The sequence below is a fragment of the Hyla sarda genome, chromosome 9 (genome assembly GCF_029499605.1).
Source record: "Hyla sarda isolate aHylSar1 chromosome 9, aHylSar1.hap1, whole genome shotgun sequence".
Classification (NCBI taxonomy): Eukaryota; Metazoa; Chordata; class Amphibia; order Anura; family Hylidae; genus Hyla; species Hyla sarda.
This window is the reverse complement of record NC_079197.1, coordinates 19,982,265-20,041,641: the sequence shown is the minus strand read 5'-3', so window position 1 is coordinate 20,041,641 and position 59,377 is coordinate 19,982,265. Positions and strand designations below refer to the sequence as shown.

The window sequence follows — 59,377 nt, the reverse complement described above, 5'->3', positions numbered from 1 at the left end:
GATCTCTATAGGATCAGGATATATAGTTGTTATACACCTCCCCTCCAGCTCTATCTGTATACTGCTGTTGCTATCTCTATAAGGATTTTTTTACATAATATATTTTTTGCTGATTTTTTTTCATTTTTGAATGCGATTTTCCCAATATAATGGCCAAAATTGTGTTATTTACCACATTTGTGCAGATCACATTAAAAACTGTCATTTTTACAGCGATTGAAATTTTTTTTGCGAAATCAGCCAATTTGCAGTAAAGACAGGTAAAAATGCTGTAGAAAAGCAAAATGTGAACACAGCCTAAAGACTTCTATCTTTAAAACACTTAAAAACACCTAAATTGTGATTATAGGTCAAATTACTTTTGCCTTATAGCAATATTTCTCTAAAAAATTTACTTTGAAAGAAAGAAAGAAAAAAAATAAAACACACACACACACACACTGCTCATGATGTGAACTGACACCGACCCACTAATGAGTCTTATCAGATCTCCTTGGTGAACTCCAGCACCAGCAGCCAGGTGCAGTGATCAAACACCACACCAATCTTTCTGTAAAGCCAGTGCTTCTTTAAATGCTCACAATATTTTCCAGTCTTGAAAGGGTTAAATTAGTCTACTTCTAGACTAATATCCGCACGCAAATAACCAATGGTGATGGTGATCGTTGGTTATAGCAGTAATAGGATGCCCCCGCATATCGATCAAACGTGGCGCAGCGCCCGGGGGCACTTTACTGTGTCGGGTTACAAAGGCTTTTTGGAAATATTCGATACTTTGACTCGGAGGCACAAGGCGAGGAAGTACAAGATGCTGCATGTGACTATGATTGGCGCAGAGTAAGTAACCAAGACCCCCAAGTGTCCAATGCACATTTACGGGTAAAAAAGGTTAAAGGGATTGTGTGTTTCCCAATCAGGGTGCCTCCAGCTGTTGCAAAACTACAACTTCCAGCCGTTGGCTGTCCGGGCATGCTGGGATTTGTAGTTTTGCAATAGCTGGAGGAACTCTGATTGGGAAACACTAGTCTAAGGGTAAAACAAAAATCTGTGGGAGAGGTTTAGCAAAACCTGTCCAGAGGAAAAGTTGCTGAGTTGCCCATAACAACCTTTGAAAAGGCCTCTGAAAAATGAAAGAAGCGATCTGATTGTGTGATGTTCCAGTTCAGGACATGGTCCTGTACTACCCTTAGACCCTGTCAGGTTGAGACCCTCAGTGACCTGGGGGCTCTCATGTAGGGTCTCCCCCTGTTGTTTCCAGAATGTTGTGTATACTGCTTTAATGTATAGACAGGATCCTAATGTATAGATAGAGGTCTCAAGGACCTGTAAGTCTGTCACATGTTATGTTATGCAGTTACATTATTTGTTGTCACATGTTCTCACAGAAAGCACCAGCTTAACCTATGACCCGCAGCCTGACCAATGGGCTTTAGTCCAGCCCCCCCACTATATAAATGGGCGGCCATTACAATTCACTCTCTTTGAGATCAGTCTTTGCTGAGGAACAGTTAACACCAGAGATCTCAGTACCAGTGACCAGCTACCTGGAAGGCCATAAAGCTACAGTCATTCCAGTAAGTCAAAAGTCTATGTCTGCTGTTACTACAAATAGTCAAGTCCTGCATATAGTCAAGCCTCAAGATAATTGTCTCAAGTTTTATTACAAGTATAATTGGTCCCAGCAAGCTGCGAGGTCCTTCTGAGTTCCTGGCCACCTCTCTGGGAATCTGGCCTAGCGGTGAAGATAATTCCATCTGTCTTAATCTAAGTAAAGCCTCCGTTAAACCATAACTGGTTGGGGACTCTCCTTTCTTTAAGTAGCCATTGGAATAGCGGAGATACCGTTCGTGTGGTTCTGGTACCAATAACCACTCTGGCGTCATGAACGCTAGGGGTTAATAACATCTTGCCCCCGGAGTTAATACCATTTGACCCCACCACCTACACCGCTACACCTGGTCCCACCATACACCGGTGGTCCACCACAATTGGTTGCTATGAGAAGCTCAACAACTTTTCCTCTGGACACGTTTTAATAAATCTCCCCCACATGTATCTGGTAATGCGGCTCATCCCAATATTCGCCCCTGCAGAGGCATAACTTGTACCTTCTGGGCCCCAATGCAAAATCTGTAACAGGGCCCCATGCCTGCCATGTGACAATCATAATACTAGTATCTTCTTGTGGGCAGAGGTGCCTTGGGGGTCCTGGTGCGAGTGCTACCTCTGCACCCCCCTACAGTTACGCCCCTGAGCCCCTGTATAGGTTTGTCAGGTTTGCCCTGTGCCCAAGGCTCCATATGAAGTCACCAGAAGTATGAATGGCACATGGTAGACATGGGTATAGGCAGGTAGTGCAGGTGACACTGATGACAACAATACTTACCTGGTCCTGTTTCGTGCTCCCGTTCTCCCTCTATCTTTCTCCGTTGTTTTCGCTTTGAGGCCGACTTTGAGCATGGGCGGAGCTTCCCGATGTCACTGCTGTTATTTGATAGCAGCAGTACCCAGCAAAGAAGCAGCAGTGGTGATGTCACTAAGCTCCGCCCATGCTCCAAAACTGCCCAGGTCCGGAAGATACGGGGGAAGAACCGGAGCACAGAACAGGACCAGGTAAGTATGGTCTTCATCAGTGTCACCTGCACTACCTGTTTGTACCGACAGGTTAGTGCAGGTGACACTGATGACAGATTTCCTTTAAAGGGGTACTCCACTGGCCAGCATTCAGAAGTAAATGTTCCGAACGCTGTTTTCGTGCTGCGGGTGTTGGCCACACCCATTGTGATGTCATGGTCACGCCACTCAATGCAAGTCAATGGGAGGGCCGTCACGCCCCCTCCCATAGACTTGCATTGAGGGGGCATGGCCATGATATTATGAGGGGCGTGGCCGACCCCTTCAGCGCTAAAACAGCATTTGGAACATTTACTTCTGAATGCTGGCCAGTGGAGTACACCTTTAAAGGAAAATTTGCCCTTGGCACCTGTAGTGATGACCTCCGTATAGTGACTCCAATCCCATCAGCCCCCTCTCTCGGTTCACTTTGGTCTGATGAAAGATTTTGTGTGACTTTTTCCCTTATTTTGCACTTTTATTGTATACAGCTACATGACCCGTCTACCTTAAGAACATCCCCGCAGCACGCTAACATTCAAAGTGAACACTGAGGGCTTTAGGGTATTAGGGAATAGATTTACACTCCATAATATCATCGTCTTCCTCCAGAGATAAGACAAGTGCCGTTCCTTGATCGTTCGCGTGTAAGAGCTTGTCTGCATGCAGAATATTTCTGGCTGTCCTACAGTTATTCCTGGAATGTGAAGAAATACTCAAGAATCCCCTGAGGAAACATCAGAGAGCATGGAAACCCGTTCTTCTAAAAGGAACAGATGACACATAGGGTGCAGTGGATGTAGGAAGGTCCTTGGTGTAAAATCACCCCACCAGGTCAACAAGCCTTGATTTTTGTCCATCACTTAGTATATGATACCATGGGTACACCAGTGGACCACTAGAGGTGTCTTAGTAGGTATCATGGTGTCAGAATTGATTTTGGGAACCCATGCTACAGATAAATACAGCTATTTCAGGTACTAGATTCCCCTTACATCTGAATAGAAAAGTGGCTATCTTTTCTGGGGCCACATGTTCTGGCGAAGAATATGGAGAATGTGGCAGGTAGGAACCGGTGAAGAGAGATTAGTAGACCTATGTAATCCCGATAGGTGAGGATACTAGAGGTGGCATTTATAGTCTAAAGGTCCCAGGGACCAAAAGGGGGATTCAGGAACAGCTGGAACATAAGGTGTCAGAGGTGCAGAAGATGCCATGATTCTGTTAGAGAACAAGGGACAGTAGTAGATGGTAGAGTGGGGGTGGGGGGTCCAAAGATAGCAAGATGTCCTCAAGAGGGACCGAGGCAATAGAAGAAAGAAGGTGGAAAGGTTCCATTAGATTAGGGAGCACAGAAGGTGGTTGGTGTATTGTGAGGGCAGTGGATGAGGAGAAAAGGTGACTAAGGCTACGGGGGGGGGGGGGGGGGGGGGGGGCTGGTTCTGTGAGGGACATGGATGCCGAAAGGTTGAAGGGGAGGTATTAGTGGTTGCGTTTGGGGAAGTGGACATTGAAGGTGGAGGGCAGAGGAAAGGGAGGACAGCAGGTGTCTTTGACTCCGTGGTGGGACAGGGAGATTTAAAGGGGTACTCCGGTGGAAAGTTGAACAGATTTGTAAATTACTTCTATTAAAAAAATCTTTACCCTTCCAGTACTTTTTTGCAGCTGTATGCTACAGAGGAAATTATTTTCTTTTTGAATTTCTTTTTTTTTCTTGTCCACAGTGCTCTCTACTGACACCTGATGCCTGTATCTTGAACTGTCCAGAGCAGGAGAAAATTCTCATAGCAAACCCATGCTGCTCTGGACAGTTCCTGACAGGGACAGAGGTGTCAGCAGAGAGCACTGTGGACAAGACAAAAAAGAAATTCAAAAAGCAAAGAATTTCCTCTGTAGCATACAGCTGCTAATAAGTACTGGGAGGATAAAGATTTTTTAAATAGAAGTAATTTACAAATCTGTTTAGCTTTCTGGCACCAGTTCATAGCCATTTTAAAGCCATTCATGACTTAAAGGGAACCTATCATCAGCCACCCAGGAACATGAATCTGACTCAAGGAGGTCCCTGGTGTCTTCTCAGTTCCCTGCTGGTCTAAGTGATCAGTCACTCCCTACACCCAAATATCATCACATCTCTTCAAGACCTGCACCCCTCTGTTGGGAATTACTTGTAGGCATTGAGTGGAAGGTAGTCACCTAGTGGCCAATACTTTAGAGCTGCTTTTATAGCATAAGAAATCGTTTTTGGTAAAGGAAGTATATTTTTGGAAATATTAGGAATTACATAGGTCATAAAATCTGGAGGTCTGCAGGTTGAAGACCACTGGTATACGGTTTCAATACGGTTTTTCACCCGGACCAAAAACCCTGGTAGGCTACGGTTTTGAGTGCGGGAAAAAAACTAAATAAAACCGTACAAGACGCAAAACGGATGCAACCTGATGCCTCGTTTGGTATACGGTTTTCAATAGAGAGTCAATGCATACGGTTCCATATGGTTTTCAAATTGAAAACGTATACAGGAACTGTTCTGCAAAAACGTGGTGTGAATGCTGCCTTAGGCTAAGTTTCCACAAGCGGAAATTCAGAAGTGTGAATGGAAGTGCGGAATCCCATAGAACTATAGAAGGAGTACTCCGTGGAAAACTTTTTTTTTTTTTATCAACTGGTGCCAGAAAGTTAAACAGATTTGTAAATCACTTCTATTAAAAAAAAAATCTTAATCCTTCCAGTACTTTTTAGGGGCTGTATACTAAAGAGAAATCCAAAAAAGAAATGCATTTCCTCTGATGCCATGACCACAGTGCTCTCTGCTGTCCATTTTAGGAACTGTCCAGAGCAGCATATGTTTGCTATGGGGATTTTCTCCTGGTCTGGACAGTTCCTAAAATGGACAGCAGAGGTCAGCAGAGAGCACTATGGTCATGACATCAGAGGAAATGCATTTTTTTTTTAGATTTCTCTTTAGTATACAGCCCCTAAAAAGTACTGGAAGGATTAAGATTTTTTAATAGAAGTGATTTACAAATCTGTTTAACTTTCTGGCACCAGTTGATTTAAAAAAAAAAGTTTTCCACGGGAGTACTCCTTTAATGGGCTTTAATTTGAGGTGGAATTCCGCAAGCGGAAATTCTGTTGTGTGAATAGACCCTAAGGGGCCCAAACTAAGTGTCATGTATATTAGTTTCTTAGCCGTCTTCTCTTTTACCAGGGCTCTCTCCAGGGTCCTGAAGTATCAGTAATGTAAGCGCTGGGGTTTTCTTCCACAAATACAAATTATGCCCTATCCTTGGAATAGGGGATGACTGTCTGATCACGGGGGGTAGGGGGGGGTTCAACTCCTGGGACCCCATGTGACTTCGAGAGCGGGAAACAGAGTGTTACCTGAAAACAAAGAAATGAGTCTCCCCCGAGAACGGAGCAGTGGTCTCTATCTATTCTCTATGGGAGCAGCAGGAGAGAGCTGAATTCTGCTATCTTTGCAGTTTTCCATACAGAATGAGTGGAGTGGTGAAGCGCATGCGTGACCACTGCTCCGTTCTTGAGATCACCGGAAGTCCCAGAAGTCAGAACCCCTCCCCCCGTAATAAAATACAGGTTAACTTGTATTCAGGGGCAAACCCCTTTAAATACAAAAATGCAGAAACTAAGAAAGAATAGGCTCAGAAAGCTTGTTTTACATATATATATATATATATATATATATATATATATATATATATATATGTTATTGTACTTTATTTTGTTTTTACACTGTTCCTTTAAAAAGTGGAAACCTGCTAGAAGTCTTTAGAAGCAGGGACTAGGGTTTCTATATATTAATTATCTGCAATTATATGTATTGTGGGGGGTTATCTTATGGACAGTTTTATGTATAAATCAATTAATGGATTTGCACCATATGAATTTGTTTTGAGTGTTTACATGTTTCAGCCTACTCCAAGTAACACTGTAGAGAAGGGCTTTGTATGGGCCCCATTTATTCAATGTGCACCAACCGAAGATACCCAATGGCCACCAGGGCAAAGATTAGGATGGACCCCACATCCATACCCTGGATGCTCTGCTGAGTGCAGATACTGCTGCAGAAATGTAAGGGAAAGGTAAGGGACCACAGGGATATAGGTGGACACACTCAAACACTGTAGCATATCTATATGTATATATATATATATATATATATATATATATACATACACATATACAGTATACAGGGTGGGCCATTTATATGGATACACCTTAATAAAATGGGAATGGTTGGTGATATTAACTTCCTGTTTGTGGCACATTACTATAGGTGAGGGGGGAAACTTTTCAAAATAGGTGGTGACCATGGCGGCCATTTTGAAGTCGGCCATTTTGAATCCAAATTTAGTTTTTTTCAATAGGAAGATCATGTGACACATCAAACTTATTGGGAATTTCACAAGAAAAACAATGATGTGCTTGGTTTTAACATAACTTTATTATTTCAAGTTATTTACAAGTTTCTGACCTCTTATAAAATGTGTTCAATGTCCTGCCCATTGTGTTGGATTGTCAATGCAACCCTCTTCTCTATATACTGCTATATACTACTATATATACCGCAGGGGAAATGCTAGCACAGGCTTCCAGTATCCGTATACACTGCTATATACTATTATATACACCACAGGAGAAATGCTAGCACAGGCTTCCAGTATCCGTATACACTGCTATATACTACTATATACACCGCAGGAAAAATGCTAGCACAGGCTTCCTGTATACGTATACACTGCTATATACTACTATATACACCACAGGAGAAATGCTAGCACAGGCTTCCAGTATCCGTATATACTGCTATATACTACTATATACACCGCAGGAGAAATGCTAGCACAGGCTTCCAGTATCCGTATATACTGCTATATACTACTATATACACTGCAGGAGAAATGCTAGCACAGGCTTCCAGTATCCGTATACACTGCTATATACTACTATATACACCGCAGGAGAAATGCTAGCACAGGCTTCCAGTATCCGTATACACTGCTATATACTACTATATACACCGCAGGAGAAATGCTAGCACAGGCTTCCAGTATCCGTATACACTGCTATATACTACTATATACACCGCAGGAGAAATGCTAGCACAGGCTTCCAGTATCCGTATACACTGCTATATACTACTATATACACCGCAGGAGAAATGCTAGCACAGGCTTCCAGTATCCGTATACACTGCTATATACTACTATATACACCGCAGGAGAAATGCTAGCACAGGCTTCCAGTATCCGTATATACTGCTATATACTACTATATACACCACAGGACAAATGCTAGCACAGGCTTCCAGTATCCGTATACACTGCTATATACTACTATATACACCACAGGACAAATGCTAGCACAGGCTTCCAGTATCCGTATACACTGTTATATACTACTATATACACCGCAGGAGAAATGCTAGCACCGGAGCGGTGGGGACAGGTGAGTACAACTTCCTCTAACAGTGGTCTTCAACCTGCGGACCTCCAGATGTTGCAAAACTACAACTCCCAGCATAGCCCGGACAGCCGTTGGCTGTCCGGGCATGCTGGGTGTTGTAGTTTTGCAACATCTGGAGGTCCGCAGGTTGTAGACCACTGTCCTATACTTTACATTGCACGGATCCCTCAACATACGATGGTTTCAACAAACGATGGTCCATTTGGAACGGATTACCATCGTATGTTGAGGGACCACTGTATATGATATGATATATATATATATATATATATATATATATATGTCTATTATATTTGTTATATAATAAACTCATTTTTGTTATAGAATTATGCACTGTAATAATCATGTGATGCAAGAGGAATTACGTTTTTTTTAAGGTAATGTAGGGGCGACATCTAGTGGCTGACTGAGGACTTTGCACATCACAATAGAGGACTGGGAGTGCATGTGCATCTTATGCAGTCTGTTCTATAACGCTGAGGGTTTGGCAAGTGATGTGGCGCTACCGGGCATGTGCCAGAGACGGCATCTATATATTTAAAGATGGCAACTGCCATTCAACCCAACCTCCTGATGAAGAAGCTGAAATGTGCGTCGGGGTACTGTGGGGACTCCTTTTCCAGCCCTAGTATGTTGGTACCAGGTAAAATGAACACTTGATTTACTTTCTAGAAATGATTGTATACTGTTTGCATATAGTTCTCATTTCATTAACATTACAGGGAACCTTTCACCAGTTTTATGCTACCCAAACCATGTGTAACAAAAAAAATGGTGCTGGCATCGCTATCCTGGCATACTATAAATTACTCTAATGCGCCCGGTGAGGGTTCTGAACAGGCAGAGAGCAGCTGTCCAGGCATGCTGGGAGTTGTAGTTTTGCAACAGCTGGGGGGACACTGGTTTGAAAACACTGATTTAAAGGGGTATTCCAGTAAAAAAAAAAAATTTTAAGTGACACTTTTGGGCTAGAGCCCTCTAGCAAATCGATGAAGATGCAGGAATTCTCAGGGTCATATCTGTCCCTGTGATGGACTGACATCTGGGGTCTCTCTGCCGGATGCCCTCAGGTCAGTACCCCCTCAGCTTCACCCAAGGAAATGTAGGTGAGGGAGAGGGGCTCTTCAAAAAAACCAAGGACTGCCCCGTGAAGACCTCGATGGTTACCACTACTGGACTCCCATCAGCTAAGAGCCCAACTCAGTGGCTGCAGTACCCAACTAGTCAGCACCCCCCAGAATGAAGTGTGTAGGGACAAGCCGGGGCAGAAACCCGTGTAACCAAACTACTGCAACTTTGTCTATGACATCTGAACTGTAGCCTATATTCCTTGGCCTGCAATATGTGATGAAAGTTTAAAGTGGTTATCCAACATCCTGGCTTTCAAGCATTCTTTCCCAGGGCTTTGATACAGGTTAAAGCTTCATTTGAAGTTGTGGTAAGTGGAGCTTTCATTAGGACTACAACTACGACCACCACAAAAACCACCGATACATACGACTACTACCACACTCCTGGCATCACAAACTGATGAACAGCCTATCTAGTATCCGTAACGTATACAGCAACATTATTACCAATACACCCCCCCCCCCCCCCCTACCGCAGATAGAGATATGGATGAACACATTGAAGCACAAAAGTCAGTATGTGAGATCGGGATATGAGGTCGAGATATGAGGTCAGGATGTGAGATAGGATATGAGGATGGGATATGAGGTAAGGATATGAGGAAGGGATATGAGGTAAGGATATGAGGATGGGATATGAGGATGGGATATGAGGTCAGGATGTGAGATAGGATATGAGGATGGGATATGAGGTAAGGATATGAGGAAGGGATATGAGGTCAGGATGTGAGATAGGATATTAGGTCAGGATATGAGGATTGGATATGAGGTCAGGATATGAGGACAGGATATGAGGACAGGATGTGAGATAGGATATGAGGATTGGATATGAGGTCAGGATATGAGGATTGGATATGAGGTCAGGATATGAGGACAGGATATGTGGATTGGATATGAGGTCGGGATATGAGGTTGGGATATGAAGAAGGGATATGAGGAGAGCATATGAGGTTGGGATATGAGGTTGGGATATGAGGTAAGGATATGAGGTCGGAATATGAGCACAGGATATGAGGTAAGTATATGAGGTAAGGATATGAGTGTGGTGGACCACCGGTGTATGGCGTGACCACGGGTGTAGCGGTGTGAGTGGTGGGATCAGATGGTATTAACCCCTGGGGCAAGATTATATTAACCCCTAGTGTTCGGAACGCCAGTGTGGTTTTAGGGTTCCGGAACACCACACGCCCGGATTCTCCGCTATCCCAGTTGCTAGTAGTGAAATGAGAGTCCACAACCAGTAATGGTCAAACGGAGGCTTTACTGAGTAGAAGACGGATGGAATTATCTTCACAGCTAAGGCCAGATTTCCCAGAGAGGTGGCCAGGACCCAGAGGACCTCGCAGCTTGCTGGACCAATATACTTGTAATTAACTTGACTTGAGATTGGACTTGACTATATGCAGGACTTGACTAGTTTCAGTGACAGCAGACATAGACTTGAGACTTATTGGAATGACTGTAGCTTTTGGGGTCTTCCAGATGCTGATCACTAGCACTGAGATCTCTGGTGGTTGCTGTCTCAGTAAAGACTTAGATGGAAGAGCTGTTGCAGCAGAAGAACTGGTAGCAAAAAAGCTAAGAGTTGTAATTAATATAGTGGGGGGGCTGGACTAAAGCCCATTGGTCAAGCTGCGGGTCAGAGGTTAAGCTGGTGCTCCCTGGGATAACATGTGACAACAAATAATGTGACTGCATAATATACCATGTGGCAATCTCACACTGGTCCTTAAGACCTCCCACAGGTCCTGTCCTTTATACTACCTATACATAGGGATCCTGTCTAGGCAGTAAAGTGATATACACACCTTTATAAAACCAACAGGTGGAGACCTTGCAGGGGAGCCCCCAGGTCACTGAGGGTCTCAACCAGACAGGGCCTAAGGGTATAGTGCAGGTCCATGTCCGAAATGAGGTTGGTATATGAGGTCAGGATAAGAGGTTGGGATATAAGGACAAGATATGAGGTCGATATATGAGGACACCAGCGTCATTGTTGTTTTTCTTCTACCACAAGGTTAAGGTAGGAAGATCGGGCAATGCCGGGTACTTTGCTAGTAGGCTTTAAATGTATGATTGGTGTGGGGGGGGGGCTGACCTCCTGGCACCCCCATGATCAACAGAAAGATGGGTCCATAGCCTGGATAAAGCCAATCCTTCCATTCTTACACTGTCTTTCCAAGTTCAGCCCAGGAGCTTATTTCTCACAGCCTGGGAGCTCACCCCGTTTCTACCTCCCACCCCGTCTACATATACCCAAAGTCTGATGAAGGGCTCTCTCAGCTAAAAACATTGAAGCAGTTTTTGTTTTATTACATGTATACTAAAACTTAAAGAGCAATTGTTTGGACTCACATATTGTGTGCTGATCTTCATCTACACACACACACACACATACATTATATATATATATATATATATATATATATATATGTTGAAGGCTGGATACAGCTTGTATTTATGGGAGGGGCCTGGTTGACATAAATACCGACATGCTCAGGTTCAGGGGCATGTCGGACATGGCCGCAGATTAGGTTGAGGAAGGTTTATGTCACTCGCACCCTTAGATGCAGCTTAGGTAAAGTAGTGATACGTTTTACTCACATTTTCGGTCATAGCTTAGTTTAGGTTCCACACATATTTGAAGGCCTTAACCAGAAATATATATGTATATAAAACTCAACTTGTGTGTACAACAATGTTGTTGTTTTTTTTGTTTTAGATACATACATCCATCTTTTATTAAAGTTTGGAAAAATACAATGTTCTTCCCCCCCAAAAAAAGCAGGGTGGGGGGATGGAGTTGGTGTTGTGCCAACTGATTCAATGTTCTATGGTGGATAGATGTTGGACACTATAGTCCTAATTATAAGTTCTCCTACGACCTGGCCCCATTGGCAGCCATAGATAACCAGATACTATATATTTGTACTTTATGGTAATGAACATTTTTCGCTCTTTTCGCCTCCGGTAGTTTTCGCCCTCATCTTGCGTTGGCTCCGCTTTCTATTGGTGATTTACTGCACAGGCCTGATCTTCATTTCTGAAAACTTATAGGAGTAGTTATAACCCTTTCCACCGTTCCAGTTTATGCCATCGGCATAAGAGGCGTGCTGCCCACCCAGATAGCGTCCATTAAGGTTTGCATTGTGGCAACTTTCGTACCACCAGCCTCCTTTGTAGTTAGTGGCACAATTGTGTAGGGAATCTTTATCCTTTGTGGCAAATGGCATGTCTCTGTGACCGTCCATAGAACTACCTGGAAATATCAACACCAGCTCAGTGAATCATTGTACATTCAGATGAAGATGTCTTTCAATGCTCCAAGCAGAACTACTTGGAAAGCCTACATTTACGTTATTTCTATGTGTGTGCCCCCCCGATCACAATCCCAGCCTTGTGTATCGATGGGCTTAGTCTTGTTATTGTACAAATTCTAAATTTCAATAATTTCGATGTCCACAATCCACCTATTGTTATTAAAGACAAAAAGTATGGCGGGAAGAGATATGGATGCCCACATTGAGGCACAAAAGTCACTAGATTTGATGCAAAAATTATAATAGTCCCATGTTTGGCCCCCCCAACAAAAAAAAAAAAAAACGGGATGTGAGGATGGGATATAAGGAAAGGATATGAGATCATGATATGTGGATGAAATGAGGTTAGGATATGAGAATGGGATATGAGGACAGGACATGTGGATGAGAGCGTCATTGTTGTCCCCTTCCACAACGTTTAGGTAGGAATATCGGGCAATGCTGTGTACTCTGCTAGATTATCTCTATATATATGTGTGTGTGTGTATATATATATATATATATATATATATATATATATATATATAAAAAAATATACATTCAGCTATTGAGTTGCCTGAGGCGACCCAAACCAATCTGTCACCCGGACTAATCATTCTCATGAGTTTTACTGCCTAAACCACTTGTGTACAGTACAGTTATAAACGACACTGTGTCTCTGCATCAAATGGAACAAAGGGATGACCATCACTGATCACATATTGAAGGGACTCAATGTTACATCTTAGCAAAAGCATCCCAGTGATACGGGATTAGTACAGATGAACCTGACGTAGAGGGCTGAACACTCGAAATGTGTTGTTCTACTGTTGTATACATTTTTTTTCATTTTATTTAGTTTAGAATAAAAGCTTGGGGTTTCAATACATGATCCACTGTATCCTGGAGATACCTCCAGTTGAGGTCATACAACCAGTAATGGTCATAGGTTCCAGCTCCTGTCAGAAGCCTGTACATTACGAGCCCTGAGTGGGGAGATGTCACAACTTTCCAAGGCTACTAAAACATAATGCAGTAATAGAAATCTCTGAATTCCAGTCCCATATGCCATATCCAAGCATGCATACTTGGGGTACCAGGAAAAAAAAGAAAATGATGTCTCACAATGTGCAATCCAAACATAACATGGACTATTCTAAATAGAAAGTGAAAGTATGACACTCAATGTCTAGTCTTGGGTACGAAACAGAAAGTGGGACAAAGGTTGCAAAGCTCTTCACATATAGATAGAACCAATCAAAGGGGTATTCCGGCCAAATACATTTTATGCCCTATCCAAAGGGGCCCTCTGATCTCTGTTCAGCACCCGTATTATATGACGGGCTGCTGCTCCAGTCTCGGAAACCGCTTTGTTTCTGGGACTGGAGATGTGATGTCACCTCACGCCCTCTCGTGATGTCATGCCACACCCCCTTGTGACATCACACCATGCCGTGGCATCACGAGGGAGAGTGGCATGACACCTCCAGTCCCTGAAAACAAAGAGGTTTCCGAGACTGAAGCAGCAGCCCAGCATATAATGCGGGTGCTGCATGGGGATCGCGGGGGGCCCCTTTGGATAGGACATAAGATGTCTGGCCAGAATACCCCTTTAATTTCTACCGACCAAGTTTACTAAAAAAAAATGTCACGGTCCATGTCTTAAATGACAGTGATACTGAAGAGATCCCAGGATCTATAATCTGCCTCATATCTATTAATGGGACCCATCTGACCTGATCTCACCTGCATTTCCTTCTGTATAAGCTCCAAGTAACAATTTATATTTTTCATCCTCTCCCAAAACCTGGAAAGAGGCATACTTGGCGTAATGCATCGTCCTCTCGAAATCCTGAAGATCAATCCGCATCTCCCATGTACCTGAGGGAAGGTTTTGGTAAATCTTACAGTTCACTACATACTAGTAAGTGTATGGCTGAATAATAATTCTCACCTGATGATGTCAGCATATGAAGATTGTCATTTCCCAACCAAAACTCATTCAGACGACTGCCGAATCCCATCTTGTATGAATTCCAGTCACGAAAAAAGTCAACTGAGCCATCCCAGCGCCTCTGGAAAACCTGAACACTCTATAGTTATATATTCCATTTCATTATATGACATATTCCCATTATGATGGTAGTGCACTTACGATCCAGCCTCCCCCATCAGTATGCATATCACACAGGACCTTCAGGGGCTTCTGGTTTGGGGGGTAGATCGTGTACCAGTCACTTAGGACTTCACCCTGCTCCAGTAGTTCCTTGCAGTTTTTGGCAGCTGAGATGAAAAGACAGATGAAGAGTTTACTGTATACACACCATCTCAGCAGTAATGTCCACAACAACACAATCATGGCCAGAACTATGGCGGTCACAGCTGCTATAGGGTCCAAGAGGCTGAGGGGCCAGAACACATAGGGGAGACTTATCAAAATCTGTCCAGAGGAAATGTTTCCCAGTTGCCCATAGCAACCAATCAGATCGCATCTTTCATTTCTGAGAGGCCTTTTCAAATATGAAAGCAGCGATCTGATTGGTTGCTATGGGCAACTCAACTTCTTTTCCTCTGGACAGGTGTTGATAAATCCCCCCCCCCCCCTTATCTTTTTGTAGAGGATAACAAGATGGTGGCTTTCTGCTATCTATCACTACTATGTGGTTTCTATATATGCTGCTATTTTTTATACCTTTACTTTTTGCTACTGTCTTTAGATGGATAAACCCATCTCAACCTATAGGGGGCCCTAGCTCTCTACGTTTCACAGGCATTGGGTTAGTGAGACCCCCGGTCAGAGGCGGAGACCAGGACAAATTACAAAACGTTATGGATTTATCATTTGCAGACTGTGACCCCCAAAAGGATTAAATGAGAAGCTCAGTTTTGTAAGCTTCCTATGACGCATTATACCTATGTCACACTCCCTAATACCATCACAGTTAATGGCTGCTTAGCATGATATTTTCTTGACCCCTCCCCATCCCTTTCTGGTACTGGCCAAATTTTAATTCCCTCACACTCCCGTCATCTCTGTTTTTTTTACCATCCATCTCTCTGTCTGGACCTACCTGATCCTAGTGTCCAACATAGGTGCACGTCCAGGATACAAAACAATCTTTATCTACATACAGAGGAGGCCAAATGCCTTGCAATATCTATCCTAACATCAGGTTGCTGACAGGGCTCACTGAAACGTGTGCGCAACACATGCAACCAGCACAGCAGTAGAACCTCATGCAATCACCAGAAGGGGGTCCACCTCTCCTAGCTGAGCATTCCAGCCCCCATTTTCTGAAACTACTGCTGATTTTCTGATACTACTCTGATGTTCAGCCAATCACTACTCTGATGTTCAGCCAATCACTACTCTGATGTTCAGCCAATCACTACTCTGACGTTCAGCCAATCACTACTCTGATGTTCAGCCAATCACTACTCTGACGTTCAGGCAATCACTACTCTGACGTTTAGCCAATCACTACTCTGATGTTCAGCCAATCACTACTCTGACGTTCAGCCAATCACTACTCTGATGTTCAGCCAATCACTACTCTGACGTTCAGCCAATCACTACTCTGATGTTCAGCCAATCACTACTCTGACGTTCAGCCAATCACTACTCTGACGTTCAGCCAATCACTAATCTGATGTTCAGCCAATCACTACTCTGATGTTCAGCCAATCATCAACTGAGGCAGAATATTGCTGCAGCTGGTGATTGTTTAAGCATTTCAGAAATGGGGACCGGTGCGCTCAGCAAAAAGAGCAGAGCCCTGTCCTCAAGATTGTGGCCGGACTCTCTGGAAGACAGCAGCCATGTTTTTTTCTAATCCTGGGGGCTTTAAGTCTTAAATGATGCACACTTAGGTTGAGTTCACACTTATGAAGCTCCAGACCAAAAAACTTATATATGAATCTTAAGAGTGCAGCCAGAGTTGACTGAATCAGTCTGCATTAGGACCACGCGGACATTGCCGACCCTATAGATGGCAATGTCTGCAAGATCAGTCTTCTGGAGGCAGAATTTCAACATCAGAATAGCTATCGCTAAAATTCCATAGTGTGCACTGTGCAGCGGATCATATTGCCAGCAATGGGACTCTGCTCCACCAGAATCTCCGGAATTTCACAAAAAATTCTGTAGTGTGAACCCGGCATTAAACTCCATTTACATTATTCCTTGCCTTTTATCAATAAATACCAAGTCATCCTTGGCCCCATGTCTTGTAATTGCTTTATACCCATTTACCCAACCTCCTCCACCGCAAAGTCTCAATATCTTTGAAAGTATTTTACAATATGACTACTTACCATACACAGAGTCAGAGTTGCCCTTTTCTCCTGTTTTGAAGAAAAAATAAATAAAATTATTTATTTTTTAATATATGTCATTGTATATTGGCAATAAATGGTGCCCAAGTGCAGACTAGAAAAAACAAACAATGTACAACCTCATGGCAATACATTTTTCATGTGCTTCTGTCTTGTTCAGCCTTTTCTGCAACAAGATTATTGGGGACATATTTAAAAACTGGCTTATTCTGAGGAAGTGTAAACTTAGACTAGACAGTCTAAGACGGAGCCAGATTTTGACAGTGGCCTAGGCTGTTTGAAAATCTGGTGTACACAGACTCATCGTACCACCTGTGGCACATTCAGGGGGGTCCAAAGAGTCAAGATAGCAATGGGAGGTCTCCTTATATGCCTCCTGGTCTACTTTGGCGATCCTCTTTTGTGATTTGTCCTTTGGCAGAGGAGAAGAAGTAGATCAGAGTCCTTAGTCCAGCTCGCCTACACCATAGGATCCTGCAAGGATCTGCACTCAGCCAAATGCAATATATCCAGAAAAGAAATGTTGATCCAGCAATATAATAACAAAAACCAGCTTTATTAAGACACATGGTAAAAGCAGGTACAGAAACCCTTCAGCATTGCATCAAACGCGTTTCAGGCCCATGCGCGCCCTTCGTCACTGACGAAGGGCGCGCATGGGCCTGAAACGCGTTTGGTGCAATGCTGAAGGGTTTCTGTACCTGCTTTTACCGTGTGTCTTAATAAAGCTGGATTTCGTTATCATATTTCTGGATCAATGTTCCTTTCCAAGAAGAAGTAGATCACAGATTACACTCATCAGTGCTATGCCAATACATAGCACTGAACAGTATTAGGAAATTATAGATTGCTATAAATAGTCCCCTGTGGGGATGCAAAAAACTTTAAAAAAATAAGAAAAAAAAAAGTTTTTATAAAAATAAGCCCCCCCCCACCTTCCAATAAAAAAAACCTCCCCACTTTTCCCATCTTACAAAAAATTTTTTTTTTTAAATGTAAAAAACATATTTAGTATCGCCGTTTGTGAAAATGTCTGAACTATTAAAATATAATGCTAATGATCCCGTACAATGAACAGCGTAAGCGGGGGGAAAAAAAGTACAAAAAGTCTATAAATTATTATTTATAAGTCACACATAAGCAAAAGTGGTACTGATATTTATTCCCCGTATATGGAAATAAAAAGGAAAGTTATATGGGATTATAGGACAATTTCTGTACAGGCAGTTCAAAGTCACCTACAAAATCCCATAACTGTCCATATAAAAATCTCTACTGATGATCCATGAAAAAGTCTCTAAAATGTTAGTATCCACTAAAAATTTGCTAGAATAAAGTAAGGGTGAAAAAAGTCACTAAAAAGTTACAAAAAGTTGGCAAAAAACTGTGCAAGCCAAAACGATCTGTTATGATAAATAAGGTGCTAGTACAATGACACAGACAACCAAAAATAATGGTGTAAAAAAAGGGTTTAGCCACACCAATATTGATAGACCTCCCTCAAAGTCTTCTCTATAGTAACCATTCTGATCAAATCTAACCTGGACAAAAAATAAGTGTTGAAATCTGATTGGTTGTTTTTCTGTGCACAAGAACGAGTGCGATTTATAAGAACTGGTACAAAAGTAAAGCAACCAATCAGATTCCAGTTCTCATATTTCCAAGCTACCTGATTGGTTGCTCTACTTTCTATGTTTTTTTTTGTATATGGCCTCTTATATGTGGGAATTACCGGATGACTTACCTTTTTCCCCCTTTTCACCTTTGGACCCTTCAACACCTATTCCATGGTAAAAATAAAAAAAAATTACTTAATATAAAAACTGTGTATTCAAAGCGCAAAAAACGGGACTTTGAGAAGTTATGTATATAATACAACTTACTAAGAAGATGCGATGTTATGTGCTAGTGTTCAGAGAATCTCACCCAATAAGGCTCTGTACCGATGTATTCCTTTTCATACTGTCCTCCAGATGATGTGGATATAGCGCTGTTCTTGCAGGTAATGCTTCATATTCTGAGTTTGGGGAGGTTTGGGAGACATCCCCGGCCGGTGGCATCTCGACCTAAACCTTTCCTGCGGAAATCCCTGTGTTTGGTTCAAGTGACTACACTTATGTGAACCTGAAAGGTCAGAAAGGCTTCCAACGCATTTCAAAGGCAAATACGGCCTCCTTCATCAGGGTGATTGTTTTCTGCTCCTCCTATCCTTTTCAAGGCTTGTTTTTATCATGCTACCTGCATTAGTGAGAACAGGCTAGTTTGTTTATTTATGTATATTCACTGGTCGGATGTGGCTATCTATTATTTTAGGATACACAAGAACTTTTCTATTGTTGAATTAAGTTTTCACTGAAAAAAGTCAATGTTTAATCCAATAGTCGCGTGCTATTAACCCTTTAGACGCGGGGTTCAAAGTTGAGCGCCACGTCTAAAGTGAAAGTAAAACATTGCTGGTTAGCTCAGGGGGCTGTTCGGGAGCACCGCGGCAAAAGAGCGGCATCCCGAACAGCTCTAGGACAGCAGGAGGGTCCCTTTCCTTGCCTCCTGTTGTCCGATCGCCGAATAACTGCTCAATGCCTGAGATCCAGGCATGAGCAGTCAAGCGGCAGAATCATTGATCAATGGTTTCCTATAAGAAACCATTGATCAATGTAAAAGATCAGTGTGTGCAGTGTTATAGCCCCCTATGGGAGCTATAACATTGCAAAAAAAAAGTACAAAAAAAAAAAGTTAAGATCATTTAACCCCTTCCCTAATAAAAGTTTGAATAACCCCCCTTAGTTATAGGGGTCAGAAGATGACAATTTTAAACGTATATATTTTCCTGCATGTAGTTATGATTTTTTTCAGAAGTACGACAAAATGAAACCTATATAAGTAGGGAATCATTTTAATCGTATGGACCTACAGAATAAAGAGAAGGTGTCATTTTTAACGAAAAATGTACTGTGAAGAAACGGAAGATTTTTTTTTCTGTTTCTCCGTAGATTTTTGGGTAAAATGACTGATGTCATAACAAAGTAGAATTATTGTCGCAAAAAAATAAGCCATCATATGGATTTTTAAGTGCAAAATTGAAAGGGTTATGATTTTTTAAAGGTAAGGAGGAAAAAACTAAAGTGCGAAAACGGAAAAACCCTGAGTCCTTAAGGGGTTAAAGTGCTTGTATAGGGGATGTCCCTTGAATTTTTGCCCTATATTATATATATGTTCCCTTATTCTTTTAGATAGCATCCTCTTTGTTCGTCATACATACATTTTATTGCAGGGACATTTTATTCCCTTTATTACACCCTGGCTTTTACAATTAATATGGTCATTTATATTTTTCCTGCAGTCGATCCTCCCGTGTCTATGATGTCAAAATTAGGGGTTTTGTGTGGTGCGGCATGCTTTACATTGTCTACATGGAAAAAACCCTGCTTGAGTGGTTAGATATAGATTTTTATTATCTGTCTTTTTCTTTTTTAGGTTTGGATTTTTTACAGTAGGTGCTATCTTATTATCAATGTTGGGGACTGTAAGTAATAACTCCCCTATAGTTGTATCATTTTGGAGTATACCCCAATGTTTTTTAACAAATTTTTTTTTAAAAGGAAACTGTGCTTTGAGTAGGTGATGATAATAGGTATTTGCAATATATCAACATTGTTTCTTTCTATATTTTTTTTTATTTTTTACCTTATTCGTTAATATTTGTTTTCTGTCAATTTCCTTTATTTCTTCTACAATGACTGACATCCTCATATCCTTTATTCCTGAATTTTGTTTGTAATTCCTCTGCTTCTTTATTATAGTTTTTGAAAAATCCATGCAGTTACGTCTGAGGCATAAAAACGGACTTCTCAGTATGTTTTCCAACCATTGGGGTAAATGACAGCTGTCTTTAGGTATAAAACTATTGCTGTCAGTGCTTTTATGATACATAGTGGTTATTATTTTTCCTTCCTCTATAGTGATATTTAAGTCTAAAAAGTGAATACCGGTTTTGTTATACTCTCCAGTGAATGAATACGTCATTTATATTAATATCCATTAAAAATTGTTTAAAAACGGTTTCATTTCCCTCCCAGATAAAAATAACATCATCAATTAAGCGTTTCCAGAGGACCAGACCCGCACCTAGCTGACCACCTGGGACTATGTACTCTTCCTCCCAGTGGCCTATGTACAGATTAGAATAGCTGGGTGCCAATCTGGTAACCCCATCGTTGTACCCCACTTCTGCAAGTAAAATTGATTTTCGTACTTAAAATAATTATGGGTTAAAATGTAAAAAATAGCATCCCCCTATAAAGTGCACTTGTGCCTCTGGGATGTTTTAATTTTGTTTAAAAAAATGTTCTGCCGTCTCTCTGCCTTTGTGATGTTCTATCACAGTGTATAGTGAAGTCACGTCACAATAAAATAATTCTCCTTCAAAACAATTTTTTCTAATAATTGTAAAATATGCGTGGTGTTCTTCAAATATGGCTGCAATTGTTCATCCACATATTTCGATAAGTTTGAAATTAGACAATCAATCCCAGAAATAATGGGTCTTCTTTTCTCTTTCATTTAGGATTCCTTCTTCCACTTCTTTGTCTATCAAAATGTTTAATTCCTTCTGAAAGACTACTAAAGGGTCCCCTTTTAAGGTAGTTTTTCGTAGGTTTTTGTGTCTCCTAGAAGACTTAGAGATTCCCCATGGTAATCTGTGGTATTAAAGGAGTACTCCGGCGCTTAGACATCTTATCCCCTATCCAAAGGATAGGGGATAAGATGCCTGATCGCGGGGGTCCCGCCACTGTAGACCCCCGTGATCTTGCACCCCAGTTAAAATCAGTCCTGGAGCATGTTCGCTCCGGGTCTGATTACCGGCGACCACGGGGCAGGCGGCGTGTGACGTAACGCTCTGTCACGCCCCCTCCCATAGGCTTGCATTGAGGGGCGGAGCGTGAAGTCACACGGGGGCGGAGGCGTGACGTCACACGCTGCCGGCCCCGTGGTTGCTCCGGGACTGATTTTAACTGGGGTTCTGCGTGCAAGATCACGGGGGTCCCCAGCGGCGGGACCCCCGCGATCAGGCATCTTATCCCCTATCCTTTGGATAGGGGATAAGATGTCTAAGTGCCGTAGTACCCCTTTAAGCATAATAATGCTTCCCCCTTTGTCCGCCGGTCTTATTACTACATCATTATTAGCCTGCAGATTTTTTATTGCCTTCTTTTCTTCCTTTGTTAGTTTAGTATTTTGATGTTTCCCATTGATTTTTATTTTACGGAGGTCTTTAGTGATCATATTTTCGAATGTGTGGAATGCCTCTGAGTATTCGTTGTATCGGAAAAACGTAGACCTTTTCTTTAATTGGTTATGATTAAGTATAGATGATAGGGGGGGGGGGGGGTCAGTATTTGTGGTTGTAGTTATAGGATTTTTTAGAAAATACTTTTTTAGTGTTAAGTTACGCATACATTTTTTCACACAAATATAGGCGTCAAATTTATTAAAACTGTTAGTTGGGGCAAATTTGAGACCTTTTTGTAACAGTTTTTCCTCTCCTGATTTTAAAGTGTAAATACTCAAATAGCATAATCCACGTGGACTGCTGGGACAAAGCTGCAGCCTCCCGTATACCCGGAGTCTGCTCCGTAGTTATGATGAGCCGGGAAGCACCGCCGGGCGGCGCCCCATGTGACATCGGGCTTCCTGTCAACTGACACCAGACACGTGACGAACCCACGGCGTGGAGGACTGGAACATCCGCGGGTTCTTAAAGGTGCATCCGCCCCTCCCATAAATACAGGCTAATGAATTAGCCCCCTCACATATATACATAAATACATTTTCAGTAGGAATTTAGTGAAAATGGGAAAATCTCCTTTTATTCAAACTCTAGGGAGACCAATCCTTTATCACTTACCATGTACACCGGGAGGACCAATCTTTCCTGCAATGCCTTGAAGACCTTTTTCTCCTAAATAAAAGATGTCTAATTTTAGCTACATTTCCAACATATGAGGACATCACTATTATAAATGATTAAGGGATTTAATTCATTTGGCTTTGCTTGTGGTGATTATACTCGTACTACCGTAGATTAGAATAGCAGAATAGGCCTATTTGTAATGTGGTGGCCTAGTACAGGAGTTGCACCCCTGTACCCTTGCTGCCCTGTCAGGCAAACTCTATTCAGTGACCCCTGGGTCTGTATTCCCTAAATAGTTAACTACACAATGTAATATATATAACTTGTCATATGCCTTTAAATACTGTTGTCATGTGTTGTAACCAAGGAAGGCACCAGTTAGCTATGGGACCCCTCCAGAGTCTCCCCCATATAAGCCCTGGGTGGAGCTAGCTCAGGTCTCTTAGTCTCTTCTCAACTGAGTGCAGCAAGGTCAAGTCCTGAGGGAGAGTGTCTGGTGTCCAGAGGGGACCCAAAGTCTACCACGCATCCGCAAGTCCACTATCCCACTAGTGAACGTCAAAACCTGTTAAGCTGCATACAGGATGAAGTCTGTCAAGTCAGTCCCAGTCAAGTCAGTCAAGGTTAATCTGTGTCAAGTCAGCGTGGTCCTGCATCAAATTGTCCAAATCCACTACAGGTCCTAGCGAGCCCTAAGGTCTCTGAAGTCACTGGTCACCTCCTTGAGCCTGGCTAAGCTGTTAAGACTGTTACACCTGTCTACCTCAGTAAAGCTGCCGTTGTTCCGTAACTTGGCGTCGGAGAGATTATTTGCCCCCCTGTGCCTAGCCCAGGATCCAGCAGTATTCCTTCAGGTGGTGAAGAGGTTAAACCACGCCCTGGTGTCACGAACACAAGGGGTTAATGCCATCTGCCCCTAGGGTAATAACATCTGCCCTCATCGCACCCTCACCACAGTAATATATTGAAATGTTCCAAAGAGGAGAATTGTGACAATTTTGAATTTTTATGTAAATATCCACAAACAAGTACGAATAAAATCATCATATTCTGTCATAAACCTCATTTACCTCTGCATGTACAGTGAGAACAATAATAGTCTGGTCCGATACCACAGACTAAGGCCTCTCACACATCCCCAATATACGCACAGTTTAGTGTCCATTATGAACTCATCTTAGACCTAGGATGACCTAAGTCTGGCTCAGTAAATCTGTAGGTTGTCCGGTTCTGAATATTCCCAATAGAGGACAGACGCAATAGGGGACAAACCCAATAGAGGACACACGCAATAGAGGACAAACCCAATAGGGGACATTCCCAATAGGGGACACACCCAATAGAGGACACACCCAATAGGGGACAAACCCAATAGAGGACACACGCAATAGGGGACAAACCCAATAGAGGACATACCCAATAGGGGACACACCCAATAGGGGACACACCCAATAGAGGACACACCCAATAGAGGACACACCCAATAGAGGACACACCCAATAGAGGACACACCAATAGAGGACAAACCCAATAGGGGACATTCCCAATAGAGGACAAACCCAATAGCTGACACACCCAATAGAGGACACACCCAATAGAGAAGAAACCCAATAGAGGACAAACCCAATAGGGGACATTCCCAATAGTGGACACACCTAATTGGGGACCAAACAATCCAACAGGCTTATGTGCCGGCCCTATCTCGTACACAGGGCGGTCATCAGGGGGTACAGCCAATACCCCAGTAAGGGGCCCAGCCTCCCAGGAGCCCCAGGCCCCCACTGCACCCCTCCCCCCTGCAGAAGCCCCAGCACAGAAACAGAAGACTGATGTTTAAACAGTGGTCTCCTGCTTCTGTACATCCGCCGGCCACATCATTCACCCCTCTCCTTCCCTGATCCCCCTCCGTGCCACTTTATTACCCCTGTGCCAAATAATTTCCTCTTGATCCTCCATGTGCTATTTCATTTCCCCTCTATTACCCTCAGTGCCATTTTATCCCCCCCCCCCTTTATCCCCCTGTGCCATTTCATCCCCCCCCCCCCCCCCATTTATCCCCTTGTGCCACTTCATAAAGAGGGGGTTGATGAATTTACACAGAGGGTAATGAAGGGGGAATGAAATGGCAAAGGGGTATCAAGGGGAAATGACGTGGCACATGGGGTAAGAGAGGGATAATTTGGCACAAGGCACAGGGGAATAAGGTGGCATAAGGGTAGATTAAACGGCACGGGGAGATTGTACTGTAATATGGCTTCTTATCATGTTTTATAGGTAATTACATTCTGGAGTGAGTACAGGACAGGATTCAGACATTAAGAAAGATTTTGCAGACCTTGCAGCTGAACTAATCTAGTCTGACTGACTCCGGCAAATGTAGACTGATTGGTGGAATAGTGCCCCCTTTTATAGTACTTTCTTAACCATATATGCAATATGCATTAGACAATGTGGCTCTTGGTATAATTGCGGCCATTTCATATTTTCAGAAGTAGATGTCACTAAATACAAGGAACACACTATGCATTTGTGATGTCCCAGTACGGGATATGTTCCCACAGTCCTGTCTGGTTTAGTCCCTGTACGTCCTCAGGGCTCTCCTGCAGTGTTCCCCCATAATGTGTATAAGTTATGTACTAAGGGTAAAGGATCTTTGATATGGTTACATGATATTGGTTGTCACATGTTTAAGTCATATGTTTTGTTACCCAGAGAGCACCAGGTGACCAGGTGACCCGCATCTAGCCTTGTCACATGTTTAAGTCATATGTTTTGTTACCCATAGAGCACCAGGTGACCCGCAGCTAGCCTAGGGGCTCCATGCACAGCCCTAAGGAAGGGAGGAGCTGCAATCTGCCTCTTTTGCTCTTAAAGGGGTACTCTGGTGGAAAACTTTTTTTTTTTTTTTTAATCAACTGGTGCCAGAAAGTTAAACAGATTTGTAAATCACTTCTATTAAAAAATCTTAATCCTTCCAGTACTTATTAGCTGCTGAATACTACAGAGGAAATTATTTTCTTTTTGGAACACAGAGCTCTCTGCTGACATCTCTGTCCATTTTAAGAACTGTCCAGAGTAGGAGAAAATTCCCATAGTAAACATATGCTGCTCTGGACAGTTCCTAAAATGGACAGAGATGTCAGCAGAGAGCACTGTGTTCCAAAGAGAAAAGAATTTCCTCTGCAGTATTCAGCAGCTAATAAGTACTGGAAGGATTAAGATTTTTTTAATAGAAGTAATTTACAATTCTGTTTAACTTTCTGGCACCAGTTGATCTAAAAAAAAAAAAGTTTTCCACCGGAGTACCCCTTTAACGACACAGGACGTATATTTACGTCCTGCGCCAGCTCCTGCGATATGAAGCGGGATCGCACCACGATCCCGCATCATATCGCGTCGGTCCCGGCGCTCATCAACGGCCGCGGCTAATACCACACATCGCCGATCGCGGCGATGTGCGGTATTAACCCTTTAGAAGCGGCGGTCAAAGCTGACCGCCGCTTCTAAAGTGAAAGTGACCCGGCTGCTCAGTCGGGCTGTTCGGGACCGCCGTGGGGAAATTGCTGCGTCCCGAACAGCTGATCGGACACCGGGAGGGCCCTTACCTGCCTCCTCGGTGTCCGATCGATGAATGACTGCTCCGTGCCTGAGATCCAGGCAGGAGCAGTCATGCGCCGATAACACTGATCACAGGCGTGTTAATACACGCCAGTGATCAGCATAGGAGATCAGTGTGTGCAGTGTTATAGGTCCCTATGGGACCTATAACACTGCAAAAATTTTTAAAAAAAAAAGTGTTAATAAAGGTCATTTAAAAATCATACCGATAAAAACTTCAGATCATGGCGCAAAAAATGAGTCCTCATACCGCCCTGTACGTGGAAAAATGAAAAAGTTATAGGGGTCAGAAGATGACATTTTTAAACGTATAAATTTTCCTGCATGTAGTTAGGATTTTTTCCAGAAGTGCGACAAAATCAAACCTATATAAGTAGGGTATCATTTTAACCGTATGGACCTACAGAATAATGATAAGGTGTAATTTTTACTGAAATATGCACTGCGTAGAAACGGAAGCCCCCAAAAGTTACAAAATGGCGTTTTTTTTTTCGATTTTGTCGCACAATTATTTTTTTTCCCGTTTCGCCGTGCATTTTTGGGTAAAATGACTAATGTCACTGCAAAGTAGAATTGGCGACACAAAATATAAGCCATAATATGGATTTTTAGGTGGAAAATTGAAAGGGTTATGATTTTTAAAAGGTAAGGAGGAAAAAACGAAAGTGCAAAAAGGGAAAAACCCTGAATCCTTAAGGGGTTAAGCCTCTCTTAGATCCTGAGGTTAAGTCCAGTCCAGACATCTGAGATCCAGTGTCCAGCACATCTGGAGGCCTCAAGGCTAAATTGCAGCCACAAGTCAGTAAGACAAGTCATCTCTGTCTGCTGTCACTATCTTCAGTCAAGTCAATACTATTATAGTCAGCGTGGCTGTGCTAGAGTCTGTCAAGTCACTGCAAGTCCCAGCAAGCTGCGAGGTCCTTTGTTTTACTGGTCACCTCTCTGGGAACCTTACTACTCTGTAAAGACTTATACTTGTTCAACTTCAGTAAAGCTACTGTGGTGTCCCGGTACAGTATTGCATCCAGTACCTAGTGTAGAGGTCCCCCAAGTCAGAGTAACTGCGTTCAGGTAGGGTTCCTCAGGTGGGGCAGCCCCTAGTCGCCTCTCCTCAAGTCTATCTCTAATGATAATATATATATATTTAATAATTATATCTATATTTTATAGTAATGTATAGTGTGCTTACCTTGTTCAGCGTCGTAGGACCTTCGGTCATGTGACCATGCTAATAACCTCTACGGTATGTTGGAGGACCTTTGGCGGTCCTTGGGTCACGTGTTACCCACAAATCTCTGTAATGGTGATTGACATCCGTATGGACCAATTAGTGTTAGTCCAGCCCCTGCCCATATAAGGGAGCTGCGTCCAATTATCGCTCTCTTGGGTTGCTGCTCTCGTGGATGCCGGACTAACAGGACCGTTCTATGCAACTTTCAAAGACACGCTAGGCCTCAAAACCTCCAGCCTCAGCAGAACCAAAACCGTGAGTTCAAATCTAAATCCCTGCTAATGCTAGCGTGACTACTGGACCGCAACTAAACCCTAAATCCAGTGGAACAGCGCACAGGACTAAAAGACTCTAAATCCTAAAGTCCCAACCTTTGTCAATCTCCAAGGAAAGCCGTTGTTATGCTGAGAGACTGTTATGTTATTGAAGCTTGCAGAAGACCTTCAGTAAAAGTTATTATTGTTTCAGAAAACTCTCCGGTTGTGGACAATCTATTATTATCTACCTCCCTATCGCTCTTGGGAAGGGTGGCGGTAGGACAAGCATTACTGAGGAGCCCTCACCCTGGCGTCACGAATAGCAAGGGTTAACAAGAACCCTTTAATAACCGCACAGCTACACTCCCCATACCCTACATCCCCAGGCTATCACACTGCCGTTAACCTTAACCTGGCCTTGGACTATTATTTACCCCCGCTTAACCTAGGAGTAACGGGATTACCTTCGGGTGGTTACATAGGCAAACCACGCTCTGGCGTCACGAACACTAAGGGGTTAACACCATCTGCCCCTACACCTCACATCGCACCCCCGTGGCTCGCCACACATTCATAGAGGCAAACACATATAAACAAAATGAAAATGAGGGAGCCAAGTTAACTCCTTAAAGGGATACTCCACTTCCCCAGCTTTTGGAAAATGTAGTTCCGAACACTGGGTGCAGGCTGCGGGGGTCGTGGCGTCATACCAGGCCCCCTCAGTGCACCTCTATGGGAGGGGGTGTGGTGGCTGCCATGCCCACTCCCATAGACTTCCATTGAGGGTGGCGTGAGGTGACGTCACTAGGCTTCACAACCCCTGCAGCCCGCACCCAGCGTTTGGAACAAAATGTTCCAAACGCTGGGGCAGTGGAGTACCCCTTTAAGTGCTAATGTTGGAGTTACATGTCCTACAGATCAGTTCAGTCACTAAATACCCACATAATAGGACACTGCAATACAAATAGTATAGATGAGATGTACTATGACCTGATACATTACTCCATAAACCTTTAAATTATATTACCCACATCGGGATCCCCTTTACCTTTTTCTCCAGGTGATCCAGCTTCTCCTTTTTGTCCAGGAGATCCAGGAAAGCCTGGACATCCTCTGAGAACGGTCAGCTTGTCCGAGTCTCCGATGCCTAAAACCTTCACTTCTGTGAGGAGTCATGGAGAGAATCAATAAGCCATCGCATGGAAGAGAGTTCACGAATACATATGGGTACATTCTATGCTATTTAAAGGGGTACTTCCGTGGAAAACTTTTTCTTTTTAAATCAACTGGTGCCAGAAAGTTAAACAGATTTGTAAATTAATTCTATTAAAAAAAAATCTTAATCCTTCCAGTACTTATTAGCTGCTGAATACTACAGAGGAAATTATTTTCTTTTTGGAACACAGTGCTCTCTGCTGGCATCATGACCACAGTGCTCTCTCTGCTGATATCTCTTTCCATTTTAGGAACTGTCCAGAGCAGCATATGTTTGCTATGGGGATTTTCTCCTACTCTGGACAGTTCTTAAAATAGACAGAGGAGTCAGCAGAGAGCACTGTGGTCGTGATGTCAGCAGAGAGCAAGGTGTTCCAAAAAGAAAAGAATTTCCTCTGTAGTATTGTACTGGAAGGATTAAGATTTTTTTTAATAGAAGTTATTTACAAATCTGTTTAACTGTCTGGCAGCAGTTTATTAAAAAAAAAAAGTTTTACACCGGAGTACTTCTTTAATATCTTGAAAAAATCTCTATAGAACAGTGGTCTCCAACCTGCGGACCTCCAGATGTTGCAAAACTACAACTCCCAGCATGCCCGGACAGCCAACGGCTGTCCGGGCATGCTGGGAGTTGTAGTTTTGCATCATCTGGAGGTCTGCAGGTTGAAGACCACTGCTATAGAGTGTGTGTTCTGTTCAGATACAGAGCACCAAATCTCCAGCAAAGATACAGCAAAAAGTTCTACTTCAGTTCATTTCAGTCAAAATCTCTTTAGCAAACAGTTGCACAAATATTGCACAACAGAGACACTTTTGTGACTTTTCTACACCATAAAAAGCCCTAAACCTGTGCCAGAAAGTTATACAGATTTGTAAATTACTTCTATGTAAAAATCTAAACCCTTCCAATACTTATCAGCTGCTGTATGCTCCACAAGAAGTTGTGTAGTTCTTTCCAGTCTGGCCACAGTGCTCTCTGCTGCCACCTCTGTCCGTGTCAGGAACTGTCTGGAGAAGGAGCAAATCCCCATAGCAAACCTCTCCTGCTCTGGACAGTTCTGACATGGACAGAGGTGGCATCAGAGAGCACTGTGGTCAGACTGGGAAGAACCACACAACTTCTTCTGGAGCATACAGCAGCTGATAAGTACTGGAAGGGTTAAGATTTTTTTAATAGAAGTAATTTACAAATCTGTTTAAATTTGGAGAGAAAAAAAAAAGTTTTCCACTGGAGTACCCCTTTAATCCTTCCATTACTTATCAACTGCAGGATGCTCCAGAGGAAGTTGTGTAGTCCTTTCCAGTCTTTCTCTCTGCTGCCACCTCTGTCCCTGTCAGGAACTGTATAGAGCAGGAGAGTTGCTTAGGACAGTTCTTGACATGGACAGAGGTGTCAGTAGAGAGCAATGTGGTCGAACTGTTGAATCAAGTTAAATTATTTGGAGAATGTTCAAAAACAGAACTGAAAATGTACGAAATCAGCTCCAAAAGAAGAGTCATTTCCTGCACCCATTTATTTCAGAGGGGAATTGTAAAATCAGCACTGCAAAAAGAAATGACATTTCAGGGCTTCTTTTGGAGCTTTTTTTTTTTTTTTACACTCTGTGAACAAATCCATATACTGTGTGAACATAGCCTTATACTGAGTGAATATATCCTTATACTGTGAACATAGCCTTATACTGAGTGAATATATCTGTATACTGTGTGAACATAGCCTTATACTGAGTGAACAAATCCGTATACTGAGTGAACATAGCCTTATACTGAGTGAACATAGCCTTATACTGAGTGAACATAGCCTTATACTGAGTAAACATAGCCTTATACTAAGTGAATATATCATTATACTGTGAACATAGCCTTATGCTGTGTGAATATATCCATATACTGTGTGAACATAGCCTTATACTGAGTGAATATAGCCTTATACTGAGTGAACATAGCCTTATACTGAGTAAATATATCCTTATACTGTGAACATAGCCTTATACTGAGTAAACATAGCCTTATACTGAGTAAACATAGCCTTATACTGAGTAAACATAGCCTTATACTAAGTGAATATATCCTTATAATGTGAACATAGCCTTATACTGAGTGAATATATCCTTATACTGAGTGAACATAGCCTTATACTCAGTGAACATAGCCTTATACTGAGAGAATATATCCTTATACTGAGTGGATATATCCTTATACTGTGTGGACATAGCCTTATACTGAGAGAATATATCCTTATACTGAGTGGATATATCCTTATACTGTGTGAACATAGCCTTATATTGAGTAAACATACAGTAGCCTTATACTGCTTGAATATATCCTTATATTGAGTAAACATAGTCTTATACTGAGTGAGTATGTCCTTATACTGTGTGAACATAGCCTTATACTGAGTAAACATAGCTTTATACTGAGTGAATATATCCTTATACTGTGTGAACATAGCCTTATACTGAGTGAACATAGCCTTATACTGAGTGAACATATCCTTATACTGAGTGAACATATCCTTATACTGAGTGAGCATAGCCTTATACTGAGTGAACATAGCCTTATTCTTAGTGAGTATAGCCTATTGGAGAGATTTTCATCTTATTTTCCTTGTTGGTTTTACTCCTGGTTTGGGTAAAAATAGTGACCAACATAAGCCCCATAATACACAGTGTGAACATAGCCTTATACTGAGTGAACATAGCCTTATACTGAGTGAACATAGCCTTATACCGAGTGAACATATCCTTATACTGAGTGAACATATCCTTATACTGAGTGAACATATCCTTATACTGAGTGAACATATCCTTATACTGAGTGAACATATCCTTATACTGAGTGAACATATCCTTATACTGAGTGAACATATCCTTATACTGAGTGAACATATCCTTATACTGAGTGAACATAGCCTTATACTGAGTGAACATAGCCTTATACTGAGTGAACATAGCCTTATACTGAGTGAACATAGCCTTATACTGTGTGAACATAGCCTTATACTGAGTGAACATAGCCTTATACTGAGTGAACATAGCCTTATACTGAGTGAACATAGCCTTATACTGAGTGAACATAGCCTTATACTGTGTGAACGTAGCCTTATACTGAGTGAACGTAGCCTTATACTGTGTGAACATAGCCTTATACTGAGTGAACATAGCCTTATACTGAGTGAACATAGCCTTATACTGAGTGAACATAGCCTTATACTGAGTGAATATAGCCTTATACTGAGTGAACATAGCCTTATACTGAGTGAACATAGCCTTATACTGAGTTAACATAGCCTTATACTGAGTGAACATAGCCTTATACTGAGTGAACATAGCCTTATACTGAGTGAATATAGCCTTATACTGAGTGAACATAGCCTTATACTGAGTGAACGTAGCCTTATACTGAGTGAACATAGCCTTATACTGTGTGGACATAGCCTTATACTGTGTGGACATAGCCTTATACTGAGTGAACATAGCCTTATACTGAGTGAACATAGCCTTATACTGAGTGAACATAGCCTTATACTGAGTGAACATAGCCCGTAGACAGGGCTCTCACCTGGACAGGAATTGTCAGCGCCAGAGAGGGCGGCCGCCATAAAGATCCCAGCCAACCATGACACCCACATGATGACGGGAGCAGCAGATTCTCCGATCCCTCAGAGGGGTGTGAGGAGCAGGGTCTCTTATAGGACTGGTCCTTGTCCCTCCTCTTTTTATTCCGTCATTATTAGATACAGAACATGAGACCCAGATATTTATAGACATCATTCTTCTCACATGATGGAGAGGGCAACAGATAAACCCTGCGGCAATGGAGGAAAACTAGACATTTTTCATGAACCTTAGAGCTCTCCTGACCTGTCTGTTTTTTTTAACTCTTGCAACTCTTAAAGAGTACCTCTCATGATCTTGTTGTGATCTGGCGTTACCCAGCAGGCGTGACATCATCTGAAGCCATACAGGGGACAACTTCCTCCCTCACTCCGCTACACACAGCCCAGAGCAGTTCAGTGTGTGATGAGCTATGATTGGCGAAGGCCCCTATTCAGCCCTCCAGACTGCATTTCCTGTATTTGGACTTCTGCCAGGCCAGTAGGAGTCCAAAGTCTGTGCAAGAGATGGAGGCAAATGTGCTCTGGACTAGTAGGGAGACACCTAGTGACAGCTGTTTTAAACACAAATAAAACATAGAAAACTTTTTTTTTTTTTTTTTTTAAACAAAGTACATTAGAGAGATTTTTTATTTACCATAAGGAGTGCAATAGCAAAAATTAGTTTAATGAGAGTGACCATTTAAAGTGGTGCAGATATTCCTCCTGGAAATGTATCGCTTAACCCCTTAAGGACCGAGCCATTTTATACCTTAAGGACCGGAGCGTTTTTTGCAATTCTGACCACTGTCACTTTAAACATTAATAACTCTGGAAGGCTTTTAGTTATCATTCTGATTCCGAGATTGTTTTTTCGTGACATATTCTACTTTAACTTAGTGGTAAAATTTTATGGTAACTTACATCCTTTCTTGGTGAAAAATCCCAAATTTTGATGAAAAAAATGAAAATTTTGCATTTTTCTAACTTTGAAGCTCTCTGCTTGTAAGGAAAATGGATATTCAAAATATATTTTTGTTGGGTTCACATATACAATATGTCTACTTTATGTTTGCATCATAAAATTTATGAGTTTTTACTTTTGGAAGACACCAGAGGGCTTCAAAGTTCAGCAGCAATTTTGACATTTTTCACAAAATTTTCAAACTCACTATTTTTCAGGGACCAGTTCAGTTTTGAAGTGGATTTGAAGGGTCTTCATATTAGAAATACCCCACAAATGACCCCATTATAAAAACTACACCCCCTAAAGTATTCAAAAAAACATTCAGTAAGTATATTAACCCTTTAGGTGTTTCACAGGAATAGCAGCAAAGTGAAGGAGAAAATTCAAAATCTTCATTTTTTACACTCGCATGTTCTTGTAGACCCAATTTTTGAATTTTTGCAAGGGATAAAAAGGAGAAAATTTTTACTTGTATTTGAAACCCAATTTCTCTCGAGTAAGCACATACCTCATATGTCTATGTTAATTGTTCGGCGGGCGCAGTAGAGGGCTCAGAAGGGAAGGAGCGACAAATGGTTTTTGGGGGGCATGCCGCATTTAGGAAGCCCCTATGGTGCCAGGACAGCAAAAAAAAACACATGGCATACCATTTTGGAAACTAGACCCCTCAGGGAACGTAACAAGGGGTAAAGTGAACCTTAATACCCCACAGGTGATTCACGACTTTTGCATATGTAAAAAAAATATTTATTTTTTTTACCTAAAATGCTTGGTTTCCCAAAAATTTTACATTTTTAAAAAGGGTAATAGCAGAAAATACCCCCCAAAATTTGAAGCCCAATTTCTCCCGATACAGAAAACACCTTGCATGGGGGTGAAAAGTTCTCTGCTGGCGCACTACAGGTCTCAGAAGAGAAGGAGTCACATTTGGCTTTTTGAAAGCAAATTTTGCTCTGGGGGCATGCCGCATTTAGGAAGCCCCTATGGTGCCAGAACAGCAAAAAAAACCCACATGGCATACCATTTTGGAAACTAGACCCCTCGGGGAACGTAACAAGGGGTAACGTGAACCTTAATGCCCTACAGGTGTTTCACAACTTTTGCATATGTAAAAAAAAAAATTTTTTTTTACCTAAAATGCTTGTTTTCCCAAAATGTTTACATTTTTAAAAAGGGTAATAGCGGAAAATACCCCCCAAAATTTGAAGCCCAATTTCTCCCGATTCAGAAAACACCCCATATGGGGGTGAAAAGTGCTCTGCTGGCGCACTACAGGTCTCAGAAGAGAAGGAGTAACATTTGGCTTTTTGAAAGCAAATTTTGCTCTGGGGGCATGCCGCATTTAGGAAGCCCCTATGGTGCCAGAACAGCAAAAATAACCACATGGCATACCATTTTGGAAACTAGACCCCTCAGGGAACGTAACAAGGGGTAATGTGAACCTTAATACCCTACAGGTGTTTCACGACTTTTGCATATGTAAAAAAATATATATTTTTTTTACCTAAAATGCTTGGTTTCCCAAAATTTTTACAATTTTAAAAAGGGTAATAGCAGAAAATACCCCCCAAAATTTGAAGCCCAATTTCTCCCGATTCAGAAAACACCCCATATGGGTGTGAAAAGTGCTCTGCTGGCGCACTACAGATCTCAGAAGAGAAGGAGTCACATTTGGCTTTTTGAAAGCGAATTTTGCTCTGGGGGCATGCCGCATTTAGGAAGCCCCTATGGTGCCAGGACAGCAAAAAGAAAAACACATGGCATACCATTTTGGAAACTAGACCCCTCGGGGAACGTAACAAGGGGTAATTTGAACCTTAATACCCTACAGGTGTTTCACGACTTTTGCATATGTAAAAAAAATATATTTTTTTTACCTAAAATGCTTGTTTTCCCAAAAAGTTTACATTTTTTAAAAGGGTAATAGCAGAAAATACCCCCCAAAATTTGAAGCCCAATTTCTCCCGAGTACGGCGATACCCCATATGTGACCCTAAACTGTTGCCTTGAAATACGACAGGGCTCCAAAGTGAGAGCGCCATGCGCATTTGAGGCCTAAATTAGGGACTTGCATAGGGGTGGACATAGGGGTATTCTACGCCAGTGATTCCCAAACAGGGTGCCTCCAGCTGTTGTAAAACTCCCAGCATGCCTGGACAGTCAACGGCTATCTGGCAATACTGGGAGTAGTTGTTTTGCAACAGCTGGAGGCTCCGTTTTGGAAACAGTGGCGTAGTTTCTCGCTGGCAGTTTGAGCTACGGCAGAAAATTTGACGCAGCTCAAACTTGCAGCCGGATACTTACTGTAATCCTCCGCCCATGTGAGTGTACCCTGTACGTTCACATTGGGGGGGAACATCCAGCTGTTGCAAAACTACAACTCCCAGCATGTATGGTCTATCAGTGCATGCTGGGAGTTGTAGTTTTGCAACCGCTGGAGGCTCCGTTTTGGAAACAGTGGCGTACCAGACGTTTTTCATTTTTATTGGGGAGGGGGGCTGTGTAGGGGTATGTGTATATGTAGTGTTTTTTACTTTTTATTTTATTGTGTGTTAGTGTAGTGTAGTGTTTTTAGGGTACAGTCACACGGGCGGGGGGTTCACAGTAGTTTCTCGCTGGCAGTTTGAGCTGCGGCAGAAATTTTGCCGCACCTCAAACTTGCAGCCGGATACTTACTGTAATCCTCCGCCCATGTGAGTGTACCCTGTACATTCACATTGGGGGGGGGGACATCCAGCTGTTGCAAAACTACAACTCCCAGCATGTACGGTCTATCAGTGCATGCTGGGAGTTGTAGTTTTGCAACAGCTGGAGGCACACTGGTTGTGAAACACCGAGTTTGGTAACAAACTCAGTGTTTTGCAACCAGTGTGCCTTCAGCTGTTGCAAAAGCTACAACCCCCAGCATGTACGGACAGCGGAAGGGCATGCTGGGTGTTGTAGTTATGCAACAGCTGGAGGCATACTACTTTGGCTGGGGATGCTGGGGATTGTAGTTATGCAACAGCTGGAGACACACTGGTTTGCTACTTAACTCAGTGTGCCTTCAGCTGTTGCAAAACTACAACTCTCAGCAGTCACCGACAGCCAAAGGGCATGCTGGGAGTTGTAGTTATGCAACCACCAGATGCACCACTACAACTCCCAGCATGCACTTTAGCTGATTGTGCAAGCTGGGAGTTGTAGTTACACAACAGCTGAAGGTACACTTATACATAGAAAAAATGTGCCTCCAGCTGTTGCAAAACTACAAGTCCCAGCATGCCCATAAGGGCATGCTGGGAGTTGTGGTGGTCTGCCTCCTGCTGTTGCATAACTACAGCTCCCAGCATGCCCTTTTTGCATGCTGGGAGCTGTTGCTAAGCAACAGCAGGAGGCTGTCACTCACCTCCAACGATCCAGCAGCACAGGTCAGTCCCTCGTCGTCTCCGCCGCCACCGCTGCTCCTGGGGCCCCGATCCCAACAGGGGCGCCGGGGATCGGGGTCCCCAGCACCCGGGGTGCACGTCCCGCACCCGCTCACGTCCTCCGGAAGAGGGGCGGAGCGGGTTGCGGGAGTGACACCCGCAGCAGGCGCCCTGATTGGTCGGCCGGTAATCCGGCCGACGAATCAGGGCGATCGTGAGGTGGCACCAGTGCCACCTCACCCCTGCTGGCTCTGGCTGTTCGGGGCCGTCTCTGACGGCCCCGATCAGCCAATAGTTCCGGGTCACCGGGTCACTGGAGACCCGATTGACCCGGAATCCGCCGCAGATCGCTGGACTGAATTGTCCAGCGATCTGCGGCCATCGCCGACAAGGGGGGTCATAATGACCCCCCTGGGCGATATGCCCCGATGCCTGCTGAACGATTTCAGCAGGCATCGGGGACCGGCTCCGCTCCAGATGGTTGCGGGGGGCCGGTAAAACACATGACGTTCTCATACGTCATGTGTCCTTAAGGACTCGGAAATGGAGACGTATGAGAACGTCATGTGTCCTTAAGGGGTTAAAGGGGTACTCCCGTGGAAAACTTTTTTTTTTTTTTTTTTAAATCAACTGGTGCCAGAAAGTTAAACAGATTTGTAAATCACTTCTATTAAAAAATCTTAATCCTTCCAGTACTTTTTAGGGGCTGTATACTAAAGAGAAATCCAAAAAAGAAATGCACCTCTGTCCATTTTAGCAACTATTCAGAGCAGCATATGTTTGCTATGGGGATTTTCTCCTGCTCTCTGGACAGTTCCTACAATGACCAGCAGAGGTCAGCAGAGAGCACTGTGGTCATGACATCAGAGGAAATGCATTTCTTTTTTTGGATTTTTCTTTAGTATACAGCCCCTAAAAAGTACTGGAAGGATTTAGATTTTTTAATAGAAGTAATTTACATATCTGTTTAACTTTCTGGCACCAGTTGATTTAAAAAAAAAGTTTTCCACGGGAGTACCCCTTTAACTGTCAGCTGAACAGGATGGTGTCACACTGTCAGCACAGATTGGATAGTGACAAAGCCCATTGACAAGGGTCCCATAACATGCACATGTCAATTTAGTCATAGATTATCAGGAGGAATAACAGAGGAGCAGCTAAACAGTAAGTCATATATTATACTGAAGATTAATATTATGAGGAACACAAGTGTGGTGGCCCAGTGTGAGCGGTACCAGCTGCTACTCTGAACTTATTCGGGTGGCTGAGGTATAAAAGTTTTGCCGGACAGTAAAGTGTGTATTTCGGGTGCTGAAGGCCTAAGTAACTCTATTTTCAACATTGCAAATGTGTCTTTCTGTCATAACATGCGTTCGCATGAGTTCTTCAGCGTGCAAAGTGTTAATTCTTCCAAAACTTTTCTTTGACAGGTGAATGCAGAATCTAGTAACGTGTAAGACTCCTATGCAAAGAGTGCAGGAGTGGCCCCAAATCCCCAAATCAACTCCCTTAACCTGGGATTGCAGAAGGAACTCAATCTCTAGCACATGTGAGCTCAAGTTCTGTCACACCAATCTGGCGTCGGGAGCTTGTGATGTCATAGCCCCACCCCCTCATGATGTCATGCCCCGCCCCTCAATGCAAGTCTATGCGAGGGGGGTGTGACAGCTGTCTTTGCTCAGCTAAAGGGATACTCAAAAGAACTGAAACGTGTCCCTTATTCTTAGGGGGGGATAAGTGTCTGATGGCAGCCGGTCCGACCACTCTTGTGCGGGACCCCACTACTTACCCATGCTCGGCCCGCACAGGTCTCCACCCCTAGAGAGGCCTCCACAGCCTGGGAGTTGTAGTTTTACAACTGCTGGAGGCACCCTGGTTGGAAAATACTGACATAGGGGGAGATTTATCAAAACCTGTGCAGAGGTAAAAATGCCCAGTTGCCCATAGCAACCAATCAGCTCGCTTCTTTCATTTTGCAGAGGCTTTGTTGAAAATGAAAGAAGCGATCTGATTGGTTGCTATGGGCAACTGGGCAACTTTTCCTTTGCACAAATTTTGATAAATCTCTCCATTTGGGGAGATTTATCAAAATTTGTGCAAAGGAAAAGTTGCCCAGTTGCCCATAGCAACCAATCAGATCGCTTCTTTCATTTTCAACAAAGCCTCTGCAAAATGAAAGAAGCGAGCTGATTGGTTGATACTGCATACATTTCCCACCAACATTTCCCAAACTATTTTTGGGTAACAATGTGCATATTCTTGTCTTGGCTTTTATGTCTAGACCGTCAGCTGACAGAGATGATACCGTCCCCTCCCGATCACCCTGCTGTATACCCAACAAGAACAGAGTCTTCTTTAGTACTAAAGAATAGTTTTTGTGTTATATTCCTTGCTTAGATACGCACCCCCCCCCACCCCCCATATCATCCATCATCCATATCAACCTTCTAAGGGTGCATTCACACTAAGGAATAGGAGAGGAATCCTCGAGTAAAAATTCCGCAGCGAAATGTACATCTTTTTCACGTGAAATTTGCGCAAAAATTGTGCGGAATAAAAGCGGAATATGGGAGGAAACTGTTTTATTTTTTTTATAATTTTTTATTTTTTGCTGGACTACAACCACCAATTGGAATATTCCTTTTTATTTATAAATTTTTTCGTGCGGAATTTCTGCACTAATTTTGCACAAATTCCATGCGGAAGTGATTTCAAGTGGAACATTTTTCCCATTGACTTCAATGGACTTCTGCTCGCGTAATCCGCAAGGAGAATGAACATGCTCTTCCTTCTAGTGGAACGGAACTCCGTAGCGGAATTCCGCGAGCAGATATTACGCAGTGTGAACAGTGCAGAGTAAAATACATTAAAGGGGTTATTCAGGAAAAATCTTTTTTATATATATATCAACTGGCTCCAGAAAGTTAAACAGATTTGTAAATTACTTCTATTAAAAAATCTTAATCCTTTCAGTACTTATGAGCTTCTGAAGTTAAGGTTGTTCTTTTCTGTCTATGTGCTCTCTGATGACACGTGTCTCGGGAACCGCCCAGTTTAGAAGCAAATCCCCATAGCAAACCTCTTCTAAACTGGGAGGTTCCCGAGACACGTGTCATCAGAGAGCACTTAGACAGAAAAGAACAACCTTAACTTCAGAAGCTCATAAGTACTGAAAGGATTAAGATTTTTTAATAGAAGTAATTTACAAATCTGTTTAACTTTCTGGAGCCAGTTGATATATAAGTTTTTATCCTGGAATACCCCTTTAAAGTCAATGGCAAAGCAGATTTTATTTATTTCTAAGCGGAGAATTCAAGAGAAATTAATCGAGTAAATTCCTCTTGAATTGCTCAGTGTGAACGCACCCTAAGAACCTAAAAGTACAAGATACACCATAACCAACTGTGGAAGGTCACACGTATAGAAATAAACTTGGCATAGTAAGGTAAGGCTATGTTCACACAGTGAGAAATTTAGATAAAATTCCAGTTAGTTATGAATGCAAAAAAAGGCCGTAATTCCTAAAATATCAGAAAAAAATATGGCTACAGATAATACCGAAAATAGATATGTGTAAACATGGCCTAAATGTGTGTGCATTAACATTATAAAATATACGGAATATTCCCAGTGCGGCGGCCGGCGCCAACATCAACCAGCGATAGGTAATGGATGGGATAGGCTAGGCAATGCAGTCTGCGCTGAATTCTACCGAAAGAATGAACATGTTTATTCTTAGGCCACATTCAGGCGGTGGAATATCCTGCCGTAAGATTTCCGGGCAGACATTCTGCAAGCAGCAGGCACTGGCAGAAATAGCCGGCGCTAGGATCGCTTCGGAATTGCGCCATCTTTATAGACGGCCATGTAGACGGTCTGCAGAAAGAATTGACATGTTAATGCTGTCTGCGGAGGCTGGAATCAGAATTTCTGCGGCAGATGTTTCTGTTGTGGAAATTCTGCCATGTGCACGTTGCAGCAGAATCCTGTTGAAAACCATAAGGCTAGGTTCACACTACGGAATTTCCGCCTGCAATTCTGCTTTGAAATTGCAGGCGTAAATTCCGCTTGCTACAATGTACTGTATAGTGAATGGGTTACCGTTCACAAATTCACACTACGGAATCTGTGAAGCGGAATTCGTGAACGGAAAATCCGCTTGAAAATTTTCGCCTGAAGAATGGCGTTGCTCATTCTTCAGGCAGAAATACTCGCGGAACACATTGTAGTCTATTGGAGAATTCAGTGTCCGCAAGGTCCTAGCGCCGCACTCGGAATCTCCTAGAGGAAATTTCCTGCCCGGAGATTCCGCAGGGGGAACCTAGCCGAAGAGTTTGCTGCAAAGGAGTTTGCAAGCAGTTTTTTTCCCGCCGGATTCCACACAGAAATTGCGGCACGTGAATGGGGCCTTGTGCCGGGTGCGGAGTCTGGAATTTCTGCTGCGAAACCCATTCACACCAAAGTTAAATTCATGCTGCAGAATTTTTGAACAGAATTCCGTAGTATGAATGCACCCTTGGCTATGGCTGCTACTGCTATGTTCTTCTGGTTGCTTACAATGCGAGCATGCTTGGAGTTGTAGATTTGCAACAGCTGAAGTGACACTGGTTGGGAAACACTGATCTAAACTGATACCACTTGGTGCCACTAGATGTCACTAGAGAACTGTGATAGAGAATATCAAGTGTAGAAAATGTTTCCATTCTATGTACAAATATCTCCTTATATCTGCTCCTCAACTGTTATATACAAAGCATTGGGGAAGTCTTCAGACCCTTTCATTTATTCACATTTTCTTATGTGACCTTATGCATATATATATATATATATATATATATATATATATTTATATATATATAAAATCCATGTTTTCCCCCATCATTCTGCTTTCAATACTCCACAATGACAAAGTGATCACAGAATGTTAGAAATCTTTCCTATTTTATTTTAAAGAAAAAACTTAAATCTTGCGGTGACATAAGTATTCACACCCTTTACTCAGGATTTAGTTGAAGCCCCTTTGGTAGCAATAAGCAGCGTCCAGTTTCCTCCAGACATGACATTTAGACTTGAGGTTTTAAAATAGAAGAGTCCCCCATCACATCTCCCCCATCACATCATCATCTCCCCCATCACATCATCATCTCCCCCATCACATCTCCCCCATCACATCTCCCCCATCACATCTCCCCCATCACATCTCCTCCATCACATCTCCTCCATCACATCTCCCCATCACATCTCCTCCATCACATCTCCCCCAACACATCTCCCCCAACACATCTCCCCCATCACATCTCCCCCATCACATCTCCCCCATCACATCTCCCCCATCACATCTCCTCCATCACATCTCCCCCATCACATCTCCCCCATCACATCTCCTCCATCACATCTCCTCATCACATCTCATCACATCTCCTCATCACATCTCCTCCATCACATCTCCCCCATCACATCTCCCCCATCACATCTCCCCCATCACATCTCCCCCATCACATCTCCCCCATCACATCTCCTCCATCACATCTCCCTCATCACATCTCCCCCATCACATCTCCTCCATCACATCTCCTCCATCACATCTCCCTCATCACATCTCCCCCATCACATCTCCCCCATCACATCTCCTCCATCACATCTCCCCCATCACATCTCCTCATCACATCTCCCTCCATCACATCTCCTCATCACATCTCCTCCATCACATCTCCTCCATCACATCTCCCTCATCACATCTCCCCCATCACATCTCCCCCATCACATCTCCCTCATCACATCTCCCCATCACATCTCCCCCATCACATCTCCCCCATCACATCTCCCCCATCACATCTCCCCATCACATCTCCCCATCACATCTCCTCATCACATCTCCTCATCACATCTCCCCCATGACATCTCCTCATCACATCTCCCCCCATCACATCTCCCCCATCACATCTCCTCATCACATCTCCTCATCACATCTCCCCCATCACATCTCCCCCATCACATCTCCCCCATCACATCTCCCCATCACATCTCCTCCATCACATCTCCTCATCACATCTCCCCCATCACATCTCCCCATCACATCTCCTCCATCACATCTCCCCCCATCACATCTCCTCCATCACATCTCTCCCATCACATCTCCCCATCACATCTCCTCCATCACATCTCCCCATCACATCTCCCCCATCACATCTCCTCATCACATCTCCCCATCACATCTCCTCCATCACATCTCCTCATCACATCTCCCCCATCACATCTCCTCCATCACATCTCCCCCATCACATCTCCCCCATAACATCTCCTCATCACATCTCCCCCATCACATCTCCTCCATCACATCTCCTCATCACATCTCCCTCCATCACATCTCCTCATCACATCTCCCCATCACATCTCCCCCATCACATCTCCTCATCACATCTCCCCCATCACATCTCCTCCATCACATCTCCCCCATCACATCTCCCCCATCACATCTCCTCATCACATCTCCCCCATCACATCTCCTCATCACATCTCCCTCCATCACATCTCCTCATCACATCTCCTCATCACATCTCCCCCATCACATCTCCCCATCACATCTCCTCCATCACATCTCCTCATCACATCTCCCCCATCACATCTCCCCATCACATCTCCTCCATCACATCTCCCCCCATCACATCTCCTCCATCACATCTCTCCATCACATCTCCCCATCACATCTCCTCCATCACATCTCCCCATCACATCTCCCCCATCACATCTCCTCATCACATCTCCCCCATCACATCTCCTCCATCACATCTCCTCATCACATCTCCCCCATCACATCTCCTCCATCACATCTCCCCCATCACATCTCCCCCATAACATCTCCTCATCACATCTCCCCCATCACATCTCCTCCATCACATCTCCTCATCACATCTCCTCATCACATCTCCCCCATCACATCTCCTCCATCACATCTCCCCCATCACATCTCCCCCATCACATCTCCTCATCACATCTCCCCCATCACATCTCCTCCATCACATCTCCTCATCACATCTCCCTCCATCACATCTCCTCATCACATCTCCCTCCATCACATCTCCCTCCATCACATCTCCCCCATCACATCTCCCCCATCACATCTCCCCCATCACATCTCCTCATCACATCTCCCCCATCACATCTCCCCCATCACATCTCCTCCATCACATCTCCCCCATCACATCTCCCCATCACATCTCCCTCATCACATCTCCCCATCACATCTCCCCATCACATCTCCCCATCACATCTCCCCCCATCCCATCTCCCCCATCACATCTCCTCCATCACATCTCCCCCATCACATCTCCTCCATCACATCTCCCCCATCACATCTCCCCCATCACATCTCCCCAATCACATCTCCCCCATCACATCTCCTCCATCACATCTCCCTCCATCACATCTCCCTCCATCACATCTCCCCCATCACATCTCCCCCATCACATCTCCCCCATCACATCTCCCCCATCACATCTTTTTCCATCACATCTCCCCCCATCACATCTCCCCCATCACATCTCCCCCATCACATCTCCCCATCACATCTCCTCCATAACATCTCACCCATCACATCTCCTCATCACATCTCCCCCCCCATCACATCTCCCCCATCACATCTCCCCCATCACATCTCCCCCATCACATCTCCCTCATCACATCTCCTCCATCACATCTCCTCATCACATCTCCCTCCATCACATCTCCTCCATCACATCTTCCCCCATCACATCTCCCCCATCACATCTCCTCCATCACATCTCCCCCATCACATCTCCCCCATCACATCTCCCTCCATCACATCTCCGCATCACATCTCCCCATCACATCTCCCCCATCACATCTCCCTCCATCACATCTCCCTCCATCACATCTCCCCATCACATCTCCCCCATCACATATCCCCCATCACATATCCCCATCACATCTCCTCCATCACATCTCACCCATCACATCTCCTCATCATATCTCCTCATCACATCTCCCCCCATCACATCTCCCCCATCACATCTCCCCCATCACATCTCCCCCATCACATCTCCCCATCACATCTCCTCCATCACATCTCCCCATCACAACTCCTCCATCACATCTCCCCCATCACATCTCCCCCATCACATCTCCCCATCACATCTCCTCATCACATCTCCCCATCACATCTCCTCATCACATCTCCCCATCACATCTCCCCATCACAACTCCTCCATCACATCTCCCCCATCACATCTCCCCCATCACATCTCCCCATCACATCTCCCCCATCACATCTCCCCCATCACATCTCCCCCATCACATCTCCCCCATCACATCTCCCCATCACATCTCCTCCATCACATCTCCCCATCACAACTCCTCATCACATCTCCCCATCACATCTCCTCATCACATCTCCCCATCACATCTCCCTCATCACATCTCCCCGTCACATCTCCCCGTCACATCTCCTCATCACATCTCCCCGTCACATCTCCCCCGTCACATCTCCCCCATCACATCTCCTCATAACATCTCCCCCCATCACATCTCCTCATCACATCTCCTCATCACATCTCCCCCCATCACATCTCCTCATCACATCTCCCCCATCACATCTCCCCCCATCACATCTCCCCCATCACATCTCCCCCCATCACATCTCCCCCATCACATCTCCCCCATCACATCTCCCCCCATCACATCTCCCCCATCACATCTCCCCCATCACATCTCCCCCATCACATCTCCCCCATCACATCTCCCCCATCATATCTTTTAAACACAAATCTCTTTTCTCTGGACTCACCAAAGTTAATATTTATTCAGGTCAATTTTTAATACCTTCATGTAAGAAACAAACTAAGACAAACTTTAGCAATAGTTCTGCAGAGGTGTAAAGTCCACTACACAGTGTTGTAATGCGATAAGGCGAGGTTCACACACAGCATAAAAATTTAACTGTAAAACAATTCAAAAAATCTGCACCAAAATCAGCTATAAAATCACATAAATGCAGGTTCCTTGCAGATTCTAATACAAAAGTAATCACAAGTTTCACTTTTTCTTTTTTTTTATAGTATTAAATGGAATCATCCCACACCATGTCTACTGTAGAATCCACTCTGTATTTTTTATGCTGGGACTGCATGGGGGTTTGCTATAATGTCCTTTACTAATGTGTTTACCCAGGCTTAGATACATTCACTCAGCAGAGTTGACCCCCAATACAAAGTTCTTACAACAAACACATCACTCAGGGGGTTGGGCTAAAATTCAGCCACCTCTCCTGAGACAACACCACACTGACAATGAAAGGACTACACAACTTCCTATCAGGGATAAGTCAAGCAAAACATGCTGATGTCAGTACAATTTGTGATAACACTATATTACTAAGCTATTTCTTGGAGTTTTATATACCTTTTTAAAGGGGTACTCCGCCCCTAGACATCTTATCCCCTATACAAAGGATAGGGGATAAAATGTCCGATCACAGGGTTCCCGCTGCTGGAAACCCCCGCGATCTCCCTGCTGCACCCGGCGTTGGTTTAAAGTGTCGGGTGAAGTGGGAGGCTCGTGACGTCACGGCCACGCCCCCTCAATGCAAGTCTATGGGAGGGGGCGTGACGGCCGTCACGCCCCCTCCCATAGACTTGCATTGAAGGGGGCATGGCCATGACATCACGAGCAAGGCATGGCTGTGACGTCATGAGCCCCCACCCCGCATCGCCAGTCATCTGGCACAGAGCAAAGTTCACCCCGTGCATCGGTTGTCTGGGGTGCCGCAGCCGAGATGGCGGGGGTCCCCCGCGGTGGGACCCCCACGATCAGACAACTTATCCCCTATCCTTTGGATAGGGGATAAGATGTCTAGGGGCGGAGTACCCCTTTAAAGTCCCTTTCGGTGTATGGCTAGATGTATCATCCCCAACCCTGCCCACACACCATAACCCTGTTCTCCTGTATTTTAATATAATGTGAATATCTTGAACACATATGCAAGTGACCCCTTGTTAACTCCAGACAGACCCTCAAATCCTCGTCTAAGCCTCTCCAGCCACGTAAGACGCAACACTTGGCGGAGAACGTCCATCCTTTCCCAATAAATAAATTTAAATAACACAATAAAACCCAGACCACACATCCAACCAGACGTAGGAGGCCGGTTCCAAGCTGGAACGCGTCCCCACAATAATTGTTGTCTTGATGGCACCGGCCCAATCCTCAGAGCTGTCTACCTGGGAGCATGACAAGCGATGACGAGAGATTACATCTGCATGTTCAATGTCAAGGGATGAGCTCACCGTCCAGACTCCTCACACCTGCATTATACCGGCGCCAAATATTTCAAATATGACATTTATCTGCAAGGTTTTATATACTCCCGGGGTGGAAGAACTTGTGGAGTACTTGGCTGATTTATGGAGTTGTAAAGCAGACCACCATCCTTAAAGGGGTACTCCGTCCCTAGACATCGTATTCCCTTTCCAAAGGATAAGATGTCTGACCATGGGAGTCCCGCAGCTGGGACCCCCCACAATCTCTGTGCAGCACCCAGCGTTCGTTTGGAACGCTGGGTGTCGGCGACAGGGGGTCGTGATGTCACGACCATGCCCCTCGTGACATCACACCACACCCCCTCAATGCAAGTCTATGGGAGGGGCCACGCCCCTCCCATAGACTTGCATTGAGGGGGCGTGGTGTGACATCATGACCCCCGCCACCCGCTCCTGTTCCGAACATCTCAGCGAACTGTGGGGAACAAGACCCTTGACCATGCTAGTACACACCAGAGCCATGTACATGCACTTCACCTACCAGTGAAAGTACCTGGAGAAAACCCACCAAACCTAGAGGACATCCAAACTCCATGTAGGTATTGCCCCCTAAATAAATCTGAACCAAGGACCCCAGTGCTCCACCCCATATACAAGGAGGAAAGGACTCGAGGTGCCACACACCAAGGTATTCTTCAAGATGTCAATAGTTTACTGCATGAAATAGACATGTGTTGAGGCCATATCAGTCCCTTCATCAAAACCTGATGAAGGGACTGATCTGGCTCGGAAACATGTTTACTTTCTGCAATAAGCTACCAAAGTTTATTGAAGAATACCTTGGTGTGTGGCACTTCCATCTACAGTGCTTTTTGGTAGTTTATTGTGGGAAATGGACAACACGTTTTGGGCAAGCATGGTCCCTTCATCAGGTCCTGATGAAGAGACTGATCTGGCCTCAAAACATGCAGTAAACTATTGATGTCTTGATGAATACCTTGGTGTGTGGCCCTTCCATTTACATTGCCCTCCTATTTTGGACTACTGGCTATACCCATTGCCTGGATCAGGCTTAGAAGTGGAGAGAGCTGCAACCACTGCCTTCTGTTTCATTCCAAGCTCTGTAAGATGTTATGCACAACCACTTCAGGTGAGCATGATTCTTACAGTAAGTGCTATATTGTGCCCTCTTTACAACCCAACAATGTTAGAAAGTCAAACTGGAATTTCTGCCACCGCTTATCCCTTTCCGCCTGAGGGTGTACATTTCCAGTGGCGTTGAAGGCCACGGTCTACTAAGGCCGCAATAAAGTCACCTCCCTCTGCGTTACCTTGGCGAAAAAAACTAATTGTTTGTGTGGTGTTATATTTGCAAAAAGAGGAATACTTGGATACTTCGGAACTGAAAGGGAGCAAGAGAAATGACATAAGACAGACACAGAGGTGGGGGATGCAAGTGGGAGAGAACTGCCCAGAGCAGGAGAGGTTTGTTATGAGGATTTACTCCTACTCTGGACAGTTCCTGACATGGACAGAGGTGTCAGCAGAGAGCACTGTGGTCAGACAGAAAAAAAAATTAAAGAAAAGAACTTCCTGTGGAGCATACAGCAGCTGATATGTACTGGAAGGATTAAGATTTTTATATAGGAGTAATATACAAATCTGTTTAACTTTCTGGCACCAGTTGATTCAAAAGAAAATGTATTCCACCGGAGTACCACTTTAATTTTTTTTTTCCAGTAAGGGTATGCATTCCTGTCCCCCCTGCTAATCGTATCCGTCTGCATCCCACTGAAAACGGGATGCCGGCGTATACTGTTAACGGAAGCAGCGGACCCCATTCACTTGTACGGCGAAAGGAGTCACCTTTTTTTAAGCGGACTCGTGATGGGGACTCTTGTGCTTTTTTTGAAATAGCGCATATGTCCCGAAAAGAGTCACGGGGGCCATAAATGTGAATGGGGTCTGCTGCTCCCGTTAGCGGTATACCGCCGAAAACGGAATGCCGATGGATACGATAAACGGGGCAGGAGTGTAGTGCGTTCGTACCCTCAAACGTATAGGTGAAGTGTGAACGTTCCCTTATCCGACAGAGGATTGGAGACTGGACTGGATGCAAATATGACAAACCCTCAGCTGTGAGAACTATAAGGCACTTGATGTAAACAAGAATACTGTATTAACGCCGCAGACAGCGAACAGAGATCCGGGAATAGCGATACGGTAGAAAGTGTCAGAACTTCATTGCACACAACTTCTCTACCGCCTATGTACAATCTACTCCCTTATAGAAGGACATTTCTAGTCCCAGGTTTGCCAGTTTGTTATGAAGTACAAGTAATTATTAAAGGGGTAGTCCAGTGGTGAAAAACTTATCCCCTATCCTAAGGATAGGGGATAAGTTTGAGATCGCGGGGGGTCCGACCGCTGGGGCCCCCTGCGATCTCTCTGTACGGGGCCCCGGCTCTCCGCCGAGATAGCGGGTGTCGACCCCCGCACGAAGCGGCGGCCGACACGCCCCCTCAATACATCTCTATGGCAGAGCCGGAGATTGCCGAAGGCAGCGCTTCGGCTCTGCCATAGAGTTGTATTGAGGGGGCGTGTCGGCCGCCACCTCGTGCGGAGGTCGACACGCCCCCTTCCCGCCGGCTGTCGGGGCTCCATACAGGAGATCTCGGGGGGCCCCAGCGGTCGGACCCCCCGCGATCTCAAACTTATCCTCTATCCTTAGGATAGGGGATAAGTTGCTCACCACTGAATCACCACTGGACTACTCCTTTAAGGGGCTTCTTTCCGCCCTAATTCATTACGCTAATAATTAAATTGGACTAACTTTATTAAAGGACATCTGTAGTGCAAGTTATAGATTGCAGGGGTCCGGGTGCTGGGGCCCCCGGGATCTCCTGGACCCCATAGAGATACATGGAGGGGGAGTGTCTGCCGCAGCTTTTTGCTGGGGACAAAACTGCCCTTCCTGGATCCCAGGGGTGCCCAAGCACTCGGACCCACCGCGATCTAAAACTTATCCCCTATCCTTTGGATAGGGGATAAGTTATGTTGCGCTGGAGTACTCCTTTAAGACTAGATACGGACACATAATTTACAATTCTAAGTTCCTTCTAGTCCAGTGTTTCCCAACCAGGGTGCCTACAGCTCGACCTGGTCGAGCTGTTGCAAAACTACAACTCCCAGCATGCCTGGACAGCCAAAGGATGGGAGTTGTAGCTATGCAACAGCTGGAGGTACATAAGGTGGGAAACATTGGTCTAGCCTAGTGTTTCCCAACCAGTGTGCCTCCAGCTGTTGCAAAACTACAACTCCCAGCATGCCCGGACAGCCTTTGGCTGTCCGGGCATGCTGGGAGTTGTAGTTTTGCAACAGCTGGAGGCACACTGGTTGGGAAACACTGTTCTAGACAATAGATTAAGAAATAGCAAAGTGGCTAAGAATTTCAACTGAAAATGCATAATAAATATATAAAGAGGGGAAATGATGCTACCCTAAAAATATATAAGGGCATAAGACCACCAGAGCTTCATATATGACTTCCTTTTTAAGTATAAACAGGGCCGGATCATCATTGGCGATCATGGAGCGCCTGCTCCGGGCCCTGTGCCTGCAGGGGTCCCCCGTCACATCCCTGTGTCCCAAAAAATCTTTTCAGGACACAAGGATGCCCCGGTTACCTCTCTTCTGCTCCGCGTTAACTTTATAAATGAAGGGGCCGCCGGGAGGTAGCGCACGCAGGGACGTCACTGACGTCCCGTGCGTGTGCCCATAGAAGAGCAGATGATGAGGACGTGCGCATGGTAAGTTACCACTCACCAGCACGTCTTCTTCAGTGTTCCGACCACCGCTCCTCCGGTCCCGGGACCTACTGCTATGGCCAAAGGCCATAGCAGTAGATCGTGACCCCGGACCTGAGGAGTGATGGTTGGAACACTAAAGTGGGGCAGTAAACAGGCATACAGCCTCCAACCATACACTGTATGGCTGGAGGCTGTATGTCTGTGGGGGAACTAAATTGCACCTAATGTGGGGAACTATACTGCACCTAATGTGGGGAACTATATTGCACCTATTGTGGGGAACTATACTGCACTAATGTGGCGAACTATACCGCACCTAATGTGGGGGAACTGTATTGCACCTAATGCGGGGGACTATATTGCACCTAATGCGGGGGAACTATACTGCACCTAATGTGGGGAACTATACAGCACCTAATGTGGGGAACTATACTGCACCTAATGTTGGGGAACTATACTGCACCTAATGTGGGGGAACTATACTGCACCTAATGTGGGGAACTATACTGTACCTAATGTGGGGAACTATACTGCCAACCTAATGTGGGGAACTGTACTGCACCTAATGTGGGGAACTATACTGCCAACCTAATGTGGGAAACTGTACTGCACCTAATGTGGGGGAACTGTACTGCACCTAATGTTAGGGAACTATACTGCACCTAATGTGGGGGACTATACTGCACCTAATGTGGGGAACTATACTGAACCTAATGTGGGGGGACTATACTGTACCTAATGTTGGGAACTATACTGCCAACCTAATGTGGGGAACTATACTGCGCCTAATGTGGGGGAACTATACTGCACCTAATGTGGGAAACTATAATGCAACTAATGTGGGGGAACTATACTGCACCTAATGTGGGGGAACTATACTGCACCTAATGTGGGGGAACTATACTGCCAACCTAATGTGGGGAACTATACTGCACCTAATGTGGCGGAACTGTACTGCACCTAATGTGGGGGAACTATACTGCACCTAATGTGGGTAACTATACTGCACCTAATATGGGTAACTATACTGCACCTAATGTGGGGAACTATACTGCACCTAATGTGGGGAACTATACTGCACCTTATGTGTGGAACTATACTGCACCTAATGTGGGGAACTATACGGCCAACCTAATGTGGGGGAACTGTACTGCACCTAATGTGGGGGAACTGTACTGCACCTAATGTGGGGAACTATACTGCACCTAATGTGGGGAACTATACTGCAGCTAATGTGGGGGAACTGTACTGCACCTAATGTGGGGGAACTGCACTGCACCTAATGTGGGGAACTATACTGCACCTAATGTGGGGAACTATACTGCAGCTAATGTGGGGAAATATACTGCACCTAATGTGGGGAACTATACTGCAGCTAATGTGGGGAAATATACTACACCTAATGTGGGGGAACTATTACTGCACCTAATGTGGGGAACTATACTGCCAACCTAATGTGGGGAACTGTACTGCACCTAATGTGGGGGAACTGTACTGCACCTAATGTGGGGAACTATACTGCCAACCTAATGTGGGGAACTGTACTGCACCTAATGTGGGGGAACTGTACTGCACCTAATGTGGGGAAAAATACTGCAGCTAATGTGGGGGAACTATACTGCAGCTAATGTGGGGGAACTATACTGCACCTAATGTGGGGAGCTATACTGCACCTAATGTGGGGAACTATACTGCACCTAATGTAGGGGAACTATATTGCAGCTAATGTGGGAAAATATACTGCACCTAATGTGGAAAACTATACAGCACCTAATGTGGGGGAACTATACTGCACCTAATGTGGACAACTATACAGCACCTAATGTGGGGGAACTATACTGCAGCTAATGTGGGGAAATATACTGCACCTAATGTGGGGAACTATACAACACCTAATGTGGGGAGCTACACTGCACCTAATGTGGGGGAAATATACTGCACCTAATGTGGGCAACTACACAGTACCTAATGTGGGGGAACTATACTGCACCTAATGTGGGGCGAACTATACTGCACCTAATGTGGGGGAACTATACTGCACCTAATGCAGGGGAACTATACAGCACCTAATGTGGGGAACTATACAGCACCTAATGTGGGGGAACTATACTGCACCTAATGTGGGGGAACTATACTGCACCTAATGTGGGGGAACTATACAGCACCTAATGTGGGGGAACTATACTGCACCTAATGTGGGGGAACTATACTGCACCTAATGTGGGGGAACTGTATTGCACCTAATGCGGGGGAACTGTATTGCACCTAATGTGGGGGAACTGTATTGCACCTAATGCGGGGGAACTATACAGCACCTAATGTGGGGGGAACTACAACCTAATGCGGAGGAACTGTACTGCACCTAATGTGGGGGAACTATAATGGCCAACCTAATGTGGGGGAACTATACTACACCTAATGTGGGGGAACTGTCGGGGGGGGGGGCATTATAATGAAGTGCTCCGTCTTCCAGGCAGCCTTAATCTGGCCCTGAGTATAAACCACAAGAAAAGTTGAGTCATTCAATATAAAAATATAAACAGTTTATTGTTTTTCATTAAAAACAAAACATCAACAATTGAGGAGAATGGACACAGGGGGGGGGGGGGGGGTATACGACAAAAAGGGCGTCACTGCCTGCCAACACTTGGAATTGGGAACATAAGATACAAAAGGCAGAAAAGTCAATGTAATATGATTAAACAAACATCTGTTTTGTAGATACATAAGGGGAGATTTATCAAATCCAGTGCAGAGGAAAAGTTGCCCAGTTGCCTATAGCAACCAATCAGATCGCTTCTTTCATTTTGCAGAGGCCTTGTTAAGAAAGTAAGAAGAAAGCTGATTGGTTGCTATGGGCAACTTTGCCTCTGCACAGGTTTTGATAAATCTCCCCTTATATAGAGAGCAGCACAATACCAACCTATCACAATAGAAGGTGCAGCAGAATTGACGCCACCCCAAGTTCCTTCTAGTACAACTACAGTGACCCCTCGACCTATGATGGCCCCGACATACAATCATTTCAACATGCGATGGTCTCTCAGAGGCAGCATCAACATACGATGCTTTTGTATGTCGGGGCCATCACATAAAGGGCTATCCGGCAGCGCAGACTGCTTCAGCTGCCACCGGATAGCTGTTTACGGTGCCCCGTGTGGTCCGCTGACGATCACTTACCTGTCCTCCGGGCTCCGGCGCGTCCTCTTCGGGATCCCTGCATCGTCGGCGCTCTCCATCGTCGTCATCACGTCGCTGCGCACGCCGTCCCGTCATCCAATAGGAGCGTCGTGCGTAGCGATGTGATGGCGGCGTCAGAGAGCGCGGATCCCGGGGAAGCAGAGGCCTTACCGGAGCGTCGGCGACATCCAGGGCAGCAGTCACAAGCAGTGACGGCTCGGAGCGGCGGGGACACGTGAGTACAACTTTCTCTACCAATGGTCTACAACCTGCGGACCTCCAGATGTTGCAAAACTACAACTCCCAGCATGCCCGGACAGCCAACGGCTGTCCGGGCATGCTGGGAGTTGTAGTTTTGCAACATCTGGAGGTCCGCAGGTTGTAGACCACTGTCCTACACTTTACATTGCAACAGCTGGAGGCACATAAGGTGGGAAACATTGGTCTAGCCTAGTGTTTCCCAACCAGTGTGCCTCCAGCTGTTGCAAAACTACAACTCCCAGCATGCCCGGACAGCCGTTGGCTGTCCGGGCATGCTGGGAGTTGTAGTTTTGCAACATCTGGAGGTCCGCAGGTTGTAGACCACTGTCCTATACTTTACATTGCACGGATCCCTCAACATACGATGGTTTCAACAAACAATGGTCCATTTGGAACGGATTACCATCGTATGTTGAGGGACCACTGTATTTCCAAAATAGGTTGAGACACGTATCAGGATTATTGTTTTTGCTTTTGTATCCCTTATTTAATTTAGTGTTATTATTTATTTTCTTATTTTCCCCTCTTATTGTGCATTTATGTGAAAATGTGAATGTTATTTATTTATTTATTTTTAATGTTTTTTTTGTAAATAAATAAATAAATAAATAAACAGTTATATAAAAAGAACCTCATTGCACAATGGTCACGCCTTATTTTACGTGAGAAAAAAAAGAAAGAAAAGAAAGCAGGACCATCCGACCGGTAGGGCTCAGACTCTCGGCTCCCATGTGTTTGAGTGCACGGGCGGCGGCCATGCTTTCTGCAGTGCACGCTGTTTATTGACTGCTTTCAAAGGGAGGAGACCCGGTTTAACCCTTCGCAGGAAGGAGCGGTGGGAAAGTCCACGTAGACCAATCAGAACCGCATCCAAGTCCCCGCTTTTGGTCGTGGGCCGCCAGCTGCTGTCAGCTCAGACGGTACGTGAACCCCAGGCTGAGGACATGGACTATAAGAGCCCCCGATCATTAATGGGATATAGCTCCAGCGGGCCAAGTGTGCACTAGTGTCTCCCTGGGAACGCCGCCTCGTGCTGGGGGGGAACTCTGTGCTGGATAAAAGTTAGGAAATAAAGTTCATTTCTGGTGCAGCTCTGACCCCGAAACACGTAAGACTGTTTCCTGTCTGTCCGGTGCAACAGCTGCAAGTTTAGGATCCTGTTGGGGGGGGGCTCTAAGACATTAATATGGGGAGAGCATTATGCTGCATAGCAGAGCTGGTCCGGTATAATTTTCTTGCCATGTAGTCGTGGGTTATTGTATCATAGGGATAGTGTTTTTTTTTTTTTTTACAAGCCGTGTGCCTCCAGCTGTTGCAAAACTACAACTCCCAGCATGCCCGGACAGCCGTTGGCTGTCCGGGCATGCTGGGAGTTGTAGTTTTGCAACAGCTGCAGGCACGCTGGTTGGTGAACCATGCATTAGGGTATGAGCAGGCCTTATGTGTGAGTTACGCAGAGAGTAGCGATATTCTACTAACTGAAGGCGGCGCCACTGTCTGGGCATGCTGGGAGTTGTGGTTTTGCAACAGCTGGAGGCACACTGGTTGGAGAATGCTGCATTAGGGTGTGAGCAGGCCTTATGTGTGACCAGCACAGTCACACAGAGTAGTGATATGCCACTACTAAAGGGGGCGCTACTGTCATTCACCCCCAGACAGCCATTGGTTTTCCAGGCTTGCTGAGAGTTGTAGTTTTGCAACAGCTGCAGGCACACTGGTTGGAGAACCATGCATTAGGGTATCAGCAGGCCTTATTTGTGACCAGACACAGGGTGTAGTGATATTCTACTACTGAAGGCGGCGCTATTGTCATGCACCCCCAGATAGCCATTGGTTGTCTGGGCTTGCTGGGAGTTGTAGTTTTGCAACAGCTGGAGGCATGCTGGTTGGCAAACATTGAATTAGGGGGTGAACAGGCCTTATGTGTGACCGGCGCAATCACATAGGGGGTAGTGATATGCCACTACTGAAGGGGGCGCTACAGTCATGCTCCCACACATTGCCATTGGCTGTCTGTGCTTGCTGGGAGTTGTAGTTTTGCAACAGCTGCAGGCACGCTGGTTGGAGAAACATGCATTAGGGTATGAGCAGGCCTTATGTGTGACCAACGCAGTTACACAGGGAGTAGTGATATGCTACTACTGAAGGGGGCGCTACTGTCATTCACCCTCAGCCTTCGGCTGTCTGGGCTTGCTGGGAGTTGTAGTTTTGCAACAGCTGGAGGCATGCTGGTAGGAGAACGCTGCATTAGTGTGTGAACAGGCCTTATGTGTGACCGATGCAGTCAGACAGGGGGTAGTGATATGCCACTACTGAAGGGGGCTCTACAGTCATGCTCCCACAGATAGCCATTGGCTGTCTGGGCTTGCTGGGAGTTGTAGTTTTGCAACAGCTGCAGGCACGCTGGTTGGAGAACCATGCATTAGAGTATGAGCAGGCCTTATGTGTGACCGGCACAGTTACACAGGGAGTAGCGATATTCTACTAACTGAAGGCGGCATCACTGTCTGGGCATGCTGGGAGTTGTGGTTTTGCAACAGCTGGAGGCACGCTGGTTGGAAAACGCTGCATTAGGGTGTGAGCAGGCCTTATGTGGGGCCAACGCAGTCACACAGAGTAGTGATATGCCACTACTAAAGGGGGCGCTGCTGTCATTCACCCCCAGATAGTCATTGGTTTTCCAGGCTTGCTGGGAGTTGTAGTTTTGCAACAGCTGGAGGCACCCTGGTTGGAAAACGTTGCATTAGGATGTGAACAGGCCTTATGTGTGACCGGGGCAATCACACAGGGGGTAGTGATATGCCACTACTGAAGGGGGCGCTACAGTCATGCTCCCCCAGATAGCCATTGGCTGTCCAGGCATCCTGGGAGTTGTAGTTATTGAACAGCTGCAGGCACGCTGGTTGGAGAATGCTGCATTAGGGTGTGAGCAGGCCTTATGTGTGACCAGCGCAGTTACACAGGGAGTAATAATATTCTACTACTGAAGGTGGCGCTACTGTCATGCACCCCCAGACGGCCATTGGCTGTCCAGGCTTGCTGGGAGTTGTAGTTTTGCAACAGCTGGAAGCATGCTGGTAGGAGAACGCTGCATTAGGGTGTGAACAGGCCTTATGTGTGACCGACCCAGTCACACAGGGGGTAGTGATATGCCACTACTGAAGGGGGCGCTACAGTCATGCTCCCACAGATAGCATTGGCTGTCTGGGCTTGCTGGGAGTTGTAGTTTTGCAACAGCTGCAGGCACGCTGGTTGGAGAACCATGCATTAGGGTATGAGCAGGCCTTATGTGTGACCGGCACAGTTACACAGGGAGTAGCGATATTCTACTAAGTGAAGGCGGCGCTACTGTCTGGGCATGCTGGGAGTTGCGCTACTGCCAGTGACCCCCCCCCCCCCCCCCAGACAGCCATTGGCTGTCTGGGCATGCTGGCAGTTGTAGTTTTGCAACAGCTGCAGGCACGCTGGTTGGAGAATGCTGCATTAGGGTATAAGTGGGCATTATGTGTGACCAGCGCAGTCACACAGGGAGTAGTGATATGCCACTACTGAAGGGGGAGCTAATGGCTGTCCTGGCATGCTGGGAGTTGTAGTTTTGCAACAGCTGGAGGCACACTGAATGGACAACACTGCATTAGGGTGTGAACAGGCCTTATGTGTGACTGGCACAGTCATACAGGGAGTAGAGATATGCCCCCTACTGAAGGGGGCGCTACAGTCATACAGGGAGTAGAGATATGCCCCCTACTGAAGGGGGCGCTACAGTCATACAGGGAGTAGTGATATGCCCCTACTGAAGGGGGCGCTACAGTCATACAGGGAGTAGTGATATGCCCCTACTGAAGGGGGCGCTACAGTCATACAGGGAGTAGTGATATGCCCCCTACTGAAGGGGGCGCTACAGTCATACAGGGAGTAGTGATATGCCCCTACTGAAGGGGGCGCTACAGTCATACAGGGAGTAGTGATATGCCCCCTACTGAAGGGGGCGCTACAGTCATACAGGGAGTAGTGATATGCCCCTACTGAAGGGGGCGCTACAGTCATACAGGGAGTAGAGATATGCCCCCTACTGAAGGGGGCGCTACAGTCATACAGGGAGTAGTGATATGCCCCTACTGAAGGGGGCGCTACAGTCATACAGGGAGTAGTGATATGCCCCTACTGAAGGGGGCGCTACAGCCATACAGGGAGTAGTGATATGCCCCTACTGAAGGGGGCGCTACAGTCATACAGGGAGTAGTGATATGCCCCTACTGAAGGGGGCGCTACAGTCATACAGGGAGTAGTGATATGCCCCTACTGAAGGGGGCGCTACAGTCATGCGCCCCCAGGTCTGACGCTTCCTGTGAATGCTGCTACATTTCTTGATTTATTGATCACACAATGTTATATGATCTGTATGATTGTCTTATTGTGCATTATATAGTAAACCAGAAGGGGCTGGATTATTTTATCAAAACCTGTGCAGAGGAAAAGTCGTCCGGTTGCCCATAGCAACCAATCAGATTACTCCTTTCATTTTTCAGTGGCCTTTTTGAAAATGAGAGAAGTGTTCTGATTGGTTGTTATGGGCAATTGGTCAACTTTTCTACTGCGTTTTATTCTCTTCCTCCCCCTCCTCGTATTTTTATCCTGACAAGCCATGTGATTTTTTTCATCATGTGACTCAAGGATCTCTATTGAAGAAATGGGGATAAAAAAAACTACCAAAAAAAAAACCCTTCATGCTAAACCCAAATGGTGTTTTTATTGCTCCCGTAGACTTCTATGGAAGAGAAACGCCAA

At 44.7% G+C, this 59,377-nt stretch overlaps 2 protein-coding genes across 3 annotated transcripts in view; one reads left to right on the top strand and one right to left on the bottom strand.

Annotated features, from left to right (window-relative positions):
- Nucleotides 1-11,913: 11,913 nt before the first annotated feature.
- LOC130291070 (ficolin-1-like) lies at nt 11,914-39,002 on the bottom strand. 2 transcript variants are annotated; one of them, XM_056539439.1, is made up of 10 exons: nt 33,000-33,198; nt 32,658-32,923; nt 28,930-29,043; nt 22,770-22,823; nt 18,609-18,644; nt 16,844-16,873; nt 14,685-14,812; nt 14,484-14,613; nt 14,276-14,410; nt 11,915-12,489 (listed from the first exon to the last, which is right to left on the bottom strand). In XM_056539439.1, exons 2-10 carry the CDS (start codon nt 32,725-32,727, stop codon nt 12,248-12,250), a joined length of 939 nt encoding a protein of 312 aa, XP_056395414.1. In that variant the 5' UTR covers nt 32,728-32,923; nt 33,000-33,198; the 3' UTR covers nt 11,915-12,247. The 2 variants fall into 2 exon arrangements, with proteins under 2 accessions (XP_056395415.1, XP_056395414.1); XM_056539440.1 differs by lacking the exons at nt 32,658-32,923; nt 33,000-33,198 and adding an exon at nt 38,855-39,002 and having other exon boundaries at nt 11,914-12,489.
- Nucleotides 39,003-55,218: 16,216 nt separating this feature from the next.
- Nucleotides 55,219-59,377, top strand: part of SARDH (sarcosine dehydrogenase) — a gene marked incomplete in the record, with an annotated part of 58,648 nt that continues 54,489 nt past the window's right edge. The window contains 1 exon segment of the mRNA XM_056539862.1: nt 55,219-55,509.

Bases quoted from the DNA above. Each gene is read 5' to 3' on its own strand.
- LOC130291070 (XM_056539439.1), bottom strand. From the start codon at position 32,727: ATGTGGGTGTCATGGTTGGCTGGGATCTTTATGGCGGCCGCCCTCTCT. The intron at 22,824-28,929 runs GTAAAGGGGATC...TCTTTTATTTAG, and splicing joins TGGATCACCTGGAGAAAAAG to GAGAAAAAGGTCTTCAAGGC. The intron at 12,490-14,275 runs GTGAGATCAGGT...TGATATTTCCAG, and splicing joins TTATACAGAAGGAAATGCAG to GTAGTTCTATGGACGGTCAC.